The sequence below is a fragment of the Dermacentor silvarum genome, chromosome 4 (genome assembly GCF_013339745.2).
Source record: "Dermacentor silvarum isolate Dsil-2018 chromosome 4, BIME_Dsil_1.4, whole genome shotgun sequence".
NCBI classification, from domain to species: domain Eukaryota; kingdom Metazoa; phylum Arthropoda; class Arachnida; order Ixodida; family Ixodidae; genus Dermacentor; species Dermacentor silvarum.
Window position 1 is genome coordinate 60,769,569 of NC_051157.2, and position 72,089 is coordinate 60,841,657.

General features: G+C 46.5%; 1 protein-coding gene across 1 annotated transcript; it reads right to left on the minus strand.

Annotated features, from left to right (window-relative positions):
* Nucleotides 1-12,467: 12,467 nt before the first annotated feature.
* On the minus strand, nt 12,468-47,369 carry LOC119450120 (putative protein TPRXL). Its single transcript, XM_037713486.2, has 2 exons — nt 46,902-47,369; nt 12,468-13,444 (listed from the first exon to the last, which is right to left on the minus strand). The coding sequence occupies exons 1-2, from the start codon at nt 46,902-46,904 to the stop codon at nt 12,569-12,571; spliced, it is 879 nt and encodes a 292-aa protein (XP_037569414.1). The 5' UTR covers nt 46,905-47,369; the 3' UTR covers nt 12,468-12,568.
* Nucleotides 47,370-72,089: the final 24,720 nt, after the last annotated feature.

The window sequence follows — 72,089 nt, forward strand, 5'->3', positions numbered from 1 at the left end:
AGACTGACACTGGCACCTACTTTGAGACATTTAGACAATAGACCACTTTTAGGGGACCTCTTGCTAGGCGCATGGCCACAGAGTTGGCAGACAATAGAGACGATGCGTGCTCTTTCACGTCTCTTAGGCGACACGGTCCTGGACTCAGGCTTGTGAGAACATAATTAACATTTATGCAATGTGTTCTTTCACCTCGTTTCTCCCATTATCATCCCCCATTGTGACCCTCTTTCTTCCCCTCTTCCCCTTCCCTTACGTAGAGTAGCAGGCCAGATACTCCATTTTCCGGCCGACCTCTCTACATTTTTCAATCAATAGACTACTTCTTCTTGAGCAGTTGCAATACGAATTTCAGTTGCCTGTCACCATGCTCTTGAAAACATAGCTGGTATATGCATCACATGTTTAGAACGTTGCCCCCATATAATGTTTTCGAGCACTTGTTTAAGGAATATTTAGCAAAGGCCGTGCTTCATCCACACAGTTTCACCTTCCCATGCACATCAGCCATAAGGTTTTGTAAGCCTGCGATGCGTGTGGCCACAGTCCAAGAATATTTGTCTTTGAAAATGGTTTGCTGTCTAATCGGTTTAACACTCCGAAGAACGTCGCGTTCGATGTCATAAAAATTACAAAAACACAACACGTGCTAGATCGTCTCTTCACAGTTGCATGAGTCACAGCTGATAGGTGTGTCGGGAATTTAAATACGGAATTTCAGTTCTCGGAAGACATTGGAAAACCTACGACGTGCCCCATGGAATGAATGAAGATAGACAGAAAACCAGGATTCAGCAATTATTTGAAAACCTCATAATCAAGCCAGAAAGGTTCGCCGCCCGTTACAATTCCACCTACCAGTAGCGCACCCAGGATCTCTGCCAGGGGGGGGGGGGGGGGGGTTGACAGTTTGCCAATACCATCTAAACAGCGCTAATTTCACTTTCTTCGGGGGAAATTGTCAAAACATGCGCTTTTTGCGAGTGTGCAGACGATTGCGCGTCTTACATCTTAGTTGCAGTACTCAAATGCGTAAGGAAATAAAAGGGGTTTAACAAAAGAGGGGGGTTAAGTCGGCCTCAGGGGGGGGGGGGGGGGGTTACAACCCCCGAATCACCCCCCGTCGGTGCGCCACTGCCACCTACTTTCACTAAATGTAAGCTCTGTGTGACGTAGAGTCTCTTGGGACACTGGGAAGCCGCGAATAACGGCCGTATCACGCTTTCGAGCGCTTACTCAATGAATTTAATATAAAGACTGTTTGCTGTTCTCTTACTGGTTGGCATTGGATGTTTTGGAATTTATAACGCCGTGTGAATAACTGACTCTTTATGTGTTTTTTTTTCGTATTCTCGCTTCTTATCTATTCTTCCCCTTTCCCTCTCCCCAAGCGTAGGGTAGCCAACCGGGCACGTCCTTGGTTAACCTCCATACCTTTCCCTTCTCGTTTCTCTCTCTCTCTATAACGCCGAAGAACGCTTTGTGAGTGGGTGCGGGAGTTTCACGAATACTTTTAGATCACGTGTAATGAAACTAGCATTCACTGTTTTTTGCCTCGGTCTTCCACCAACATATCCTGCAATACTCTGTAGGGGAAATTACGCCATCCGTGATATAAATTTGGATCGCTGTGCTGAAACCAAGTACTAGTCCCATCAATTCTTTACCATCACGTTTGAGGACTGAGCTGAAACCAACCACTTTTCTTTGGAGACCAAATAATCTGAGCAGACTCGTACTTTCAGTACTTCTGCAGGAAACTTATCTTTATTCATTCATTTCAGTCATCAGTATAGCCGTGCCACCCAAAACTGCATCGCTTCACTTCCATTTTTTCCTCGGTCCAGAGAGGCCATTTCGAACAGCGTCAAATTCTGCTGTATTGTAGGATTCCACCACGTTTGCGTGTTGAGGCAATCACAGAGGATAAGATGGCACTGTGTGCTAAAAATAATAGACAAGGCGGGGAAATCAGTCAGTCAGTCGGTGAGAAAAGCAGAGACGGACCGGAAACAAGCGGCGAACCGCCACGGCGGGGTGACACAGATCGGCTGAAACACGTCCCAGCAAAATCCAGTGACGCTGCTTTTCAGTAATTTCACGCTTAAATGAAAGATATTCGGGGTTTGCCGCACCACTCTCTCCTCCATAAAGCTCCCTTTGGAGCCTTCCCTGATAGAATATGCAGATGACAAATTGCAACATGAGCTTTGTTGTGCGAAGACTACAACACGGTGCCCCTAAACTTGACGTTGCACCTGCTTTACGTATCCGAAAAGATTTTCGCGGTCGACTTTCGCTGCCTGCAACCAGCATCGATCGCCAAAATGTTACTAAGCTTCGCGTTCTGAATATGGGTGATGAAACAAAAACGCATTGTTTTAAGGGCAGAATAGGTTAAAACACGCAGTTTTCATAAGCTCTCGCTTTCGTGAAACATTACTATGCAAAAGTGCTGTTATAATCTATAACACTGTTTAGAGCGGCCTTTGCTGCATGTTTATGCTAGGACAGGCGTCTAATCCAGACTGCAGTCATCGGGCACCCGCAGAATCAGTATAATTTTCCTGCATGTTGCTATTCGCGACTCCAGCAATTCATGCGACACCTAGCGGCGAGCGCCGGAAACCTCGTACGGAGGTCGGAGCGTCGGAACAGACGCTCCGTCCGTAGCCTTCGCACTGCGATCGGGTGCGCGCTACCACCTACGAAACTTGGAATTATACTGCCTTTTGCTGTTTTGCGGCACCGAAGAGCCACGTGGATTGCGAATCTCATGACAGCAAAGCTGCGACAACGGCAATAGCTGTGTTCCCAACATCTTGCTCGAGAAAGTTATGTTTCTTTTTTCCGGCGAGGGTCGATTCGTTGTTCGTGTGAAGAGAACGCGATCCTGTTGCTTGTACTATGTTTGCAGTAAAGCGCTACAGCGAACTTCAGGAAGTTTGCGTTGAGGTTGTTACTGCCATCGTGATAACGTTCAGCGTATGCGTGCTGCAACATGCAGTTTCATGTGATAGCCGGCATGGCAATGCAGTTTATGATGCAAACGTCGCCGCGATACTCAAGCTTTCCTTCATTAAAGCTGTTATATCGGATACATGCGGCGCACAACGTGGAACTACGGAGTATGGTAAATCAGCGAAAATCAGTACATCGGAGTTTCAGGTACTCGATCACGGGTAACGTCGGTAAATCGTTCTATGTAAGCACCCCATGTGCGCGCCAGCGTGCAAAATAACTATGGGGTGACATAGCAGTACGCTTTCCTTACGACCTGGACACGCTGCCCGTGTAACTAGTGCAAATTAGTAGGCGCTCATTTGAAAATGCGTAATTAACAAAGCAATTGTGTCTCTTATCAGTGTCTGAAGGAAATTCGCAGTTCAGAGGCGAACACAGTTTTGGCCACTTAAAGTGCAGGATACGTAAATTATAGAATAACATGGAAAATTATTTAGATTCATAATGCAATAGTTTAGTTGACATTAATTTGCACAGAAACATTTGTTTTATTTCATTAGTTTACACAGCAGCCATAAGCGACATGTTCGTAGACAGCGGGGAGTAATCATTGCATGGTCAGGCCACGTAGCACAAGCCATACATGTACATGGTGTGCAAATGTTTTTATTGTAGTAAGCAGATCTTTCGGTTTCTTATTTATCGTTTTGTTCTCTACGAGGGAAACAATGCGCCAACTACTACAATAACTACAGCTAAGCGAAGCACCAGTCACGTTGTGCGAATCTTGAATGTAAAATAGATAACAGGAACGCAAAAGTAGCGGGAAAGGTTCGCCACAGATTCATAGTGCATGCTCGCGATAAAGTGCAAAGCTTGATTTTAGGTTCGCTTGCTCGCTGGACTGAAAAGAGCGTGCAGAGTTTGCGCCTTCGCCGAACGAAAATGTGTTAAGCAACAACAATGAGAAAGTGCGTGCCGGCTGCGCATTTATCCGCATGTACAGTGGCAACAGCTGATCGAGCAAGTTGGTGCGCTTCTGCGGGCCATGTTAAACGTGCCAGACTGAGCAGGTTGTAAGATTTCGGCAATCCTGGCGAGGCAAGCGTGACGTATCCAACTTCGCCGGTTGCTGTCTCGCACGCTCGAAACACCGGACTATCTATCCGCACCTTAACAGTGAATCAAAGCAGCAGAAACGTGGTTGTACTTTTCTGACCATCCAACAGTGCACGAGTATTTCGGTTCCACGACCAATGGATTAACGAATACGTCGGTGATTTTCATCAGAATCTCGTGCGGGTCCGCTGTCACGCCAGACGTTTGCACACATCGTGTGACCACTTCAGCCTCATTACCAACTGTGCCTCTCTCAGATCGGCTAAAATGATTTGGTCGGCGTAAGCTACTCGCTTTTCTTGCACAAAACGGCGCTAACCGGCATCACACTGCACGGAAATCATCAAACTACAGTGTACTGTACATCAAACACAGCGGTTGCGGCGACGCGGGGACCTCCGTATAGCCGCCATGTTGCGCAGTGTAGCCAGACGCGGCCAATTTTCGCAGCGTCCTCTGCAGTTCATTTGAGTTGCGAATAGCTCTAATGTAGGACGCCGTCATCACGTGGCCTTCATACACACAAACCACGACGTTGGCGCTGTATATCGGCACTGCAGGAGTGCGTACAGAGGCTCCGTAAATGAGCGCTCTGGATCAGTTGGACTCGTAGCGCCACCTCTGACGGCACTTTGGAACATACATTGCACGGAGCTTCCAAAAGCTGCTGCCACACGGCGCCACCACTGTCTTCCACTCTGATCATTGATGTGAGAAATTCGATCGCAGATGCGAGATAATATTTTCTTTACTCTACTGACTCAACCTGACTACTTCATGGATTATAAGTTTAAAAGCCTTCGTATATATGCATGAATTACTCGGAGCTCTTGGGTCTTCATAGATAAAAATCTTTTTCTGAATGAGGGTCGCTACAAATGTCGTGGCTGTGCAACTTCTTTTTGTAATTACCCCCGAATGAAATTTGTTCTTTGATAAGATAACTACTTGCATTTCTCCTGTGGGCTCACAAGATCGAGCTAACTTACAGCAAGCACCGAAATTTAGAAAGCACAACTTTCTATTACGCGGCTGTTTATTTCCTTTGCAACCGCAGCCCGAACACATGATTGGTTATTCCTCGGTCATTCACAGGAATGTGTGCGTCAGTAGCGAAACTGAAGTAAACCCTTAACTCTCGAATAATCCGGACGGTAATATTAAAATAAATGGCATGCACCTGTTAGCGCACCGACCTGAAAGAAACGCTGCAACAAGCCATGGGATGGATCTTAAATTCCGGCTGCATCGAAATTTCACTTTGGCTTAATTGGTTATACATGGGTAGTATATACTATTGAAGTAGTCTTGTCAAAAGCTTAGGGGCTAGTAATTGTCTAATTGTCTTAGTAACATATCCTCTAAATGCACGTACTGAACGATGCGCACACCTGTTGGTTAGCGGATATGACGCATATCTCAGCACGTAGCCTCCGAGATTTTCACCGCGTCTCAGGTGCCACCTAATCACGGAGGCAATGCCGAGGAGGCGCGCTTGTTCTCAACGTTCTGGGTTCTGCGTCATTTTCATCGAGCCTAAGTGAAGTTTTTTGTTTTTTTTTAGTTTCAGTTACAATAACGTATGTTTTTGTGAGCTTTCCGTGTCGCATCTGCGCATATTTCACACGTAATGATTTGCACGGAGGCTGCTCTATGCCTATGCTATCTGAAGCTATAGGCTTTTTACGCGGCCCAAAACATCGTTGCAGTTGGCCTTAAATGGAAAGCTGAAGACTCTGGGCTGTTTTCTTCCTCACACAGATGCGCGCAGATCACAGAAAATATTGCAGATGCCACGCACGGCGGGAATCGATGTTATGCGAAGAATTTTGGAGGTAGCTTTTTATCAAAAATTGTTGGTAATTCTGTAAAGGCGTTACTAGAAGGGCCAATATACTTGCGTGAGACGAGCACTTGTGTGTGTGACGCAGGCATGTGTCTGACGTGAGCAGCAAGACGAGGACGAATGTGTGACGATGGTTGTATGACGGCAATGGCAAGAATACCTAATTTATTGAACCTTATGATGTAGTCCCGCCCAGGACACAACTTTAATCTCCTGCAATGTCTGTATTTGTGCAGCATGCCATTCGCAATCTAGACCAAAAATACAAATATCAGATAAGATGGAGGCACTGTGTCAGACGTCGACGCGGTGATGTGATGTGGACTAGGGCTACATATGATGCTTGTCGATGAAATAACGCTGATGAGTCGTGTATGCCACATATGCATAAATATGTTTGCCTGTTGTTCCACGGTGACGAAGTGACAAAATCGGAGAATGGGGTAGCACAAATATACAAATTTATGAAAACCAAAAGAAGCTGCTGAATACCACGCATGATCTCCTTTATTACGAGGTATGTGTGTTTTAAAGATACCCTACAAGCTCTGCAGGTGTACCAGTCATCTGTACTCTCGGGCATGATGTATGCGTTAGCAGTCCTGAACGTACAACCTGCTTTGATGGCCCAACTGGAACGATATAATCGCGTTGCCCTTCGACTAATGCTTGGATTACCTCGTGAGGCGCAATCAATTCATTGTACTCACTAAAGCGCATCAGTTACCTCTGAGGCTACAAGCAGACCAGAGAGCTCTATATTATATTGAGCGTCTGCACCGCGCATCGAATGTTCCAATGCTCCTTGATTGTCTGATTCACCGCCCGTTTTCTCGCATTGGAAAAATGGCGGCATTATTTATGAACATTACTGACATTTCTGAACATGCTGCTTCAGTTACGCCTCCGCCTCCGAAAGATATCACCAAACACGTATTCCCCATTTACCTCACAGTCCCTGACATACACAAAAAGTCTGATATGCCTGTTTCGGCAATATTCCAATTGGGTCAGTCGCACATGTTCGACAGATTTCCAGATTATCGTCAAATATTCACAGATGCATCTGTACACAGCGACAGTCAAGGCGCCTCTGCAGCTTTTTTCTGCCTTTCGACTCAAGTACGACGCATATTTCAAATAACCCCATCCAGCCTCGTCAACAACTGCGGAGCTAGCAGCAATTAATGTTGCACTGAAATGCGTGCAAAAGGAGTTAAACACATCGAAGATTGTCATATATACGTACTCCCGCGCTGCACTTAGCAGAGTGCAACGCAGTCAATTGAATGTCCAGTTGTGCGCAACATTACTGACACTACAAAGAAAATTTCACCACGTGGGGTACCTCTCGTTGCCCAATTGATACCTTCCCACGTAGGGATCTGCCGGAAATGAAGAGGTTGATCGGCTGTCTTAAACTTGCGCTCATAAGGACGGTGCCTGCCCTGAAATTTTGTGCAAGCTTGATGACGCTCGTCTGCTGATTCGTCGTCACCTACTGAAGCAGCATCCAGACTAGCGCGTCGCAAATGGAACGTTCTCGCCACGTGTTCGCGGTCGAGGCTTGCTTCGTCGCGCCAGAGCGCAACTACTCAAGCTAAGGGTTGGCTGTGTGAACGTGTGCGAACGCTTATGCAGACAAGGACGTGTGGCTAGTCCATCGTGCACGTCTTGCGGTTGCTGCGAGACACTTCAGCACATGATATGGGAATGTCCCGCTTTCAGTGCGCAGCGCATGTCGCTAGTGAGGGACTATCATCTCCTTGGCTTGCGATGTACGACACTAGACGGATGTTTGTACTCCAGTGGTTGTACGTCTCGACGCGATCAGGCTCATCGCGCTCTCCTTACTTTTCTAGGACTAACGAACTTAGTAACGTTTGTAACCCAGAGACTATTTCTTCTATTTATCATTCTTTAGTAGCGTGACCTACAGTGACCGGCCCTACTGTGGGTTACCTTACTGTGTGTTCTACTTTATTATTTGAGATTTGTCATCTCGCTCTTCCTCTCCTCTTTCTTCCCCTCCTTCCTATCTTCCATTTTTATGTTTCTGTCTCCTCCTTTTTGAAGAGTAGGCAGGCGTTGTGCCCCTTCCGGTGGCAGTTGCCAGCCTGCTCCTCGCTTTCTCTTTCCTGTCAAATGTATCCATGTTTTCGAATAAAATAATAATAATAAGCCCACATTAATCATATACAACTTTTATGGCATCATTTAAAGTTAGGTTACGCCACTCGCTGGCACCACTTCATCGTTAAAAATTCTCTACTATACCGGGTGTTTCAGCGATCACTTTCAAACTTTTTTAAAGGTTGCCTGTGGCAGATAGCACAATTCTAGTTCATCAGCTGGTCTACTCGAAGTGGCGGACTTCCCTTGCACAAAAATTGAAATGCGTAATCAACTAATTAACAAAAATTCACTAATTACGTTTTGAACTAATTACCTTATGGTCCATATTGCAATTCATAAATTCTAGCCGTGGAGTTCGCAAGGCCGATCCACTTGGAACGAATTCTCAGGATGACACCTATTTCGACATATTAATTCCCGAACTTTGCGGAGACATGCATTGGCGTTCCATTTACATTGTGCTTCAATGCATAAAACGATGTTTTGTTAAGAAAGTAACTGGAAAGCCAATGCCTTTCTCCGCAAAGTTCGGGAATTAATACCTCGAAACTGGTGTCGTCCTGAGAATTCGTTCCAAGTGGATCCGCCTTGCGAACTCCATGGCTAGAAGTTGTAAATTGCAATATGGACCATAAGGTAATTAGAAACTTAATTAGGGAACTTTTGTTAATTAGTCGATTATGCATTTCAATTTTTTGTGCAAGTAATGTCCGTCGCTTCGAGCAGACCAGCTGATGAACTAGAATTGTGCTATCTGCTACAGGCAACCTTTAAATTTTTTTGAGGGTGTTCGCTGAAACACCCTGTATAAGCCGGGGTACCCGATGACCCATACCGGAATGGTGTAGCACAAATATAAGGAACCAAAGGGTGGGTTGATTATCATAAGCTAATATATTAAGACGTCTGTGTGCCTTGGAGATACCTTAACAGTGATAATTTCGGCGAGCCGGAACAGTTCAGTTATTAAAAATTACAAAATTCAAGGCTAATCCGGAGCCCTCTTCTGTGGCGTCCCTCGTAACCCAGTGTGCAGTTTAGTTTATGCAGCCTACAGAATGCATTACTCGTGATTGAGCACGAAGTTTGGCGATACGACAAAGATGGAGTAGGCACAATAGGCTAGGCGCAAAAGAGCATGCGTTCCTTGTACATATGGTTCGGTTTCTCCCTAGAAACCAAAAGTTTTCATTCTGAGAAGCAACCCTCCTCTGTTACGCTGGCTCCGTATAACCAAATGATATCATGCTCAAACAGAGCTAAGAATAATGTACAGTCAATTACAAATTTCACAGACGTCATCTCAGAAAACGCTGAATTTCCGAGCTGCCTGTAACAGCAGCCAGTGAAACCGTACATCATATTATTGTTCGCATATGCTGGTAGATGATGGAAATGCGAATACCAGGCTGCCTTGTGAGGATGAGGATGTATTTACGTTTTTCTCAAATCTAGTTGTTCGTAAAATTTTGTGGGACTGTACGTTCTCCTTTTATGCTTTAGGTCATTATATAAGCCTATCTAGTTCCCGAGAAGCTGCCCGTTTAGTAGTCAATAGTCATCACACACACCATATTCTTACCTTTATTAGACTTCTTGAGTCGGGAAACATGTGGCTTCCGACGGCGTTCGAAGCAATCACTCTCTTTATTGATAACTAAAATACAACAGCATTGTCCTCTCCAGGATGTGTTCAACAGAAGTACATTAGCGACTCAAAAAAAAAAAAAAAGAAAGAAAGAAACAGTATGCTGCGCAGTTAGTCCAGCGCAGCTAGCTCTTCGCAATTCAGCTGTAACAGTGAAGCCGGGCTGCTTCATTACAGGACACGTTGCCAGATTATCGCACATGTCTGCAGCCTATTATCAGCTCAACTGAGCTGATTTTGTCAAAACAGGTGGTGGTGAAAATGTTTTTGCTGTGCTTTTGTCCCCACAGCGTATAAAAGAAAGTCAGCGGAATAAAACGAACTTGATGAATACGCAATTTGAGGTGCCCAGGTACTTTGATTCATGGCCTACCAGACACGTATTAAGATTTACAAGCGCCTTGTTCACACGCTCAAGGGCAATAGCTATTTTTCTATTACGTGTTTTGTTTCTTCGATCGGTTGAGCATCAACCTAAAATTCTAGTTTCTAATTAAATATAATGTTCATGACACCAATATTTCAAGCAAGCGTCATTTTTGAGTCCTTGAAAGTTTCTTATTGCACTATGTTTGATATTTGCTCCAAATGGGCTTAACAGAGCTCACGTAATGTCAAATTATCTTGCTGGTAAAGCTCGATAAGTGTGCTTGTTAACTCAAGTTGAACAAATTACCTAGATTCTCTCAAAATGGTGTAATGATTATGGTAACAGGTAGTATATCTACATTCGCGAGTAAAAATTTGTAAAAATTAGTAAAATGAGAAAAAAACGTTGTTTTTTCAGGTTACACATGGTCGAGCGGCACAAAGAACGTGTGCGTGTTCGACCAATGCAGCGCCTGCCCGAAGTCGACGCCACCCGGCAGAGCTAGAACAAAATTTTCATTTTCTTTGATGCCATGGCCCCTAAATTTCTGCTCGCGATGGTACGTTTTGGTTTGATTACAGCCTGCCAGTTCTCGAATTTTTGTGCAGGGCTTTTTAACTGGCTATCATAAAAAACCGTCGAATAGCAGTTTATTTCCAGAGTTTGTTAACCGATAAACATTGGGTTCAGATTTGGCGTTACTTTGCCATTGTCCCTATACCTGCTTGCCGCGTCGTTCTTCATTTTTTTATGAAACCTTTCATCGGTTAATGAAAATCAGCACCACCATTCTTGTGGGCACATGAAATGATCGGTTAACCATTAACACTGGTGAAACTTTAGTGCGAATCTTTGCAGCCACTCGCATCGTTTGTTGAAGATGTGCATAGGAATAGAGAAATGAAAAATGTCAATCTGCTCATGGGGTGCCAAAGTCGTATATTAAGATGGCAGTTAGGAAACGTGCGAAGACCGAACTTACCTAAGCGACAGCAAACAGAGGCATAAAACAAAACCACATTTTGCCTCCGTCTGCCTGATACATCATGCAGGCTTCGCCTGAACCCCCTTTTGGCTGCCATTGGGTCGCTCGTTGCAGTTTTCAGCTGAAAGTCTACATACGCGGACGCTGTATTTTTGCAGGTGTCTTAGAAGTTCGTAATCATACATTATACTAACATTAGCTGTAGGTAGACTAAAATGGGAGTATTCGAAACTCAGCAATTAATTCATCAGAACTGCTATTCTTTGTGCTTAGGATTATTAGCTAAATGGTGTGTATGAGAGTTTTAAAGAAATTGTAAATAGTGTGTAACAAAGGTGCACACGATGCGAAACTGGCTGAGCTAAAGCTCTAGTGCACGTGCGATCGTGAGTAATTCGCTGACCTGACATGGCAACAATGAATATGATTCTCTGGGGATCTAACAAGGGAAAAAAACGACTGCTTGTTATAATTTATGATACACAGGGATGCGGAGTGGTTGCAGTAAGTGAAGAGCTGGCTTTTCCGAACTTAAGTCTAACTAATCAAGTTCTTTGACACACCTATGGTTGCTTCACGCCAGTCCTGGTCATTTCCGTCCTTCAACATTGCCACAATGAGGCATGTTTTTTTTTTTTTTTGCGAGTCGAGTATCAGCTACATTCAGTTCTAACGTTCTTACCTGACTCTGTCCGATACACAGTTACAGTCAGCTGTCTTGACTGTTTATGTCAAGGTAGCTGTCAAAACATGGCATCAATTTAAGCTGCGTTACCGCGACAGCAACGCTCAGCACCAGTGTTCTGTGAATGTCATAAATTTTAATGAAATGCAGAAAAGGCACAACAAATGCAAACGCTATTCGTGACAAAGGGCCCTCACGTAGCGCGTCCTCAGTTTTTTTTTTTTTTTTTTGTAAGATGAATTCTTCAAGAAAAGAAAAGGAGGTGCATGCACTGGCATGTTGAAGCACATGCAGAACACAGATTCTTTTTGTAGTGAGCTTCACGAGTTAACCTGATCCACGCTCAGATCTAAAATAATTCACAATGCTGCACAGAATGGCCATTCCGTGAAGGCATGCACGACGACACTCATATCACGACATCCATGAAAGCTGATGTCAGTGTCGTGATTAAAGGAACACAGCTGCAACACATTTATTGGCTAACGCGTATCCTTGTCACCACGAAGACGCACGCAAGCAATCCCTCCAGGCTGGAACTACGGCCATTCCCATAAACACTCCCCGTAGTGGGCACACACAGACAGTCAAAAACCATGCGACAGGGGCAAAAAAAAAAAAAAAAAAAATTGAACAGAAACTTCGACTGAGCAGCCGTCGATATGATTCCCCCCCCCCCCCCCCCCCCCCCCCCCCCCCCCCCAAAAAAAAAAAAATAGAGCGTGGCCTTCGTCTCCTGGCTAGCTGGCATGGGGCGGAAACGAAGAGCGGTCAGCTGACTCTTCAGGCAGTGGATGGAATCTCCTCTTCGCCGCCTACGCGCTGCTTCCGGCGCGAAACCTGGGCCTGGACGTGTTCTTGCCCTTGCCGTTACCACCGAACCTCCTGTTACTCCTGTCACCGTCGGTCGAAGCGGGTGATTCTGTCGTGCTGCGGTCGCGTTTTCTTCCAGCAGCTCCACCACTGAAGCCGGCATTGCCGCCCCGCTTGGAGGACGCAGAAGAGCTCTTGGGCTTAGCCGTGGACCGTGTGACTTTTGGTTCCTCGGTGACAGCGGCGGCCGCCGCGCGTGGTTTGGGAGTCACTGTGGTTGATATGGCGCCCAGCGGAGGCGGGTGCTTGATGAAGCTCGGGAGTGTTGGCCGAGGCCTGGCCGCGAAGTGAACATTGGGGCGGTGCAGCCTGTTTTTGCGCGGTGCGAGGAACAGTGCCGAGGGTGTGAGCGGTCCTTTCTTATGAGGTGGTTCCTCAGCTCCGGCCTCATCGGCAGGCTCAGACGCTGGAGCGGCTGCCGAAGGCTTAGCATCGGCACTAGGCCCGGACTTGTGTTTAGACAAGGACGACGACGAAGGCTTAGCCGTTGATGAGGAAGACGACGACTTGGACGACGACGACGACGGCGGCGGTGCATCGTAGTCATCATCGGACGGAGGCTCTGGCTTGCTTCCGCGCGAGCTTCCGCTGCTTCCGCTCGAGCCGCGCGACGAGCTTTGGGACGAGGAAGACTTCTCAGGCTTCTTGGAGCCGGCCTCTTCGTCAGCGGCATCTTCGTCGTAGTAGTAGTCGTCGTAGGCTGGAGCTTCGGTGCTCGGTCTCCGGGCCTGGCTCTGTCCGCGGCTCCTCTGCGCGAGGACGGCCGGTAGGATGACGGCCAGCGCCACCACGACCCAGAGAAGCAGGAGGGGCGTCCTCTGGCGGAAGAAAGAACGCCGGGGTTAGATGAGTCAAGCAAAATAACCATTCTTTTCAACGCCTCGGTGTGAAAAAGAGAGCTATGACATTGAAACAAAAAGACATGATTCATCCTCAAGCATGAAATCAGCATGGAATCAGCATGGAATATGGCTCTTATGAGATCCCTCTGATTCGCAAAACAAGTGTGAATAAAAGCTGAGCTGCTTACATTTAGCCTGTATTGTTAAGAACTTTCTCTCGCCTAATAAATGCCCTCCCCGGTCTCCCCAAAATGTCATCGCGCGAACGTGGCCTGATGCCGGTTAGGTTGTATATAAATCAGGAGTCTGCTGGTCATAATGAATGAATACAATAGGACCTGTGAAAATTTAAAGTAAGGTTGATAATAAAACATGAAGACACAGTCACAGAATCGAGCTACATCGGTGTGCGGCAGTGAGGGTTTTGCGGCCAGATAAATTCAGAACAACATAAGCCTCAGAACTTACTCAGCTCTGTGTTGAGGGCTCAACTTGTGCTCTGACAGTGTACGTATAATGTGTTACATTTATTTATGACATACGTCAACGTTCCTTCCTAGCTCACACATAGATAATAACAAAACAAGATGTATTAGACTTCGTGTCAACCATGTTACCATTTTGAGCATGTCTTGATGGTGCTTCGTAGCTGGAGGATGAATTTGCACAAGAAGCATACTTGAGACCACCGACGGCTTCTGGCCAGTACTATCTTTAGTCTATATAAATGCAGTTTCCCGCCCGCAACAACGGGGGATTCATTTTCGACAAAAGAAATACCAGAATTCATCTATACAAAAGGAATAGCAGAGGTGTTTAGGCCATCGCTCGTTCCTGCAGACTCCAGTCCAGAAAACGCATTACGGATTCTGCCCACTTATTATAAAAGTGCAAATGCAGATATATCTGCAACCTTTCCCAAGTTTCTCAAGCGTTTGAACAATTGCTGCTTAACTTCGAGCTGAATAACAGTCAATATGTGGCACGAGTGACTATACTCCTTGCATATGTGCAAAGTGAAGCACTGTACCGGCGGCCTCTTTATATTTCGGAAGTGTTCGTCATCTAGGGTTGCATACAGGACTTTGAACATCCGATTCTTCTCGTACAGCAACACGGTTTTTTATTGAGTTTCTTCAGGCATGCGATTTCCCTACTGCTGCAACAGACTGTTTACCCACGTCTAACGTGGTCGAAGCGGTTTGTAAAGCTGTCAGCTCGCGCGTTTTACTCCCGTTTATGACAATGCACATATTTGTCCCTTTTGGGTCCATAACCTATTGGGTCCATAACGAAGCTCCAGCAACTCGGATTAGATGCAAGCAAGGAGAGCGGAAAACGAAATCAGGCTTGTAGAAGAAGCATAACGGCTTCAGGTCTGAAAGAAACGCGTGCACTCAACATAGCACGTCAACTTCATATGCTGCCTGCGGTAAACGGCTTAATTTCTTATCACTGATGCTACTCACCCATTACGTGGCTTCAAATATAGTGAATATAAGTGATGGCAAAATTTAGCCGCAATTGTGTATTATTTAAAGTATTCGACAATAATAAAAACCATGGGCCTGAATGCGCGCTGGGTAAAAAAAAATGCATTCATCGGCACGCGGTGAGAATAAGGCGTTACGGCTGAAGCCTTTGTTGCGTCACCTTGTACGTGACGGTGCCAGGTGAAAGGCGCAGCAGCACCGACCAAACAATGCGTTGGTTCCTCAAGCGAGAACAAACCCCGCGAGATACGTAAGAAAAGTGGTTTGTCTTCTTCGAGCGCATTCTTCGGGCGCGGGTGAAGAGCGATAGAGCGTAGCCAAAGTGGGTCGCTACGCGTGGCGGCGGGAATTTTCTCCCCGGACGTGGGGGCGGGCGCGCCGTCGGAAACGCGCTGGTCCTGCCGGATTCCAATGGAGGCTCGTGCGCGAAAGCTCGAGCCCCCTTGTGCTAAACAAAAGACGGCTGTGGGTGTAGCAAGTATGCACTCCGCGGTGAGAGCCTTATCCCAAGAGCGGGGGCATTAGACCCCGCGACGTCAGCAGACAGCCAGCCCCGCGTTGCACGATGTAGGCCAGTCGTGAGCGGTACGGGTCTCACCCTTTACTGAAACTGCTGGTACGACCGGCTCTGTCTTCTTTCCCTTCTGTCGCACCGCGTGCTGTTTCAGCTTCTTTCTTTGCAGCTTCTTTGACTATGTGTACCCACGCCGCGTGCGCGCCTTGGAGCACGCGCATGGTGACTCGGGGGGTGAAGGGGGGGGGGGGGGGGGGAGCTATCGCTGCTGTCTCGGTAAAACCGTACAGATGTGTGAACGCTCAAGAGCCAAACTCGGGCCAAGCTGCTTTCACGAGCTTAGGGTCATGGACTGTCCCTTCTTCTGCGGTACGTCAGTAAGCGCATGTACGAACACTGCATCCGCACAAGCGCGAACGCTAACGAATCGCGAATGGTTCGGCTAAATGATTTTGAAATACGGCTCCTGCTCATGTTGTGCAAACTCTACTTTGGACAAGGCTGCACGGTACTAGCGGGAGCGAACATATCTAGTCCGGCATCCACCGCAGCGGGCTATGTCAAAGGTGCTGCTGCTTCGCGCTCGTTTCAAAAGCTTGTCACCTGAAACGAACGCCTCGAGGTCGGCTCTTCTGTTTTTTGTTTTTTACTTCAGACGTCGTTTAGAAAGGCTACATATGCTTCGCCGTTTCTGACGTGAAAGCGAACAGGTTGCCCTATAAGTGTCGCTGTGCCCTGGTGAATCTCCCGCAAACCGACGGAGGCGTTGTTGAGCGCGGCTAAGGAAGTGTACGACGCCCCGGAATGGGAATGTGGGTTGGGGTTACATCAGGCTGGCTGCGCAGAGGTGTGATGGAACTCGTTCTCTGTACCGGCCTAGGCCCTGGCTACAAGCCAAATGCAGCTTCGCCTCTGTCTTGGGCTTGAAAAGACGTCGCCCACGGTAATAACAAAAGGAAGTGCATGCGTTCGTGGGACAGAACTATATGGAAGTACTCCTGACGAGCATTTCTAGAGGTGAGCTAATTTCCATGGGTGGGTTTATGCCTGTCACCATTATACAAATTATCTGTTGCCAAAGTTAAGCTAATCTTTAAAGAATGAGCGAGATACAGTAGGTCAAAATTATTGACTATGTGGTGAGAGGTAAATGTATGGTCCAAAACTGGTCTCTGGCACTTGCTTTGGCAAGGTCAATGCGTGTTCTTGAGATGTACCTTTATGGAGTTAAAAAATAAGAGCGTGCTTAAAAAATAAAAAAAATTGCATTGGCGAGAATATCCACGTGCGCTAAAAAGATAACGACGAAGCCTTCAGGTTTTGCGACGAATACATCTGCTGCTGCTCACGCGCGACATTTTGTGGAACAGGTACATTACTAAAGGTAAATTGAAAGGCACAGACTAATATTTGTCTTTGTCTAGTTTTTGCAGATGCTTTTGTTAGGTCAACAATATTGTTGAGCTACCAATTAAAGGGTAAATGTGCTTAGCAATACTTGCAGCTGACGCCCATGAAGAACTCTACCTGCGGGCCGCACCGCGGACGTTTCACGTGCATTGCGGGTTACTTTTCTTTAGTCGTTGATATATAATCTTTCATCTGGCCTCATGTCATGCTTATGGCTCCGATTTTTGCTTTTGGATATCTCTCTCCACAAAATAGAAACACCTTTGAAGCTTACAGAAATGTGAAATCACCGGAAACACTGATATTAACAACGGTGATTGGTTGGTTGGTAAACATTTTTATTGAATGCCCTGCAGATTGGTGACCCGGGCTCAGGTTTCCCACGTTGGGACGCGTTTTCACACCCTACTACGGGTTTTCACACTAGGTTGTGATCATTAGTCAACAGCGAAGACTGTATGTTAGTGTGCAGAATTTACAGCAGCGTGATAAACATGGTTATTTACATGGGCGTTAGGTAAACGGAACATTCAGTTTTTTTTAAAAGAATAATACGCAAATAAATGTCGTTGTGCCCACTGGACTCAAACTGGAGCCCTGCAGGTTGGCATGACAAAGTCTAGACAGCTTGACCATCCCGCTTAGTTAGCGCAATGTATACCATGGTCTAGCAATCCATGCAAAAATACAAGCAAAGAACAAAGAATCAAAACAAGCTACCAGCCAAAGGAAAATTGCGAAAGTACCCAATTCCAAAGCATTATTCAAACAAGAAGATTTTGTTCGCAAAAATACAGTGAAATATACTGGTGTCAATTTCAAGGGGTAAAGTTGAAAGATTATTTATGGGGGACAGAAAAAAACTAAAGTGCACGATGCTGAAAGTATACGAAGAAGAGGAAGAGACGTTGAGTGTGGACACCGGCAACTACATCTACACCGACATAATGGTTTCATCAGCGCTGAGAGCGGTCGTGTAAACGTGTTGGTACTTGACTAGTCTAAAATGATAACCTCCGGAGACGTATGTGCGAGAAAAGTACTGGAATCCACAACGACCGAACGTGCGTTACTGCTACAGCACCGAGCTCCGCGCACTGCGATAGTTGTTTAGGAATGGCGGCTATCGCCCGCACTCCTCCTCATCCGTCGCTGTTGCGAAGTCCTCAGGTTTATAGTTTATTTCAGGAGGGGTTGGGTGCTGTCATTAACAGACGCGGTTGCGTTTCATGGTATCATGAGAGGAAATGTGACGTTATTGCAAACACCATTTTAAAGGTGACTGGGATCGAATCGAAGGAAGCAGGTGTACAAAGAAAATATGAAGTATATCTGCACGAGATGCGCTCTCGGTCGATACGTTGTGTGTTATTCAAACACTGTGTTATTTAGTCACTGTGCACGCCATATTCGATGACGAGCATGTGTTCTAGCACACGCAGCACGAGCCGCTTCACACTACAGTCGAATGAACAAGTACAGTCTGATCCCATGCGTGGGATCACATTAAGTAAGTACGTGAACACGCAAAAATTTCTGTATGTCAGCATTAGAAGCGCTCGCGATCAATGGATTGCATGTTCTTCAGGCACTGCTAGGTCACTGTGCCTGCCATGTTAGAAGATGACGATGTGTTCTAGCACACGTACGATTTGCTGCACATTACAGCCGAAGGAACAAGTATACAAGCTGATCATATGCGTGGGCTCACCTTACTTGCGTTCACGCTGCGAACTTTTTAGCAAAATGCGGGATCGGCAGAATATGTCACAATTGTCGCCGTAGCTGCTAAATATGAAAATAGCATTTTTCAACAAAGAAAAAAAAACAATGGAAGGACAGGGAGGTTAACTAGAGGATATCTCCGGTTTGGCTACCTTGAACCGGGGAGGGAGGAAAGGGGTGTGAAAGTACAAGAGTTGCATAAAAACTTTACGACCTGCAAAATTAAAAGAAAGAAGATTCAAGGGGTGTTTACAGACGCCTATCCGAACCTTTAAAATTATGGCTGTCCGAGCTGGTTTTTGCGGCTAATTCCTTAAGCGACTCGCATTTGATTGCTCACGTAACCGCAGATGTATGTCCTTTTTGTGCTCTTTGTCGCGTCGATCATGGTTGGTCACGGACTATGGCACTGAGCGGAAGAACAACAGGTGCTGGTTTGAGTTGTGATGGTGCCCCGATGACACCGGAATGCACAGTGTTTTTATTTATTTTTTGTTCGAACACCGTTTTTTTATAAAGGACACACAATATACTCGAATCACGTCACCGCACAGTAATTGTGTGCCCAGGCGGACATAATTTGCAAGAGAAACTAAAGCAATTTATTCAATAATGAAACTAATCAATAATGAAACTTCTTAGTTACAAACTTTACGGCACATGCTTATATTGGAAAGTTGAAGGGAATCGCCCTTAAAGCCTAATTCATTGTTTCAACATTTGAAAATGGTCGTGTAAACAGAAATAACTGGCCTCAAATCATTGGTTGAATTTACCTGATTACGTACGCAGCACTGCTGAGCGCATCTCGCGGTGCAACCCTCCTTTGACGTAGCAGGAGGCGTAAAATGAAGCTGCCGTCGTATTTCCTCATTACCGCGATCTTATTTCGAATGACGCTTGCATGTGCGCAACTCCCGACTGGATGCATAGTCATTTCAGCAGCAGAAGTGAGACAGCCCGCTTTATCGCGCCGTATAGCCCAGCTTCATTTTACACCGCCCATCCACGTCACAGGAGGGTTGCAACGCGAGCCGCGCTTCGCAGTGCAGCGTGTGTAATCAGGCAAGTTCAACGAATAATTCTAGGCCAATTATTTCGGTTTGCATGGCCGTTTTGAAAGTTGAAACACGGAATTAGACTTTTAGGACTCTTCCCTTCAACTTTCGAATATAAATGTAAGCCGTAAAGATGTGACTAAGGAGTTGGTTAATCTGATTAGTTTAATTAGTGAATCAATTGATTTAGTTTTTCTTGCAAATGATGGCTGCCTGGGAAGATGATGTGTAGTGATGTGATTCGGGTAACTCTCATGAGCATTTAAAAAAGAAAGTGTTCGAAGTAAAATAAAACACTGTACAATGTGTTTAAGAATGCCTGGTTGTAAATATTATTCTGGCGCCTTACACTTAGACATTTCTTGTATCCCATGTGTCGAGATGGGACGTGAAACCGCATCGAAGACCAATCAGTCCATCAATCAATTAAATAAAAAATAATACACCAACTATTCATTCATTTGTTGAATCAATCAATTTGCGGTGTCTGGAATTCTTCGATATCTGAATTTCTAATGAGATGATTTCAAAGACTGAGCATCTGTCCAGGTCAACTATCCCTAAATTAAAGTCTAACTTCAGGGATATTATTTCCCCCGCGGCTTCTTAGGATGGTTATAAGGAAGAATTAGTTGTTTATACTAATGATTATTTGGTCAGAGGAAGAATTCACGGAGAGGCGCGATCATGAGAGCAAAACAGCAGAATCTTGCTATAATTACATCGTTTAGGAATTGTCACACTTTTGTGGGCCCCATCACCACCACGCCCAAGGATTCTCAGCATTACCTGTCAAGTTTCCTCCGGTTTTCTCTTCAATGTCAAAAACAGCTGAATGGCTGAATGAACTCTTGATACATGTCAAGATGTGATTTTATACCTATGTGCCAGCTATTAAGGTCGCGCTTTTATATCGTGCCACGCCTACGACCATACTTATGCATATTTATCGCGGCAGCCTCAATGCGACAAAAATTTGATGCACTCACTGACAATAAATACCTCGGATATCGTAAGACATTTGGGGTGTTTTTTGTGGCTGCGTTATAAAACCAGCCAATTTTTTCATTTGGTGTCGACAGGAATAAAGTGTGCTGTAGCTCCACTAACACCATCGTTTCTTAATAGGTCAAATCTGCACAAGAGCTCGTGAATGTGACTGTGTTACTTTGATAGCAGTGTAACAAACAATTTAGGAGCAGGGGTATTATTAGTCTAAATATTGCCACGTGCTACGTGTATCAGTATTCTTGAGTGCCTTACATCTGTGGTAGAAGCAAGATCTCTGGTGCTCGAGCACCTTGACTGAATGCACAACCACAGTCTCCAGTTCCACACCGATGGCTCTGTTGACAAACAGAATGGAGAAAGTCTAGCGGCTTATGTGATCCCGGTTCTCAACATTTCATGGGCTGCCAGATTTGACCACGTCGGGTCGACTACGGCATATGGAAGCGTCATCATTAAAACAGCTTTGAGGAAAATGAAGCCCTACCAGCTGCCGTCTGCTGTTTTCTTTTCAAGCAGCAAGGCTGCGCTGCAACTATTACAATGGGGGTTGTATTTTGTCAGTTGTATTCAGTGTACGTTACATGCAGTTTAAGACTTACGGAACATCAATTTTACCATCGATTTTCAGTGTCTATACCCTCACATATTGGCGTAGCAGGCAGCAAGGCCGCTGACAATCTTGCATGCAAAGCGTTGCAGTTCATGTCGACGAAGAAGGCTCCCGAGCACGCAAAAATAGTCATAAAGAAGGTCATCTTAAGCCACTTCCTTTCATTGTGGTCTTCACCGAATCAACCTTATGTTATTGAGAGATTCACGGAACAAAGCCGCCCTCCTATATCACATCGCCACAGGGTCAGCGCAAACTCTATAACGGTGCAAGACAGGACTCATTGGCGTATTTGCACTGTCGGACACTTGTTGACATCGACCATTATTTATTAGGGTGTCTTGAAGTTGATGTAGAACGTAAAGTGTTAATAGATGGACTGAAGCTGATGATGACCCTACATACAAGCGCAGGTGACATTTTGTTCCCGCGAGGACACAGGATATTTAGGAGAGATGCACATCACCTCCTCCTAAAATTTCTCCGTGATGCAGAGCTAGAATGTGATAGGTGAGCCGTGTACATCAACGTTGAATGGATGGCGCGCATCCTGTTGCCCTCCGTCTCGAATCCATCCTTGCAATTAATTTTCCTTTGTGCTACAAGATGACATTTGGTACCAGATGGAATATGACAGCCTTCAAACCCTACCGCACATGTCAAGTTGCTGTCGGGCATGCAGAGAAATTACTGACAACTTTCGCGAAACTGGTTCAGCCTGTAGCAAACAACACTCCTCCTCCTCCTCAATATGCGGCATTACATAAATACACTTGACTTGTTTTATATTCTGCATGTTTTTACATAAACGTCAATGGGTAGTCGTCAGGCTAAATAACTGGCGCCGAATTCACAATGATTCTCGTTCGTAAGTGCTATTTGTCATTGGCCGGGCCGGTCGCCTTCGCTAATGATATGTCCAGCTTCAGCATTGGCAGGAATTTTTTCTTAAAAACAATACGGGTCCTGAGTGGGGAACAGTTGGATACATTGTGTTTTTATGCGTTTAGCGCCGAGTGGCTCCGGGTTCAAATTCCGAAGCCAATTCTCCCAATGTAGGTTCGCGTGCTGCGATGCTAACGTAATAGTTCCGGCAGTGCTTATTGCGTACTCCTAAATACGGCTTACATTTCATTCATTACTTACTTTTATCACAGAGATGCTAAGGTATCACCCGTAGCTGCGGATCAGTGGCTACGGCATTGCGCTGCTGAGAGCGAAGTCGCGAGTTCGATCCCTGCTGCAGCAGCCGCATTCCGATGAGGACAGAATGGAAAAACACTCATATACAAGCATTGGGTGCACATTAGAAGCTTCAGGGTGGTCAAAATTGTTCCGGAGCCCTCCACTACGGCGCCCTTTATAATCCACTTTGGAGTTCCGCGACGGTAAACCCCACATTTATTTTAAATAATTGATGAAGTGTCACGTACAGAAAAAAAAAGCGGGGATAGCACCTACATGATTTTTTACATGGGAGCTTTAACTAATACTGGAGTGATGCCAAGTGCGGTAAAGGATTAAGCTCCGTTGAACTCAAGGCATAGGCGCGCGACGGCACTGCGGCTACATGTATGCATTTGCTGGCAAAGAAAATACTACAACAGGTCGCTAAAACTCTGCAGACTACCCTTTCTGTGCTAGGCTCATCAACGGAGACCACACGCGAAGCCAGGCACAGCTGAGTAGCATGACTGTGAAATTTTGTTTGTGCAGCTAGGTTCGTATGGTTATACCGTGGTGGTCACTACTGATAGCAGTGTTATGACATTACTACGAGATTGTGGTATCAAGAGCATGCGGAATCGGAAGACTAATACAAATCTTCACGACTACATGAAATTTGTACAGATCTGCAAATGTTCAACTCGTGGGAGGTTAACTGCGACAGAAAAAAATGCAGACACCCCCACAGCCAGAGAAATACTTCCGCATGCTGAAGACAACAGACGTCTCCCGTCCTACGCCACAACGAGTCGGTCACGTGATATACGAGCACATGCGGGAGCGTTTGGTGGGCAAGAAGCACACGTTATCACGCACCGATAGCTTCCTGTATCGCAGATGTTCTTTCCTTTTTTTTTGTGCGTTCTCTGCGCGTCCACCAAGCCGGTTCGTCATGCCGGAGAGTTGTTGCGCGGGTGGATGCATATATCGCCCGAAATAAATCAGTGGGATCGCCTTTTTTTCATTTCTCAAGAGACAAGAAGCGGCGACAAACGTGGGTGCTGGCAATGGGCCGCGACAAATGCCAATGCCGTGAAATGTCGGACAGAATATGCGAGTTCACTTTATCACTGGTAAGTGCGGTTGTTTGGTGGCCGTCCTTGTACGTATTTACGCCGACAAGAAGAAATGCGACCGTTTCCAGCACAGTTTAAAAAAGTAGGCAGCTTGCACTAGTGGTAAACAGCGGAACTGGTGATCGTACCTAGCTTCTTCCAGGCTTTATTAGCCTTGGCGTGTTTAGCAGCAGCAGGCTTCGGTGCGATACTCCGGATTAGCAAGCAATCACCGCATTCGTTCTTGGCTAGCGGCACGACGAGCTTCCAGTTCAGCCTCTTCTTTTTCGAGAGTCTTGTACTTCTTGGGCCGTCCCATGTTACATTTACTCAGTGCGAAGTCTACGACAATTGTGTGTGCCGCCGTCGCGGCGACATGATCTTTACAATCCGTGTGACGCCATGGCAAAGCTTCACAAAGTGTTGTCATGACTAAGCAAATCAAGAATTGCGGCTCGAAGCAATGACATGGCTGGGCGAAGCTGGGTAAGTGATTGCTAGGCGACCGAATTGATGGAGCGGATCTGCTGGAACGCGGTGTCGGCATTGTAAAGCGGAGTCTTGCGAAGCTATCGCACAGTTGGTATGGGGTTGCTAGGCAACGCAGTGATGTCATAGCTCGGCGAGGTTTTGCGGCTCGCGGCACAACCTGCAGCCGGCTTAAACAGCTCCGCTGTTAAAAGGAAACGCTGCTCAGGTACGCAGCTGTGGCGTGCAAAATCAGTGATGACGACGAGCCACAATAAACAGGAGTTTATTAAAGCGAAGCTTTATACTCGTATGTCTATACGAAATCGTACATGGCTAGGCGAAGTTGCCTGTGTACAGGAAACTATCATCATCAGCATTGGCTCGAGCGTCATCGTCTTCTTCCGCAGCGGGCTGGTTGGCGCCTCTCGGCTTGCGCTCGTGCTCGTGCTCAGCACGCGCTCGTGCTACTGCTCCCGCGTTCGTCGTCATCTTCTTCCACAGTTGGCTGCGTTGCCGCTCATCATTTCAGCGTAGAATTTCACTTCTCTTCTGTTGTCGTAATGGGGAGGCCGCGTTTACGAAGGTATGAGCCATTCATTGTCTTACGTAACGAACAGATGTAACTTTGAAGCAATTTAATTTCGAAGAATCGCAAGCGGCAATGGCGGACTGCGGGCATACGGTCCGTGACATCGTTCTCTCCGTCGCAGCCGAACATGTGTGTAACTTCATATTCGAGAAATACTGTAATGAAGCCTCCGGATTAACCCAGTGATAAACACCAGGGCTGCACGTTTCAGCTTCGCTGGTTAACCATCTTCACGGAGTGGAAGGGCCGACGAATTTTTTTAAGGCAAGCTTTATAGGCTCACAAGTGTGATAGTGCAGAAAGGGTCCAAGCTCAATGGCACATACCCGTGTGGGCTCGGAGACCTGTGACGCGCCCTTGAACTACCCATGTCACACGTGGGACCAAAGAGCCAAAACCACCAGCCCTTCCCCTGTCGAGAAAATGGGGGTAAGCGATGCTTGTCGTTCCATCCTAGCATGAGGGCTTCGCCCGAAGCCCGGGCGAAACGTCAGCGAAGAGCCGCGGACCCCGAGTCGCGGGGAGCGCGATGTTGAGGCCAAACGTCAACGAAGAGCCGCCGACCCTGAGTTTAGGGCAAACGAAGCGGAACGCCTGCGACAGTGTCGTCTTGCCACAAGCTTCGCTTACCCCCATTTTCTGGACAGGTGAAGGGGTGTGGATTTTTTTACTGAACAGAAGGCTCTGGCTGACGGGCGTTCTTCTCGGCGGAGGGAATCTCCCCGTCCATGAACTCACAAACGTGTAGTGCAATGAGGTCGTGCGGGGACCCCGGGACCTAGGTGCCCGAATCCCTTGGTCAAAAAAGTTGTCGCAGTTTCACCTGAAAGGCGAAGCATCAATTGCGATAGCAAACTTGTAGAGAGCTATACGGAGTAATGATATTAGCTTTATCAGCTGTATAAACTTGGACATGCAGCAGCATCGGCAACACGCAGAACTGCTGTCGACGCCATCGGCGTTTTGCCCGCGTTCGCTCAAAATGCGTGCGGCGTTGGTGACTGTTGCCGGAGCCTCTGATATAAATAGGCACTTGGTGCCGCAGCTAAACGTCGCCTCTCTTCCCTCCCCCTCCCCCATGGCCTCTCGCGCGTCGGTAGAAGGCGCGTTTGCTCTACATATATGGTGATTGTAAAGGAGAAAAGAGACGCCTACTTCTGCAGCCCTTAAGCGAGCACGGCGCAGAACGCGCGTTTGTTCTCCGCCGTGCGTTCACTCCCCGTGAAAGACGAGTCCCTCGCGCCCTTTCACTCGCACATACAGCGTTCGGCGCGCGGCGACGATTTCATCTCCAAATGACGTCATACGGAACCTCACGGCGACGGCGACGGCGACGACGACGGCGACGCCGACGGCAGAAATCTGCTTTTGAGTGTCCATATAGTTGCTATCGCAATAATAAAGTTGCTTCTCTCTCTCTCTCCCCGGAGCCCCGAACGGGCGGCGCGTGACATGAGCCACGCGCCCGCTTCGATTTTTAGGCAATGGCCTGTCCCTAGCGAGCAGCCGTTCTCCTCATCTTCTTCAACATCGATGCTGCTACACAACTTACGTGCACTGAAGTTGCATTTGACCCGTGCTTGCGCGGATTTTTATTAGAGACGAGTCACATGTAAGCACGTGGCGCTTCTGCCGTGGATCGAATTTTGCGGACGTTCTTCTCTGCGTATTGCTACATGGCTATATATGTTGCCGAATCACACGTTCGGCCAACCCTTCGGATCGTTTTCCCAACCGTATATGAGGAAAGAATCGGGGTACTACTCGCCGCAATCGGATAGCTTCTCGATGTACCGCTGATGTACAGCTTATGACAGTGAATTCACGTACTCGGACAAATCTATCGCCGCAGATGCCATGGTAGTCATGTCGCGAGGGAAACGTTTTGCCCACCAGCTCATCGCACACGTCTCGCACTTCACTTAGCGGACGTCCCGTGACGTTACGCTGTTTACGAAATGGAGAGGTTCATTTGATGCCACTTAGAAGCCCCGGCATCAATACTGTGATGGTTGAGTGGTTCCAGCACCAGACTTACATCGAGTGAGTTTATGCAAGTCCCCTTCGAATTGCTTTCCGATCCACATTTCGGCCTTCCACACACCTAACAGTCACCGATAAGGAGAACACCCTAAGATCTACTGCATCTATTTTTTCACGTCTTCCTGGTGCAAAACTTATACCGCACCAATTTGCACAAATATGTGCGAGGTCATCATGTCCCACAATACGACCAGCTTGGTTCAGTACAGGTATTATAAAATCTTTGCCCCTCCACAGTTTCAGCTGCAAAGTGGTTGCATACGCACTATTCAATGCAACAGAGCAATGTCGATTGAGCGCAAAGTCATATGTCCTTAAAACGCAGAGCTACAGCGACTGTATCCCAGCAGGAGCGTCATTTAGTATTTCACGTCACGTATCACAACTTCCAAGTATTGGCAGCGAATGTTATTCAGAGAAAACTAGTCTGATAAGTACGAGGAAACCCTCCTGCATGCTCCTTTCTAGAGAAAACATTGCCAGCACATCACTGAGCGAAAGGAAAATGACACGTGGAGAAACGGAAGCATCGCAAAAGAAAAAGTCAAGGTTTTCAGTTATTTCGTTGCAGTCCGGTTTTGGAGGCATTTGAAAATGTGTTGCTCAACGTCAGTGGAATTCGTTAGAAGTGCATTGCCATATAATTCAGCCACTTATTAAATGCAAAACTAGTTGGAACTGTGAATCTAATTTTCAATGCGGCTGAGCAAATTTCGAAAGGGTACGCATGTGAGTGCGTGCATACACCTTTGAAGCGGTAACCGTGCTGCATATAAAAGCACAATATTTTTTGGTGACATGAATAACTAAGGAGAATACTGGTACCAAGAGATATTGCCGACTACTCCTTCTTGCATGAGAAACATGGATACTACTGAAAAATGTGAAATATTGATACCACAAGTCACGTGAGTCACAAAGGTGGCCTCGTATGACCTCCAGCAGTCTCCTCCAGCATTCAGCGTAGTTTATGTAAGACACTTCGAAAGTGCTTTCCAATCCACATTTCGGCCTTGCACACACCTAACAGCCGCCGATACGGAGAGCCCCCTAAGATATACTGCATCTGTTTTGTTACGTCTTCTTGGGGCAAAAGTTATACCGCACTAATTTGCACAAATTTGTGCTAGGCTGTTCTGCCCTACAGTACCACAAGCTTGACTGATACAGGCATTACGAAATTAATGTTTGCCCCCTCACAGTTTCTACTTCAAAATGGTTGCACACGCACTATTCAGTGCAACGGAACGCTGTCGATTGGGCACAAAATCATGTCATTAAAGCGCCAAGCTACAGCGTCTGTAGCCCAGCAGCAGCGTCATTTAGTATTTCAGGTCACGTATCATAACTTCTAAGTATTGGCAGCCAATGTTATTAAGAGAAAACCAGTCTGATAAGTACGAGGAAACCCTCCTACGTGCTCCTTTCTAGAGAAAACATTGCCAGCACATCACTGAGCGAAAGGAAAATGACACGTGGAGAAACGGAAGCACAGCAAAAAAAAGTCAAGGTTTTCAGTTATTTCGCTACATTCCGGTTTTATAGGCACTTGAAAATGCGTTGCTTAACGACAGTAGAATTTGTTAGAAAGGCATTGGGGATATAATGCAGCCACTTACGAAATGCAAAACAAGTTCGGACTGTGAATCTGTTTTTCAATGGGGCTAAGCAAACGAAAGGGTACAGCAGTCCATTTGAGTGCGCACATATACCCTGTAAGCGGTGACCATGTTGCATACATGTGCATAATATTTTTTGTTGACTTGAATAACCAAGGAGAATATTGGTACCATGAGACAGTGCCGACTAGTTCTTCTCGCAGGAGAAACATGAATGGCATAGAGACATGAGAAATACGGATACCACAAGCCACATGAGTCACGAAGGTGTTTTCGTACGACCGCCAGCATTCATGTCCTTAGTTTCGAAAATATTGGTGCTAGAAATGTCAGGTTAATAATAGCCATAATGCGCATGCATATTTTTTATTGTCAGCGTGTATTATGCCTTTATGTTACGTATGCAGTCACCTCATATACGTTAGATTATTAACCATTATTTTGTTAATTCTAATTTACATGTGAAGCAAGGCGAGCATTTACTAAAAGCTATCTGGACGACATTGAACTAATATTTTTTTCAGCAGTCCAAATCCACCTTCAGTAAGTACTCTGCGTAAGCGCGTGTGTGTATGATGATGTACACGTGCACTCGTGTGTCCACGCGCGCGTGAAAGCATATTAACAGTTGTGAAGTACGGCCGAACAGGCTGCCCTATTTCTTACATTACTCTAGCGTTAAAACAAAGCATTACCTGAGCTATAGTGATAGAATGCTTACACTTGGAAGAGTGAAAAAAAAGTGAATAACAACGCAACAGTTTTTGTTAATTTTGTTAAGTTACAGGGCTTTGTAGATGGAACGAGAAATTGGGGATCAAGCTTAACTGATGGTATATTCTAGATGAGCAGTTGGAGCTGAAAACCCAGCTCTGGAGCGACAGGGAAGTAGATAGAGAGATTTTGTAAGGAAATTGGAGGGTATAATGTTGGTTGGGCTGATTCGGGATAGACAATCGGAGGCATCCAGAAAAGGTCGTTGTACCACGGAAGGCTTAATTAGGGTGATGATAATGATATTAGCTGTAATTCCTAAGCCTGCGACTGTTCTGGTGTGTAAGATTGAGCTCCTTTGCAGATGATCTCTTGTCGAAGAAGTGACTAAATCTATTTCAGCCGCATTCGATGACATGAAGTGGTTTCCACTAACTATTATGTCGCTGAGCGCGTATTCATTTGCATACACAGTCGTAAGCGAGTTTCTATGAGCGTTCATATTTTTTGCATTCAGGTATATGCACTGTTGAGTGGCCTCTACGTTTGCGTGTATGAGAGAGAGAGAGAAAATGATAAATGAAAGGCAGGGAGGTTAACCACTACTGAGCCCGGTTGGCTATCCTACACTGGGGGAAGGGAAAATGGTAGAGAAAGATTAAGAGAAGAATGGAAAGTCCGCTGTGGATATCGCCGACGTAGCAACAGATCTCTGCTCTATCACTAACGGTCACTCAGTCCGGTTCACAGACGCTCACTCAATCCGGTAGTTTTCGAAAACCGCAGCAGCGCTTTTGTGGCCTATTTGTAGCTGCGATATTCGAGGCCATGGTCCCATGATCTCGTTCAAGGTGAATGGTTTTTATCCAGCTGATTTAGAGCTGTGCACATGTGTGTATGTATCGCTATATCTGTATCTCTATATCTAGTGTTTCGTGTAAAAAAGTGGACAAACGGCCTTTGATAGACACCAGCCCTTCCTTTGAAGAGGACTGCTCTTCCTCACATCAACTGTTTAGGGTGAATGCTGTTTTAACACAATAAAGCGTCAAAGAGGCTTGAAAGATACGACTACCTACTTTGATGAAACACCATTCCGTGCTCTGGGACAGCGTCTACAGTGGCTGGAAGCTTGAGAAATATCACCAAAACTGTTCAAAGCGCGAGAGTGGCTTGCTAGTGGCAGGATGTGAGCGTTTACTTTATCAACATGCCCTTTCTTGCCAGACAGAAACCCTAAAGCAACAAGCACATAAAACGAAAGGTTTAATTGACGCATGCTTTATGTGAACGGGAACGCGACCGATGATTCGATGAGGTGGGAATGACAGTTGTTGTGAGCAACAGTATGTTTCAGCTAGCTCACGTGAAGAATGCCGGGTTAGCAGTGTTAATAGGGTTATATTATGAGGCCGTTTGCTGAGATTATGAGAATGATGTAGAATATATTCACGCACCGAAACAGAGTACACTGATCAGTTGCATTACACGAGAAATGCTGCAGCTGCAATACAAGAGAAACTTTAGTCGAAGCTACCAAAAACCTAAAGTTTAACATAACAAAATATTTACGCGAAGCGCCAGAAGAAAGACCAAATAAATTTATTGTTCATTGAATCGATTCAAAACCTTTCGAATTCTGAGTGGAACGTTTACTGCAACGTTACCTTTCCTTATACCTGTCTCTTCCAGGAACTTCATTAGGTGTCGGCGCCACGGCAAAGACAGGAATAACGTCTTTTTTTTTACATCTTTTTTGTGTTACGTTCATTGTTCAGCATAAATGCAGCATCGTTCTAGTTTAACTGTAGGCAATTAAGAATATACAGAACAAAATCCCGACACACAACATGCGTCTGAACCAAAGTACAACCAGTGTTTTTGCAACAGGCTTGAAGTGGAAGAGATAGCAGACGGTGCCACGCAGATTGAAAGTATTATTAAAGAAATGAGCAGTCACAGTCATCTAGTTTATCACCCGTAACCTAACCCCATTGCTAGCTGACGAGGCCTCTTGCCCACTACAGCAGAAAGTGTCAGGGACACCACCATTGTATGGACGCTGAGGTCAAAGCTAGCAGGTCGCCTTCGGAGTATTAAGGCCTGCCTGTACAATGCGAACAACTGTGCCATAGCTTCTAGCACTGTTCAATGCAGACTATATATCGGTTACCTTTGTCATCAATAGGTCATGAACGTAACGCAAACTACGCGAAGCACTCAAGAACGGCCTTGGCGAAATGGAGCCATGCTCTGCAATTTGCGACCTGTTGTCTTGCATGTAATGCGCACAATCATAGGGAACAGCCTCGTGTATAACCTTGTGAGACAATGATATAGTGTACAGAAAAGAATACAGAGGTTTTTCTTTTCTTTTTTCAGTGGTAAATTAGAAATCTGCAAGAGAATAACAACGATCTTTCGTACCATATGCTGTGTGAAGGCACACGTTTATACACCAGACCAGAACATCGTAAATCATCAAACGTGACAGGCATTTGGATATGAGAGCTGCATTGCTTCTAATTTGTTCTCACCATTTGTTAAGCCACGGATCAACAGTGATACTCCTTCGAACTAAACAATGAATTGAGTCTGAGAGTCAGTACGCGCCACGTCACAAAAAAGTTTGCGCATTCAAAATAATATCTCATATGTCGTCTATGGCTTGAAGTAGCGTTCACAAACGCCTATTCCATCCTCGTGAGAATGACCAGCTGTTCCGAATGTAACGCTTGTGGCAGCTAAGATACGATTGCGAACGTTCCGTGCAATTGCACTCGTTTCAGTGCACAGTGAAAAGGGTTCTGCACCACGCTTCGACAAGCTTCACAACCGTCCCCTTACGGAAAACAGATTTCTTTGATCCTGGTCCCAACCTTCGTCAGCCCGTCCTTGCTCTAAAAACGCAAGTGTTTTTTTTTTTTTTTTTAAGGACATCGTGAGCTCAGAAAGAGACACGTGCATTGCTGCAGTTCCTGAAGTCGACCGACCTCCGTGACCGACTGTAGTCTCTATGTGTACTTTCGGGTTGACGCACCCTCAACGTCCTCTCTCCTTTTTTTCTTCCTAACCGTTAAGTCCCCTCCCCCTGCTATGTATAGGGTAGCAGACCGGACGTGCGTCCGGTTGACTTCCCTGCCATTTCTTTCTGTCATCTCTCTCTCTCGCTCCTAAAAGCATGGGAACCGAATCAAAGACTGTACAGTCGTTGTCAATAGCCTTCCTCGTGCTAGTGCTTGATTTAGTGTTTGTGTTTCAGCATAACGGTGGAGTGCATAAACATTAATATTACATGAAATTACAAGTTTTGACCTCTGTGGCGGACAATCATGAACACTGCATGATATTACACGCTGTGCAGGATGAAAGTAAACATAATTGTACGCATCGCCGATGTATAGCATTCATTCAACTGTTTCAGTAAAGCTTCAGTTCTCATAGATTTCAACATCTGCGTTAGACCTGGAGTTTTATTTCTATCTTCTTTTCTCCTCATATTTTCTGCCTGTTTCCCTTCCACGTGTCGATCGTAGCCAAACGGACAGTTATTCTGTTTGTTCTTTTATAACTGCACCCAGATATTTTGTCTATCCGCTCGGCCTTTCATCTCCTATTTCTCCCTCTCTTCCAAAGTAACACTTAAAGGCGTATACCGAGGCCCATTCTGATAAGTAAAATTTACTCGTGAACTGTGCTTATAGCTTGGTGCTATGCCACATTGCTCTGATTTTACAGAGCATTAACAGGCCCTGTAGATGGGCAACTGTGTCGTAGCTCTCTAACATTATGGGCGGGTAATCATCATTTCACTCTATAACTGTATATCGAGAACTTAATATTTCGTGCAAAATTCACACAATGCGCACTTTCGAGGGTGCTTTATGCATGGTTAGTGAAATCAAGTCAATTTTTATTTCCAACATCGAGTCAGGGGCACCTTAGCCAAAAGATGTCACAGACATCTGAGAGTGCCCAGAGACCCTACAGTCAGCAGCATGTCTTGGAGAACATGAAAGATATATGGAGGCTAGTGATAAGATCATGCATAAAAGCTTTCTTTAAAATTGTGAATAAAACAGGAAGAGCAACATAAATGAAGACACTCATGAAGGACATAGTGAACACATATACATCGTCGATCAGCGTTATTGTCCAACGTTATCGGCAACGAACAGCACGGCTTTGGTCTATTGCGGAAGTGTGTAACGAGCAGGTCAATAGCAGGGCGATACGAAGGAACACGCAATTGCGTTGCACCACCAGCACACTCACGTTAAGTCAAATTTCTCAAGACTGCCTATGTTCGAGCGTTGTGTGGGACGTCTGAATTATTTCAAATTGAATAAAAAAAAGTGTCACCATATACAGGGCAACGCGCGGTGATTGCTGCATTACGCGAGGTCGCGCGTTCGATTCCCGGCCTAGGCAGTCGCATTCCGTTGGGGACTGTCTGCAATTTGTTCATGCGCTTAAGTTTATATACTCGCTAAAGAATCTCTCAGGTGGTTAAAATTAATATTTATCCCTCTATTATGGTGCCTTCATATAGCAATTTGCAGCTTGCAGGCAGTCACTTGAGAACAACTATTATCATTAACGTAGCAGCAAATACACACATACGCAATCAATAGCCTTGCGCCTTGTTCTACGGAACAGCACACCGTTTTCGGAAAGCACATATAAAGAGTAGAAACTTCGAGAAAACGAGTGTCGTCCGGACGTGCGTCTGGTTGACCTCCATGCCTTTCCTTTCTTCTGTTTTTCCTCCTCCTCCTCCTCCTCCTCCTCCTCCTCGAGAAAACAGTTTTTTTAAACGTTTAACATATAGCCAGAGGTGCTGTGCCTCTTCGAAGGCGACAACGTGTGATCATGACCGAACTTTTTTTCAGAGAAACACATGAATTATTTTTCTGTTTTATTCGTTTTATTTCTACAGTTTCCGGCCTGAAAAAGTGCCGACATACGGTACTCCTGCGTCCAGGTATGCAAAGACGTCATACTATTGGAAATACAACTTAGAATTTATGCGTTTTGATGCACGACAAAGCATGGCAGGGAAACAAACTTAAGAAATTTGTTCGAGTTGACGCGCATAACCTCCCGGAGGTAATGCGAGGCGGCTGCGAGTCCTCGCTCCCGGAGCGAATCCTCGTAATGCGAGTCCTCGCTCCCGGAGGTAATGCGAGGACTTCTCACTCTCACTCACGAACGAGCCGTTTCCTCACACAAGTAGACTATTGAGGTATTAACGGCCGCAGCATCTGAAGCGGGGCTTTTCGCCGAAGACGACGGCGATGACTGGAGCACTAGGATAGAACATTCTTTGCCCCGAGGTTAAATGGGTACTAACGCCTGTTTTCAAAATTGCTGAATCTCTACCACGCGTTTCAAGCAGGCAAAATGATGACACTTTGGAAATGTTAAGTTTGACCATGACACAAGTCAAAGATTTCGTATCAGTACACACTATTAATTCGAAGATACTTTGAAATAAGTCACCTCACTGCCGACCTCCACATGTTACATATCTGCTGATACGGATGCATAAAGCAGGGAGATTTCGGATAGAGAGAAAACTAATGGCGGACAAAGATGTGATTCCGGCGAAAATTAGAGCAAACTGCGCCAGGTAACTGCTCTCAGAGGTTCAGCTAACTCTGCACGTACTAGTCTAGAAATAGTTGTGTGGAGTGGATTTGTACCAACCACACCTCCCTCTGAGGTGTACATCATCTTTAACAGTCATTGCCTCTGTCGCTACACGGATTCCTTTTGTCCAGTCAACCATACTGAAAGTCAGCAGTTATGCTGCAAGCGCGCAACTTGCTCGAACCTCGCAAATTTTCTGAGGATTTATGACAAATTCATCGAATGAAGATGCACGCTACGCCAGGCTATATATATATATATATATATATATATATATATATATATATATATATATATATACATACATACGTCACTCCATACGCAAAACGGCATTCGTTCTTGAAGGAATGCTTGCTAGCGCGTGTCCTTTCACATCGTGATAATTATTCGCCATCGCTACTTCGTGTATCATCATCACCACTACCACCAGCACCATCTTCATTAGTTTGAGTTAAGTTTATTGCAAAAAAAAAACCTTCCCAACAGATTTCTAATTGCACCTGTCGTGCGTGAACTGCACCTTGAATTTTCCAATCGAACCGCAACGTGTGTCCTCTGCAACCGTCAAGTGCGGTGGACTTACTATCGCTGCAATGACTCTGCAAGCACCGCAGCGATAATACAGTTTTCTTTTCGATCACTTCAATATACGGCACCCGAAGTTGCACGCTTCGCGACCACCAAGGCACGTGCACCAAGGGGAAATTGTTTGTAATGCATCTAAACCGTTTCTTAATCGCTGACATAATTGTCACATCTATTATTTATTTTCATGCTAGCGGCACAGAATTCCTTAATGTTCATACGAACCATTTCTCGAGAGCAAATAAACAGATTATATTTCGTGATTTTAGCTCAATGCGATTCATGACTTCAAAAGTTGTTCACAACTACGCCTGCGTACACCGGCAATCACATTAATTTAAACACAAAGGATGTTGCACAGAAAGGAACTGAATGAATGGAAGCCTAATATATGAAGTAAACAAATTTACAAAACAGCCAGAGTGGTGATAACAATCTTGAAATGTGAAATTGTGCTTCTCTACTCAGGTATGAAATAATATGTCCTGTATATAATTACAGGAACAAAAGAGAGAACCGGTCGAACGTGCAAGTCACGAAAAATTACGAAATGTGCCTCCGCCTTCTGACAAGCATTCCTTGCGGCGTCAGCCAAGCGCACAATGCCAAGCTTATCGAAAACCTGCGGCGTTTCTTTCTTGCGGCTCGACTGTCCTTTGGAGAGCCGGACGCCGCGTGCCTGCTTTTCCTGCAAGACTGCCCAACTGGGTAGCCACTTCCTCGAACTCTCTCTCTTTTCCCTCCCCTTATGCAACCCCGGAAACGACACAAAAACAGCCCGCTTCTTCTTCTTCATTCCTCCAGTTGCCGATTCTTTGCCGGCAGCCAGCCTCGAACCACACGCCAGCGAGAGCAATCTCCCCTCTCACGCTAGTCAAATGCATCGGCACCGTGCAACGCTGAGAAGCGCATATAAGGGCGGCTACACGGAACCCTCCCTACCCGTTTTCTGCCGAGCTGCGAGTTTGCATTGGCAGCGTTACGTACGCACACACGGCTTCTTTGAGAACACCTTGCGAATACTGACATTCTCTTTCGTCCAGCTTTCTCTCGCTACAGTTTGCTCACGACCTGACGTTTGCTGCCATTCCCGCGTACGTATGCTCAGGGTAGGCAGGACGGAACCGGCATTAGATTGTGGCTGTCCAGGAAAGTACGCATCCACAGCGCCAAATAGCGAGTGAAACTTCTTCCGTTTTGTGTCTTCTTCTTTCTTTATATTAGCTGAAGCGGCCACACCATCATCTTTGGCTGGTTTGAAGTTGTCAAGAGCGTGGCGAACGTTAAACCGTTCCCCATAAGGCGGGCCAGACAGTTACGCGCGACTCGCGGAAGTCCGGGCGCCGAGAGAGAAATGAAAGGCAGGTTTCTCTCGGAGTGGACCGCGGGGCCGCAACGCAGAAAGGAACTAAGGAACTGTCAAAAGGCGGCTCGCCGGCCAGGCGCTATTTGCAGTAACCTGGAAACGATGAACCAACTCAGCGAGGAGACAAGCAGTGTGGGAGGGAAAGCTGCACGCGCCCGCAGTGTAGACGCGATGCTGAAGAAAATGAGGAATAAAGCGAGAAATAGATTCCATTTTGGAGGGCGGAATCGCTTTGGCAGTAATATTTATGTAGGTCCACAGCTGGCATCCAGAGATGGGCTGTCTTCCTTGCCTGTCTCAGAAATGGGTATATGGGCTTGTCTCAAGAGACCGAAGGAAGTCCTCTTTTGGTTTATAGTGGTCGAAACCTTATGCGTGATAGTTGCTAGGCCAAAACAAAGATAACTTCACTTATATTATTTCCAATACTATGTGCGACATTATACGCGCGGGTTTCGCAAAACTTAAAAGTAAGGTTTTTGAGGTCTACAGAGACGAAGCTTGCATGTACTGAAGATGTGTTTATTTCGCCAGGGGGAGGTAGGGGGGGGGGGGGGGGGCTCTGAAAAAAATAAGTATGGTGATGGCGTCACGTAGCATTAGCACAAACTTGTACTTTATATCACCGCAACTATTTCGATATCACCTTGATTCGTTCGATCAGAAGAAATGTTCAACAGGAAGGCCGCTTCGTATACATATTCACGTCTTAAGCTGCGACCCCCACGTCGCAGGAAATTCCTGCTTGAAAGCAATTTTGGCATTCCTGGTCATATTGTAGACGAGTGTGCGCTAAAGCTTGGAGTAATCGTGAGACTATGCCATTAAATTTCTTCTCAAACGCAGAAGACGGACATCCATATTCTGACGAGTCGCAAGCTGCGAAAATTGCGATTAATATTTATACATGTAAATAATGACATTGAACCCTAATATTCATTGCGTAAATTGTTAATTACATGCCCGAACTTTGTCAAGAAACGTAATGCTTTCGGAATGGTCGAAAAATGCTCACGTCCTCAGGACTTGTAGAATACATGGTTTGTCTCCTCCATTATTAATTTACGTCCATTAGTCCTTAGTTTTTACGAAACATTAGAAAATGAAAGCATGATAGAGTCATTTATGAACCCTTTAGACGCGGATTGGAACTCATGCTTAGAGTAAAAATACTCATTTTGATTCTCAAGTTCTAAGAAGCATTTTGTAATGAGAATGTACAGTTTAACCATCCCGCCAGCTCTGTCTGTTATCAGAGCAGATGGTAATATGCTAGCCAATTCAGGATTCTACAAAGGGCCTACTTATGGTTTACATAAGTAGGCCAGTTTACATTCCTTTCGGTGGCTGTCCCGCCTGCATTCAGCTTGGTTATGCGTCTGAGTATGTTTTCGCAAGAGAGACTCTCTTTTGTATGCCACATCACTTTACTCTGTGAGGACTTTCCTTTGTTCTAGCTGAACACTTAGAGCAGGAGCAAAAGGTGTGCTTTGCTTTCGCTACGATCAGGTTGCGAATCGAGCTCGCACTGGTCGACCGGTCATAACTTGGCTCGCTTACAATTCCCCCCACTTCGAAGAACACCACACTGGATGGAGAGCACGAGCTGCCTCAGCAACGCCGGCAGCAGCCGGCTTTAGCATCCGTCTCACGACCTCCGATCGCATGGCATACGCTCGGGGCGCCGTTCGATGCATATGTATGCTCGCAGGACGTGAGCGGAGTCGTTGGAAGCACCTCGGGTCACGCTGGCTGGAGAGCGCCGATGTAAAACTTCGCCAAAATAAAATAAAAAACAATGAAAAAGGAAAGCGCGAAGAAATAAGAGCACAAGAAAGAGCTCCACGACAAGAATCGTGTACGGACGTACGGCGGCATCGCGGGAAGGCAGCGGTGCACAGCCGACGAAGCTTATGTACCGCTTCCTGCCGAGTCCCTCGCCAGACTAGTTCCCCAGGAGGAGCCCGGGCACCCGTTGCGTCACCTTTGGCCCGAAGCACGCCGGGGTCCGGCGGTGGCGGTGGTGGCATTAATCATTGCGAAAAAGAACGACGATGCGTTCGCTTGCCCCTTTCTTTTTCTTCCTTTCTTTTCGCACCCAAATTGTTTCAACGGGGAAAGAAGAACGCGTGCCACTTACGCCACGCGACCACTCGGCTCGCTCGACGACGGCAAGGCAGCTTGCCTCGATCGTGTGGCGGCCGCACGGCCAAAGGGTGTCATCGGCGGATTGCCTGCCTGGCTGCCGGCTTCCTTCGCCGTGGCCGGTTTCCCGCTCGCGTAAAGTCGAGTTAACGGCGGCCGCCGTGCGCTCCCGCTTGCAACACCGCCGCCATCTCGTCGAGAGCTGCGTTCGCTCGTTCGGCGCTTTGCCTCGGAAGAGCCCGCAGAGTTTTCTCTGCGCACGAATTTGCAGGCGCTGCCTGCTCCCCGACTACAATGCGGTCACGGCATTGCCGCCTCCTCTTCAGAGGGTCAGAACACGTCGAGGTTGCACGCAACGGTTGCGGGCTGTTGGGGCGGCAGAACTCACGAGGGCCAGTGTATGCACACACTCGGGCTTCGGAATTTCTCACGCTTTCGCAATGGGTAGATGGATAGGTCGGTGCGTTGACGGAGCCATTGAAGGCCGTTCACGTGCTCCTCTGCGACTGTGATTATGCATGCGCAGAGCGAGCATTGTATGTTATCTTCACTTCGTCATGTTGTGCGTGCATAATCGAAGACGAAGCGTTGTTCAGGGGGTCTGTTTGCTGGGTGGTCAGTACAGTTCAGTTAATATGTCGCCAATGGACTGTCCCTCATTCCCCGTGCTGGAAGATAATGGACAGCACGTCCACCAGCAAGAACTGATGATTGTGCGTGCCTTTCTTGTAATGTTACATTTTGTTAACGTCTCTTTAATGAATACGTTGTTTCTTATTCGGCCATGATCCTACTTTATGCACGAGGAGTCCAGCGTATCATTATTAGAGCGACGCTTTCTTTGCCTCTTCCCCGGGGTTTAGCATTAGTCGTCGTTTTCGCATCGAATATATTTGTGGATATATATAGGCAACTTGAGCCACTCGGTGTGTGTGCCGAGGGAACAGCTGGGTATGTGCCTGTATAGACAACTTGCTGCTTGCTGCTGTCTGGCCTAGTAAACATCTTGGGTCACTGGATTCGTGTCACTGGGTATCTACCCGAACAGACAACATCAGCCCAAGGAATGTGCAACTAGGTTGTGCCACTATCACTGGCCTTTTTTGGCCAATCCCACATAATGAATGTGTCACTGTGACACAAGGGATTTGTATTTAGATATGTGTCGTACTTGACTGTGCCCTATACCTCTCATCAACATTCTTCCCTCGAAAAGAATCATACATCGCAGACAGACAGCTGAAGCAGACAGCTAACAGCTACATGCTGTGTTGTCTGCAGGCTGCATACTGCATAACAGCTAGAGGCTACGCTCTGGTCATGCGCTGTGGCTGCTACCTCGCTAGCTCAAACAAGCTTCGCTTCGCTTAAGATTTCAACATTGCGCTGGATTTACCTGTTTCTTTCTCGTACGAAAAGGACATGCCAAGAATTTTATACAGAATGTGATAGCGGCCATGACAGTGAACAATGTTGGTGAGAGAATGTAACAAGCGGCATTTATAAGCTGGGAATGCGATGACTATATGAGAAGTTCCATGTCATAGGAATGATGGATGCTCATAATCTGCCTTTCCCGAATGCTGAATTTGAGCTAGATATGTATATACAAATCGGTGAGAAGACGTGTTGGATCTCCAGTAAACGAATGATACATATTAGTGGTACGGAGCTGCTATGCCACTGATGGCTCCTGCCATGGCGCAGTGGGAAGCGGACCATAACGCACGTTGAAACGAATTGCTTAAAATACATCATAAGTCACAAGGTGTCAAAGTAATAATATGGTGCTTTAATTAGTTTCTTGGACTGTTTGAAGAAAAAGAAAACTCCGCTGACTAAGCACCTTCAGTTCCTTTGAGGATGAAATTTTGGACTGCGATTATCTCGCACAGCAGAGTATGGCATCTCAAATAAGTATAGCTAGGTCTTCCATTTCTTTTTAAGCAGAATAAATTCTCAATAAGATAAGAACCGAAAATTCGAGGGCAAGGAGTTGCATCATGTGTTTTGGTTTCTTTATAGAAAGGTGAGTTGACTAAGCAGCCTCATATCTAGAGACCGGAATATAGGTAGATGCCCATTTGTTCCGGCGAGCCAGGCCCCCACCCTTTTGATGAATGAGCAGAAATTATGTGTTAAGAAGTGGTTTAACACTGACCTTCTAGTGACTATACAAGTACCTTTTTTGTACTTTGTGTCCATATATGCCTATTCTTGCTTTCAGCACCTTAATATGCAATTTTGCGGCGCTCTTGTTTCAATAGCTCATTCGGTTACTTCTTTGCACAAGACTTGATTGCGTTGGAAGACGCTTTTTCTAATCACATCGCACCTGGCAATGACACCTAGCTAATAAGCGCTTGCGTTGTCAACGTTAGTTGAGCTTTTGAGGACATCTTGCCTTGTGCCTGACACTCGTTAGCAACAGCAGAGAAAAAGATCACCGAAAATATCCCTCTTCGGTAGTGGACACGCAACTTAATGCTACCCTGCAAGCAGATATTTGAGAGAGCATGGCACAGAATTTCCAGAAAGGTGTGCTGTAGATTGTAGCTTGCAAGTACTGTTGATTGCAGATGACGTTGCGTGTTTGTTAGGCTTAAGCGTGCAGAATGCGCTGGAAGTTTTGTCGACTGCAACTACGCGGTCCCCCTTTTCAGCACCTCCGCTCATTCAGTGGTTGTACAGGAACGCGCGCCGATGGTGGTTCATCTAAACATTGAAATAGATATGCTCTGCCCTTTTGCAACAAACTCTGCTACTCACATCCGCCCTCCGCCGTCTTTTTATTTTTAGTAAGTGCATGCAGGGAGACACATACTTCTTTGCTCCAACGTGTGATACACAGAGAAGCACTTTGCGATGAAGTCTTACTAATTCACGGAAAAAATTAAAAAGAACGATTAAGGAAGAGTTATGGAGGACAGTTCATGGGGCGTGACACAGCTATCACACCATAACACGAGTTTAATAGATCCAGTTTGTGAGATAACAGCTGTCGAAAAAGTTTCTGCAAATGTTCAGTCTGCCTTAGACAAAAATCATGAACTTTCTTTCTGCTCAAAGCAATATCAGAGGTTCTTATAGGTGAACGCTTAACAATCCTAGAGTGCATGAAGCCGTCGAAGACACGGAAATACAAGAACGCTCCATTCACCTCTGTCAATGATAAGCACTCGTTTTCAGACTACAAGCTTACTCCGAGTGAGAAAAGGCACAATCTTGAATCCGAAGATCCAGAAATGACAATCATGTGTTACTGTTCCTTTGACCTTTACAAATATTAAACGTACACTATTCAACTCGTGTTTTGTTACTGGAACATTTGTAGACTTCAGTTTATTAGGCGTGGATTGTAGTTTCTAGATCAACCATTTAGCAACCTTCCCGGCATGTATTGTGTTTGTCGTGTTTGCTCCACCTAATGCACCATTGTATTTACAGAAACTTGGCTATTAAATATGCACTACCTGTTCACAGTATCATAACCAATCTATTAAGCATGTTGACTGCAGTGCGTCAATCAACAAAATGCGGGATTGTATTTCCAGCATAGCCCCGTGAAGTGATAGCTTGCACAATATGGCCACTGCCTTTCAAGCCTCAGAAGCGAACACTACATTTCTAACCACAAAAATGGGCTGCCCTCATTCGATACATAAAATAGGCCGTGGTTTATAGTGTCTATTCCGGCCTCTATAGTGCCTAAAATGAGATTTTAAGTTCCCGTTCTAAGCGCCTAAAACCCGCATTTTAGTGCCTAAAAATCCGGTCTGTGTTCATGTCAATTCAATTGTAATCTTTGCAAATTTACACCAAGATTGTCAACATAGGCTGCAAAACTTGAAAATGAGAGAGTAAGCGCTGACGAGCTTTGTTCTTCTTTATTTTTATTTTTAGTTTTGTGTTTGTGTAATCTCACCATCTTTATTCCGCAGGTTCATCCTCCTACCATGGTGAATTATCATGTATTCAGATCTCTGATTTCAATGCATAAGTAATTTCTTGATTTAACGTGTATCCATATTTTTTAATATCACAAATAGGTGGTGTCCTTTCTTTCTGCACCTGTTCGTGCAGAGAAAGCACAATGCTTACGAAACTATAAGCACAGGATAGCCTTTTCTTTCGTAGCATTTCTCGTTTTTCGATTGAAGTTCGTGGGCTCTTAGAAAGCTTTCACTTCAAAGACGATCATTTTGTAAAGAAGTGACCATGAAAAGAAACCCTGCATGCATACATGAGTGAGCATAAGTCGGCGATCGGAACGTGCCCAGCAATATCTGCGTCAAATTAAAATTTTCGTGAGATTCCGGCTGGCTGTGGCTACCACGAGAATAATAATCGAAGCGATCATAACGATCTTAAATGACTTTTTTTTTGAAAAATTATGTTGGCACATCGTGTACTTTATACCGTGCCAATTTTGCGATTTCTCGCCTTCAGCATTGCAACAGTTCCAGTAGTTCGTGTTCGCAATAAGTATACCAGCAGAGAAGCAGCACGTGTGTCTAAGCCTTTGGCTATTAATAAACGCATAAGTCCCGCATAATCGAAACGTACGAACGCGAAGTGCATCCTTGAAGGGATGTAAATTCAACGCTTTATCGGAACTGGTAAAATGCTATCGCATAGTATCACCTGTAGTGAGACAGGCAAGGAAATGAAAAAAAAAAAAAAAACGCGTAAAGTAAACATGGAAGCTTTTCCCGCTTTGGTGCGACCCAAAAGCGCGTGTTGCGTGTGAACGCCGGCTTGAAGGAAAACCAGAGGCCGAATGTCTACATGTGCCCCACGCCGTAACGACGGCCTTGAATGAAGACTGCGACGGCCTTATCTCAAGACAATCTATAGCCAGCGTCGAAGACGTGGTCCGCCGCCTCTTGCATAACGGCGGAGAGAGCCGACGCCATAACGGTACAGCCGTATGGCCGTTAGCTTTGGAATGCCTCGCGCACAGCCACTTTAGCGGTCTGACAGGCCATGATTTTCCCCTTTTCTTGCTGCCGCATTGTGGACAGCACGTGGAACGCGTAAGGGGTTATTCTATTTCCTTCTTACAACATGCCGCTAGCGCGGAAGACGTTGGTGATCACCACTTGCATAACGGGTGGCAGTTGACGCCACAATGGGGGAGCTGTATAGCCGTTAGCTTTGGAATGTGTCGTGCCGTAGCTTTCTATCTTTTTGTTTTGAGCGATATCTTCGAAGAAATGGTCATACCAGATAATGGCACCGGCTGCTGAGATGGGGGAATTCGCGCTACTCTCATAAAGCTGGAAACGGAATTCGACGACAAAGCTCTTTTGCGGAGTTCTAAGAGGTGCTTAATATAAACCACGGCTATACGTTCTACAGGAAAGTACTTGTAGCACATTGCTATACGAACAACAGGCAAAACTAAACACGAAACCAACAAAATACCGCAGAAGTTAAAACAAAGTACGGAACGCAACTAGCTTCTTTTACGCTAGGGCCTGTTCCTGTCGTTTTGATGGGGCATTTTGAACGGCACAAAAAGATGTTTGTGGGGCGGTTTTGTTCGTTACGCTTATCTTTAGTCGCAGGATCATTAGAAGGCACGCATGTGATTTATATGTCAAACTCAATGTCTATTTTGCTCTGAGCTCCCGTGCAAATCCGTTTTGACAAAGTTCATTAACGGTTGCATTTTTATTACCAGCCTTCCTGATGCCGTTTCCAACACGGCACTATTTGAAACACTTCATGCAATGCGTTACCATAATATGGATAGACAGAGCGCACGACCTTGCATTCTTTTGCCGGGTGTATTGTCTGAAAATACCTACGCCTTGTTTTCATGAACAGATGCACTTGTGTTTCCTACATAAACATGCATGTGCGGGAATAGTAAATATACTTATTTAATGTATGGTAAACCACAGTAGAAAGCGCACAATTACAAAAGAAGCACCAACACATAACGTTTTGCACACAGCCCGATATATGAAAAGACATGATTTTGATAGGAATCTACAATTAACATAACTATTTAGGTTCTTTTCAACAACTTATTGAAACTTCTAAAGTAGTTTTAATTAGGAGAATTCAGATAACGGGATGTTTGTCAGGTTATGATACCGAAGACGATTAAGCAGAGATAGTCAGAATTACAGCGCGGAAGACTCGCTTCGGCAGCGAAACTTTTGACATCTTCAATACAATCAACCCGAATACCTAGTAGCTCATCAAGTAACACACCTCGCCCATTTGGTTGACCAATTTGTAGCCAAGTGGTCTTGATGACTCGAAATCAGCCATGCGTGTGTCAAACATAAATGCGGTAATGCTCTAGCGTTTGTGAGGAGTGTTCATCCAAGGGCCGGATGTCTACACTCAGGACCAGCAGGAAACAAGCGAAAAGAAATTAAGGTATAACATTTTCATGACACAACGTGTGATAGTAAATTTATATTTTAATGTCTTTCCTAAACACTCAAAAGCCATGCACTGGCATGCTGCTCATCACTAATCAATATTCAATGTATGACTAATGCTATTATATTTAATTGCATCAATACGTCCTCTTCCAAACATTAAGCGATGCCATTTGGTTGTGAGCCACTTGCAACATAGACCCCACAAAAATATTCGTTCCGCTTTATAATACTTTAACACAAGGCAGAGTTGCAGAACAAGATTGGCAGATTTCCTTACTACAATGAATTAGATTAACATTTGTTTACTGTAATGATTCCTTTGACGGCCCAGTTATTAGGTCAGCTGTTTGGATGTGAACGCTGGAAATTCCCATAAAGCGTGCTTAAAGTCACCGTAGAATATAGCGTAATCCTTTCTCCGTTTGTCGCCATCTCTCTGTTTTGATGGCACACACATTTTGTCGGCCAGCAGCGTCCACTTGGGATTGGGTGTACGTACGGTAACATAATCGTATAAACAAGCTTAATGTTTGAAAACAAGAAACCTATGATGTCGCAAGCGGGCAGGCACATGAGGAGAATAAAAAATAAACACTTCTTGTGATTTCTCTTCGAGTTGCATCAATTCATGGCCGCAGTAATCTACAGCTTAGCTTTTTTTTTCCTTTTTCCTGTGCGACGATAATAGACTCAGGGCCAATAGAACCACAAGTGCCTGCCAGAACCAGCAGGTTTGCGGTAGACAACGGTAGGTAGCTATCTGTACGACGTCGTGGCCTGGAGCAGGTTTATAAAAACGCTTCTTTGTCAACCGTATTCCACGCTGAGATTTTGCGCGTGTAGGTCGTACAAACTAACATGACTCGCCATCGGCAATTTTAAAGCGTGTGAAATTTTCGACAGTGCAAATTTACTAATCAGTAGAAAATAGCTTAAATTTTTTTTCGCGAGCACAGGTTATTAGTAAATGTAATTTTACCCACAAATGAAGGCAGACAGAGCACAGTCAAAGTATAAAGTTATGTCATTCGCAAACCTTCAAAGCACCCTTCTAAAAGAAATCTATGACCTCGGTCATAAAAAAAAAAAAAGCGTCAACAGTAGTAAAGAACGACGGAAACTTGAGCCTGGTTCGTAGAAGAATTTCGTTAGTCTTGAAGAAAGCGTCCATTGTCGAGATCATGCTAAGACAAATTAAGTGATCAATTTTAGCATGCTTTCGCCGGCACACATCTCGAAAGGTAGGCGGCAAGCTCTCCGACCAGACGCAATGAAAGACCTCATTTGAACACTCTGTTTAATACCATGGGTTCCTTTCACATTTTTTAAGTTGTATACGAATGACATGAGAGATTACAGGACTAATCACTAAAACGTTGGGAAAATCTGATTTACAGCAAATATATTGGCAATCGGTCTCTGGGCATGTCTCACATAATGATTCCCTCTCTTGGGCTGATCGGACCGCATGGATCGATTGCTTCGACTGGAACATGACTGCAGACGAATGTTTTCGGGCTACACCCACTTCCGAAGCCGTAACACCGGAAACGAAAAAAGAAAATCCTTATGACACAAATGTGCTAACAGGGAATGCGCGGGTAGTCGTTTGGTGCAAAACAGGTTACGCGCCCAGGACAGGAAGAGGAACTGCCGGTTCGCGGCGGCGATGGTGATCGCGGACCGCGGGGCTCCAGCATCCAGGCCGCGATATGGGAAGGAGCAACGGAGGCTTTACTCACCATGGTGCTTGCCTTGCCTTGCCGACGACTGCGGCGACTCTGTCGCGGGCCACGTCAATCCACAGAGAAAGGGTGGGAGAGGATGAGGGTTGCAGGAATCAAGACACGTCACACGTCGTTACTGGTGGTTGTCGAGAACTGGTGGAGAGGCGGAGGGGAAGGGGGAGGTTCCGAATAAGAGAAGGAGGAGGCGCTGAAGGGGGGGGGGGGGAGAGAAAGTGGGCCGAATGGTTGGTGTGGCGGCGGATTCTATTTCAGTCCGGGAGCTACGGTATGCAAATTAGGCGCCCAACGGTATCTCTCTCGCGAATTGCACGACGCTGGGCACGTTGTCGCAGCGATGGCAGGCGGGCGGGCAGTCAGCAGGCGGCAAGGGAACAACACACAAACGTCGTGTACGGCGAGCGAGCGCGTGTGCAGGCCGCCCTGCTGCTGCCGAGAGTCGAGAACGCGCTAAAGGAAGGTTGCCCCAGTCGCAAGTGGGTTTTATACGACCGGTGCTCGCATGACCTAGTGGCCTGCCCAGTTGGTCACGTGGCGTCTAGGAAGACATTCTCGCGGAGAGCGCGCCGGGAGAAAGCAGCCAATGTCCCCAACCTTCCCCCACCGCCTCCTCTCTCCGGAACGTGGGAACGTGTGCGAAGCGAAAGCGCGCGCGCGGAGCACGCGTTCGACTCCTAGGGATTCACCCTTTTTGGCAAACAGAAAGTGATAGGTGGTGCGTGTTTACCTCACTGGCTCTGAACACGGCGTGTTTTGGGAAGGGACTGTATAAGTGGCCGGCAGAGGGTGCTTCCTTCGCCAGTGGAAAGGGTTGTGCTGTGTTGACTTGCTTCGTCAAAGGGAATCTGAAAAAGAAAATAAGTTGAGCTGTATTCGTAAGGTGCGCTTCTACGATCTAAAAAAAGTCACTCTTATCGTGAGAGGAGGCTTTATAAGCCAGGAAAGACGCAAGAACGAAAGACGGGTGGCGATGCCGCCGGCGAGTTCCCGCAACACCTCACCGTGACGTCAGAGATTTTGACGGCGTCTGCTGGGCCTCGTTTACTTCCTTTCCGTAACGATGGACTACCTCGTATTTTAAGGCAACTTTAGACTGGACTTTGAAAGCTTCGAGAACTTTTGCGGAATCACAGTGGCCAAATACAAAAAAAAAAAAAAAAATTCTGAAATGATGACATCACACTGACGTACATGCACTATAGGGTTTCGGTGCTAAATTAAAAAAAAGGCTTTTATCTTCATTTTCTTTTTTAAATAACCAGCCTGTTACCGTGAAATTAACGAAAATGAAGTTTTGAAACAGTGCTTTATAAGTCTAAACTTATTTAATGTTTATCTTTAATGTCGATTTAACTTGCAGTGTAATGTATACAGCAGGCCAAAGAGCCCTTTCACTCCCTGAAAAAATAAATTATCCCGAATTGCACAACTCCGACGCCTGGTAGGGAACTCTGTTCATTAGGGCACTCACCTGGAACTTGCGCATAGCTGAAGTTATCCTCGTTCATTATTTATTTATGACCGTGACTTCTGGGCCAGAGGGCCAGCTGAGGCTCGCAGAGACCGACACAGGCAGAGAAGCACGGAGCACCACCTGTATTTGGCCGCGTTCAGGTGCTCGCATGAGCTGCTACGCAGCTCCGGGGGCAAAATATTGGCTATCCCCGTTTGCTCTCTGATCCACACCGCTCTCTTCCTGTCTCTTAACGTTCGGCCTAACATTTTTCATTCCATCGTTTTTTTTTTTTTGTGGTCCTTAACTTGTTCTCAAGATTCTTTGTTAACATCCAAGTTGTTGCCCCATATGTTGGCGCCGGTAGAATGCAATGATTGTACACTTTTCTTTTCAACGACAGTGGTAAGCTCCCAGTCAGGATTTGGCGATGCCTGGCGTATGCACTCCAACACAATTTTATTCTTCTGGAAATTTCCTTCTCATGATCAGGGCCCCTTGTGAGTAATTGACCTAAATAAACGTACTCCGTTACAGATTCTAGAGGCTGACTGGCGATCTTGAATTCTTGTTTCCTTGCTAGGCTATTGAACATTATCTTTGTCTTCTGCATATTAACCTTCAACCCCACTCTTAACTTTCTCGGTTAAGGTCCTCAATCATTTGTTGTAATTCGTCCCCATTGTTGCTGAATAGCACAATGTCATCTGTCAAGGACAGGTACCTCATGGTAAAATATACTAAACTCAAGACAAACTACATTATTATAAATTTAAAAGAAATATGACAGGTGAAACACAGAAATACAAAACAGTGCTATAGGGCATGTGATAAATAGAGCTCGGTAAGCCATTCCCTTCAGCTGTGGTACATGAAAAAAAAAAACTATCAGGGTTAGTCTTCGAAAAATAAAGTGTTAAAGCGGGACCCGATGATGTCAAGTGTGCCTTGTAGACGAAGGTGTTAAACACAAACAAGGGTAGAGCGATAACTTCTAAGTTAGCACTCGAAGTTAGTTGTATAATTTTCTGTTTAGTGTAAGAGTTCCCAGGAGCGTATTCAAGTTTTCGTCGGATAAATGCAAATTATATAAGCAGCTTAATATTTGACTGTGACTTGAAATCGTAATATCTGAAGAAACAGTTAGCGAAATACGCAAGGACGTTATCTACACATCAGTCCCAGGAAACATTGTTAGCGATTGTTTCACCTAGGTACTTTCACCTGCTGATCTGCTTTAATAGTGATTGTGCCAGCGTATGCTCAACTGAGTTCTGCTTATGCGCTGTTCTTTAAGAGTTTATTTAGTGCCAGCACCTATACATTTCTGCACATTTTGATCGCACGATTGTGAAATTTTAGTAATACATGATCATCTCCAAACAAAAAATTTGTGAGCTTGTGGAGGCGTCTTTATTCTACAAAATAAAAGGCAATCGCATCAGCACATTGCCCCGAAACACACCGGCAGTTACAGAAAGGGTGTCAATGTTGTTCCCAGATCAAATGAAAGTGTGCTTCATTGGTTAGGTAGCATTTAATTCGTAAAGTTAAAATATTGGGCGGATGAATACATCTGTTATTTTTTATCGCGGTGGATAAGTCATGACCTCTTAATTTTTCATGTACGAAGTGCGCACAACCGATTTTTCACCAGAACCACTCGCGACCACACGAAAGTTTCCATGTCGTCGCAACTCCAGAAAACCTGCATAGTGAAACATGCACTGTAATAAATCTGAGGTCTAGTGCCAGGATTTTCACATTATTAATGCGAAAGACTTAGGTGGCTCAGGGGTCGAAAAATCTGATGTCCGGTGTCATGGCACCAAAATTCATGGCGCCACCATGCCACATGGTGCCATCATGTGTTGGTGCCACCATGGTGCCACCAACAAAGGTCATGGTTTCCAGTGCCAAATTAAGATCCCACGACCTTTGGGCGGAGTCAAAGTCCCGATCTTTGGTGTTATTTAGGGCGAAGTTAATTAAGGCACAGTTAATTAAGGTTGACTTAATTAAGGCACTAGAACCTACGACCATTGGTGTTAATCAGGGCGAAGTTAATTAGGGTGCAGGTAATTAAGGTAGAGTTAAGGCACTCGAACCCAGGACCTTTGGTGGGAGAAAACAAGTAATAGGAAGTAACAACGCATTCGATTGGAAATGTCAAGTGGTTTAGTGGATGTCTCTTGAGCGCGCAGGCTTTCGTCTTCATCCTCATTAGTGCATGCTAAAGTGATTGTGAAATGTTTTTCGTCAACTAGGTATTGAGTGTTTGGTTGCCGTCATTTTGGCATCTTTCCTTCTGGTGTACCTCGCATTTTATGTTCATTCAGTATATGTGATGGCGGAACTTTTGGCCGCCATGCTCTGGCGCTCACACAAGCCATGAGAACTCAACATTTTCACAGACCTCTAGTAGTTATTGTCAGGAGCCTCTTTGTGCCACTGATTAGGCTACTGCGCTAAGCCATGCGTAATGAAAAGCTAAGCTGAATGGAAGCTGTTGTGTTGAGCCCCATGCCTGCAGCATCAGCTCGAACTCCGGTTTGGCTGTTCATCGGTGTCTAGTCTTTTATCTTTCTGTAAAATCAAAATTTTTTCACAAATAATAACGCTCGGTATATTTATTGCGAAGACGCTGAGGAAGGCTTGTGGTTCCGCCAGTGAAAGGAAGGGCTTCATGAATAGCAGGTGGAGAATTTATGCGGCTGAAGCAATTTCCTTTCTACAGACTTTAATACACCTGGTCATGCCCTTGAGACATGATGTGCTACCATCCCAACAAGCTCGTTGTCGTGGTGGTTTTCTCTACATTGCAGCTGTTGCATCATAAAGGATGCACGTTCTAGGAAAATGATTGCCGACAAGACAACCTGCAGCTTCTGCCCGGAAAGTGCAAGTGGCATGACGTGTGCTTCCAGAGACCTTCAAGCATTCTACTCTAATATTCTATTGCCTATGCGAGCTTGATGGCTCACAAAAATCAGTTACAGAATTTACCTGAAAGATCTGGTAACCCATTTAACAACGAAGCTGTTTAACCTTGGCGTTTGCCGTCATGTGTAATGCCAAAATGTGGGCCGATTCTGGGGGTAGTGCAGAAAGGGTCCTAGCGCAATGTTACATACCCCTGTGAACTAGCGAAGCTGTTTAAGCTCAAGGATGGTCCGTCGAGTGTACGCCGCATAACCTCCGCCTGGCGATGACGTCACCATGCGTCGCCTAGCAACGCTTCGCCCAGCTGCGCCGACCACGCCGAGCCTCGATATGCTCAGTGAGTCGTGACGTCATCGCGCGTGCCACATCGCTTCGCTTAGCTTTGTCGAGCCATGACGTCACCGCGTCGTGCGGAGCGGTTGCAACGACTGCGCAGAGGCAAAGCTACGCCATGACGTCACTGCGCCGACCCACGGGATATATAACTCCGCGTCACCGCCTCGGCGACGCAAAAGCCCCACCGTCTCCGCGCCGAGCACATCGCCGCGAAGATGAGGCGGCCGAAGAAGAGCGTCACTCCCGAAGAAAAGGAAGCGCGGCGCGAAAGCCGCCGCGCCGCTACTCGAGAGCGAGTGAGACGACTTCGGTCCGATCCCGAGTATCGCACCGCTGAAGCGGCGGCGAAACGTCGGCGATTCGCAGAAGATCCGGAGTTACGAGCCCGCGAAACCGAGCAAAAGCGTTTGAACGTCCAGATACTTTAATGACCGAGTTTTCGTTGCTCCTTGGGCTGTCAATGGTTCCGGCTGATATTGCGCAAAACGTGGCCGAGTCTCGAAGCATAACTTCGCTAAAGCTTGGCCGAACCGAGATAAAGCTAGGTGGGGTCGCCAGCCTCGCTGTTTGCCCAGTCTTAGGAAAGGAAGGAAGGAAGCAAGAGAAAGGCAGAAGGCAGGGAGGTTAACCAGGATAACGTCCGGTTGGCTACCCTACACCGGGGGAATAGGAAGAGGGAACACAAAGATGACAGGGAGAGAGAGGAGGGAAGGAAAGAAGGGAAATGAGCGGTTAGTTCGCGGACGCGTGTGTTAGTGCACTAATAGTCACAGACAGTTGACACAAGCCCGTCGTCCTCAAAAAGCACAAAAGTGCCTTCACCGCTTTATGGGCCGACGAGCGATGGGGGTGGTGTTCCAGCAGCACCTGTACGGAAAGCGTCCGATTGTCCAGTTTTTTTAACGCGTTAGCAAGTTCTTGTCTTTCTTGGGCATATCGTGGACAGTGGCACAGCAGGTGGTCAATAGTTTCGTCGGTGCCGCAGACCTCGCATGCTGCACTGTCAGTCACTCCAATTAATGTAGAGTATGCCTTTGTGAAGGCAACTCCTAACCAAAGGCGACAGAGAAGCGAAGCTTCACGTCGAGGAAGTCCGAATGGAGGTCGGAGTTGCAGTGAGGGGTTTAATTGATACAGTCGTGTAAGTCGTAGGTTTGGCGAGTTCCACTCGGTCAGTGAGAGACTGCGTGCCAGGTGTCGAAGCTGCCTTGCGGCGTCTGTCCTCGAAAGTAGAATTGGAACGCTGAGCTCTTCTTGGTGTGATGTGCGAGCAGCGTTGTCTGCGGAATCATTGCCACTGATTCCACAATGACCAGGTAAGCATTGAAATACAACCTCGTGGCCTTTTTGTTGGACGTGATGGTGAAGTTTCACGGTTTCGTATGTCAACTGTTCATGACAGCCGCGTCGGAGAACTGACTGCATGCACTGTAATGCCGGTTTTGAGTCTGAAAACACAGCCCATTTTGTAGGTCTTTCAGAATCAATGAATTCTAGTGCACGACGCAGAGCCGTTAGTTCTGCCGCCGTTGAGGTCGTGACATGCGATGTCTTGAACCGCAGTGTTATTCCTCGCGTTGGTATAACCACCGCACCACCAGAACTGGACGACGTAGTCGATCCATCGGTATAGATGTGCACGTGGTTGCTGTACTTTTCATGCAAGAGGAGTAAGCTCAGTTGTTTTAGAGCAGGGGCTGGTACATCTGACTTCTTCTGTAGTCCTGGAATCGTTATATGTACTTGTGGACGGCCCAAACACCACGGAGGAAGCACTGGCTTGGCCGCAGGTGCGTATCCTGAAGTAAACCATGCACGATGTGCACTGACAGTAGCGCTAAATGTCGAGGAGGTCCTTTCAGCACTGAGGCTCGCCAGGTGGTGGTAAGGGGTCCTAGCATAGTGTCTGAGATGCGTACGCATTGTCTCAACGGTAATGTGCGTCGTGATTGGGTAATCCTGGGCAATGGCAATGGTTTCAGCCGTTGACGCACTGCGTGGTAGGCCAAGACTTATCTTAAGGGCTTGGGCTTGAATGCTTTGAATCGTACGGAGGTTAGTCTTGCAGGTGTTGGATATTGCAGGCAGGCTGTACCGCAGGAATCCAACGAACAACACCATGTACAGCTGTAACATACCGTGTATGGATACGCCCCAACTTTTTCCTGCAAGGAACCTGAACAGGTGACAGATAGCAGACAGCCGCTTTTTCATGTAATTCACGTGCGGAGTCCAAGACAGGTCTCTGTCAATTACGACTCCCAGGAACCTGTGACTTCTGCTGTATGGTATAAGTTGTCTGTTAATTGATATTCCGTAAGCAGACATTGGCTTCCTGGTGAATGCCACCATTGCGCACTTTCCACATGAAATTTCAAGTCCTTGTTGACGAAGGTAGCAATATGTCATTGTGGCTGCCTTCTGAAGCCGAGCGCGAAGCTGAAGTCGTGTTTCACCTGATGCCCAAATGCAGATTCGTCCGCATAGATGGAAAGTCGTACGGTGCTTGGCAGGTTGTCAACTAATCCATTGAGGGTTAGATTGAAAAGCGTCGGGCTAAGCACTCCGCCTTGAGGCACTCCTCGGCTACCGTAATGCTCGGATGTCGGGCCATTTTCAGTGTGCACGTAGAATGATCTTCTCTGTAAGTAGCTGCAGACCCACATATATATCTTACCACCAAGCCCTACTGCTTCTAACGCGCCGAGGATGGCTTCATGGGTGATATTATCATAGGCCCCTTTAACGTCTAGAAACAGAGCAGCAGATAGTCGTTTACAGGCCTTCTGGTGTTGCGCAAATGTTACTAAGTCAACAACATTGTCTGTTGACGAACGGCCACGCCTGAATCCGGTCATAGCGTCTGGGTAGATTTCAAAGTACTCTAAGTACCATTCCAGACGTGTTAAAATCATTCTTTCCATTGTTTTTCCAACGCAACTTGCAAGTGCGATAGGACGGTATGAGGAAATGTCCAAAGGCGACTTGCCCAGTCTTAGAAGCACTAGTGTGAAGCTGGCCCTAATTTTTTTACATAAATTCAGTGCTGAGTTTTTATTTCGTGTCCGTGATTCCGTGCCCATTGAAATGGTACGAACTAAGCTTGCTAAGGGCCTTAGAAAAGATAGCACAAGCCGCCGCAAACATCGTAACTGTCTCGCTCAGCGGGAACACTTTAACCGTATTCAGTGGCAGCAGGGAAAAAAGTATGGGGTTTTACGTACCAAAACCACCACATGATTATATAGCACGCTGTAGTTGGGGACTCCGGATTAATTTGGACCAGCTGGGGTTCTTTAACGTACACCTAAATCTAAGTACACGGGTGTTTGCTGCAGTTCGCCCTTATCGAAATGTGGCCGCCATGGTGGGATTCGATCCCGCGACTTCGTGCTTAGCAACCCAAAGCCATAACCACCAAGTGACCACGGTGGGTTATGCAGCAGGGAAACCATCGGTATTCTGTGTTCCAGAGTGGTCAATGACCAAGAACAAGACAGCTTATCTTTTGTGATCTGACGAAAAGTGGCATGGTATGGCATGAACAATGGCGCATTCACATGAAATGTTTGTGTAGCGCCGTCAGGCGCTTTTTATTCAACATCTCGCGGACTATATTAAAATTATGGGGTTTTACGTGCCAAAACCACGATCTGATTATGAGGCACGCCGTAGTGGGAGACTCCGGAAATTTGGACCACCTGGGGTTCTTTAACGTGCACCTAAATCTAAGTACATGGGTGTTTTAGCATTTTCGCCCCCATCGAAATGCGGCCGCCGTGGCCGGGATTCGATCCCGCGACCTCGTGCTTAGCAGCCCAACACCATAGCCACTGAGCAATCACGGCGGGTAGCTCGCGGACTATATTGCCACTCTCGCCTAACTCAATGAATCTCGCAGAATCATGGTAAAAAGGCAACTATCTCTGGTCATCTGTCAGTAAAGCAACAATTCTAATGCCTGGTTGAAACAGGGCTCGAACTCTGGACCTTTTGATTCTAATATTAGCGTTCTACCTGCCATGCAAAACTCATGAGTGCCAGCATATGCCCCAGAAGAGCTACTTACCTTGTAAAGCGCGCACTGCATGCCGGAGAAGCATAATTACTACGGGGTGTGGGGCGGCGAATGCACCCCTGTCAAATCGACAATTTCGAGCACGCTGGCGTCAATGCAGATTGAGTGCTGCTACGCCAGTTTCATACACGCTTGACTTCGAACATGCTATCTTCATTAGGTATTCTTACTTCTGCTTTGCTTGAAAAGTTCAATGAGGATAGATTTCACTGAGAATCAAATGCGGCCAAAAACTTAAGTAGCGCGAAATATTGTTTTACTAGCAACGCAGACACGTATCAACCTATGGCGGCGAACAAAGGGCCGTCCACTAACTCAGAAGAGGTGGAGAAATATAATATTTAATGCAGAATTTCAGGGTATCTAGCATACCTTCGTGTTGAAGGCAATTAAATGGCCAAACTCTGCGCGAAGGGCGTACTGGTGATGTGGCCAACATGATTCTTTTCAATCCCCAATTTTAGATCATCGTTTTTCCGCAGGCCACACAGTATGATTTAAAAGCAGCCGGAAGGTAAGATAGCAGTGCTTGTCATGTTGTTTCAGCTTTCACAGATTAGTAGCCATTTCCTTTTATGTTCCTTGTCTTGTAAGCTTTTTCGCTGGGTCGTGAGGACTATCAACAAAATGTTAATTAAATCTGTCATTTCTCATTCAAGAGAATTAGCATTGTAAATGCTGTATTAGTCATATGAAGGTCGTGTATCGAGCAAATTTCATGCAAGTTGAAGGCACTTAAAAGTCAGCTGTTATATCAACGCTTGCAAGAGAGGGGCACCGCTGTTCATGCCAACTTCAAGCGTGCTTCCTTGTTTGTGCAATTCCGTTAACTCAAAGTGCCAAGGTTGATACCATGCTATTTATCGCCATGACACAGCCTAGCGCGTCTAAATTTATACCAGACAGTGAAGCAGAGTCTATAAAAAAGGACGGAATGATTTTCAGGTGCCAGCATCAATATTCGCGTGCAGAAGATTATCGCATGCCGTGCGTAATTAGATAACGTCACGTTTATTACTGCTCCGCTAAGTACGAAAACATCTGTCTACGAGGCTTTTCCGCTTCCTAACGTTAACATGATTACAAGTGAGCAGTGCAGAATCGTGCAATTTCTTTCCTGAATAATGAAACGCAATTGCATAACTTGAACGACAGTTGTTCAGTGGCAATAATTTATTTGTCGCGCCCAAAATTCATAACAGTACACAGTAACGGTTGTGGTGAGTACAAAACTGGAGAACTGCTTCTATGGCCTCACTCTGCAGAAGAAAATAAGCAAACGGAATTTGACTGATTATTTCCAGGTTATTCAACAAATGTTGTTCAGTCCTTACATAAAACTTCACCTAAATAAAGGAACGCTTGATGGATCTAACCTGTGTCATGAACAAGCAACATGGCATGGGGTCTATGCAAGCCCTTCGTGTGGTTCTCTTTGCTCTTGGAGATGACTATCGGGATGTAAACGACTCGATTTTTGCAAGCGACCTCCTTGAACTCATCCTTGAAAGAAATTCCTTAGTTTCCGGAAGTCACTTCTTGAGTACTTGGCTCAGTGAAGTGGCTAACAATCGAATACAGTGCGTAGATATTGAAACCCCACCAAGCGGCAACGTTTAGGTCCTACCAGTTAATCCAAAATTTTCTATCGTGACGAATAGGCGAAATCTTGCGCTCACAAATTAGAAGCTATTAAAGCTTAACTGGATGGGTTTGCAAATATATATATATATATATATATATATATATATATATATATATATATATATATATATATTCGAAGGGGCATGACGGATTGTTATGCCTTTATTAGAGAGCGCGTCGTTAGTATCAGACGATTTCGTGTCTGATATCTGACGTGTCATTGGCCTCGGTTTTGTGAGTAGCGACAGGCGCTCTCCTACACGCTCGTTAATCTTAATTACTGTCACAAAACGTGATCGTGTGGCGCACCGTAGTTACTCTCCTCTTCTTCCTTCGTCTTTTATACCCCTTTACACATAACCTACATCTAAAGAATGCGACAAACGATCGAAGTGGAGGAAATCTGAGCCAATGTTGGAGAGGGAAGGCTAATATGGTCTGGCCCGTATAATGAGAGCAGGTGAACGCTACGCCGACAAGAAGACAATGAAGCCTGGTCCTCGTAATAATAGGCAACGAGGTCGGCCAGTTAGCGGCGAGTTATCGAGGAATATCTAAGCACCATGAAACTGACAAAGGAGTGGGTAGAGGGCCAACAGCACCTCAGATACATGGAACTGAGCTGACAAAGGAATAATTACATAGTATAAAGCGTATGGCACAAGGTTGACTGGAGTTCGCTGGGGGAGGCCGTAGATATTGCAGAAGGGACGACGTAATTTCTTCAATACAGCTTTTCAATTTCATAGTGGATAACATCAGCCAGCACTACGACAGATGTGGCTTCAAAAAACTTTTCACCCAGTGTGTACATACTTTTAGTGTCTTCCATGTAGACTTTCGAAGCAGCAAGAACAAAAAAAAAAAAACCTAAAAATATTTCTCGATTCCTTGGCGATAAAGTTTGACGAGGTAACTTTCTTTGAAACTTGGTTAACGCAAAGTAACGTCCCGAAAAGTTGCGGGCTATACGTACAGCGGTGTAGTACGTTCCTCGGGTCGCGGAAATGGAATCGCCATATATGTCAGAGACCAACTCAGCATGAAATAATCAGTTACCTTACAATAATGTCACCATGCATGGAGTTCCTTGTGGTCAAGATTAAGGAAGTAATTGTTACGGTGGTTTATCGGCCGCCAGCACGTAGAAAGCAAAAAATTTCTTTTCACAATACTGATACCCTTTTACAAAGTTAGACTCCTTGTGCTTGCCGTTTTTGGTAATTGGTGACGTCAACGTTATTGTGCGCGACGATTCTGCCAGTTCTAAACAACTGCAGCCAATTTTCGATTCTTACGTACGCCTAAATACAATAGCAAAGCATGGCCGCTTATCAGAGAAATAGCAATATTTGAAGGCGTCATACATACCACACTCGAGGGCTTTTTCACACAGCACAACATAATAAAGGAAGCTTGATATGGATTCCAAAAGTGTAAGTCCACAATGTTGGCACTGCCTACATCATCATCAGCAGCAGCAGCAGCTGCTGCTGCTGCTGCTGCTATATATATATATATATATATATATATATATATATATATATATATATATATATATATATATATATATGAGTTTTAAGGCTGCTTTCGTAGTTTTTTTTTCGTTTAGTATGTATGTGTCACGAAATGCGTGATGAGAAATGATCTTTACACCACATGTACATATCGCCGTTACACTTTCGTATGGTTATGCTAATACGAGTATATTCGTTGCTGCATTTCACATTTGTATTTGGTACATGTAACAGCACTGTTTGCTGAACTAATTTTGTTAGTATTTTTCCCTCACTAAATTTCTATTTTTCTTCGTGGAGAAGCCACATACGGCCGAGTGACCTTTAGCCTCCTTTCAATTTTCTGTATATAGGTACAGAAACAAAGAACCATTCATTATTCGTTGATGTCCCCATGACGTCTGGTAATGTAACATAAACTCTTGAAGACCAAAAGTGGTTCTTGTTAAGAGTGAACAAATAAGTTTACCGCACACTGACGTAGGCACTTTCGATGAGAGACACCAGTTTCAATGCATTCTTTGTTTACGTAATCGTTTTCATTGACGTTCCCTAAAACCGATGGAGGGGCTGCTCTGTCGGCACCCTTCAGGTGTTCTGGTGAACACTACAGGGCGATGAGGCTCTAGCTGCCCTATGGAAGCAGCTAGTACTGTGGCATCACCGCAAAAGGGTCGCGAAGCGGGTGGTGGCTTTGTTTCTTATCATGGAATTACATGAAACGCTGTTGGAATTCGCTCAAAAAGTGCTGTACATGTTCTGATGATTTCTTAACGCGGGTGAACGTCCTTCTTTAAAAAAGTCGCAGTTTCGCCACCAAGGCGAAGCATCAATTGCGATAGCAAATTAGTGGACAGCTATACAAAGTAAGGATAGAAGCTTTGTCAGCCGTATAAACTTGTAAACATAGGCGACGTTAACTAAATTAACAAGCATGGCGTCACGCGCGCACAAGCAAACATGGACGCATCTCCCTCGGTGAGCGCGGAAACTCGCTGTCAATACGCTGGAGTGAGTCAGTGCAGCAGCAGCGAGCGAATTGAGCTTCGTGCCGGCGCTCGCATCAAAGCGATCTTAGCCGCGAAAACACAGGGAGGGTGGACTCTGCCTCGGCCGTGGATAGCTTTCAAGATAAAGCCGCGCGGGCGGTCGCTCGCGACGCAGAACGCCCCCCCCCCCCCCCCCCCCCCCCGGAGCCTTCCGGCCCGGCGGGAGTGCGCAGCCGCAGTAAAGTGCGGGCCTCTTCACCTCGCTACCCTCACTCCAGAGCATTGTGCGCGACTGAAAGAATGCGCGCTTCCTTCCCCCTCCCCGCCCTTGTGTGCGCGAGCCGCGATTGCCGGCTCACCATCGCATGCTTTCAATCGCACATACAGCGTACGGCGCGCGGCGACGATTTTATCACCCGTGGGCTTTATACGGAACCTGACGGCGATGGCGACAACGCCGGTAGAAATTCGCCTAGAGTGTCCATATAATTGCTTTCGCCCTAATAGAAAAAACCTGGTGGTAGAAGTTATTGAAAAATGCTGGCTCTCCCGTAATTGAGAGTAGATGTAAGCATGAAATGGCTAGAGGCAAAGCAGATTGGTGCCGCGAAGCAGGCCTGAAAGCTTATTGAGCCGAAATTAGCCTGTTTTTAACTGAATCTCGTTGCGAGTCTAGGCCAAACAACCATCCGCGGCGCGCCGGACGCTGCCGGCCTGGTAACGCAGCGTGGTGCCATCTCTCGAAGGAGGCGGCGCAGAACCAGTGCCGCGGAACTCACGGACAGCTGGCGTTGAAAAGAGCACATGCAACCCTGTCTCAGCGCCTAAAGATGACAATCAAGTGTATGGCGCACTGTATATGCCTTTTGAACGTTGCTCTTGGAAATGACAAATTAAAACTTCAGCGTACTAGAATTACAGCTTGATTGACATTGTGCACAAACATTAAGAAGAAATCGGACGCAATATTTCAAAAAACTTGTTTGGGCAGTAACTAGCGTATGTAATGCGGTCCGGTACAAGGGGTTGGGGGCCAGAGATAGCATTTTCTTAAGTTTTGACTAGTTGCCCGGATGGTTTCGTTTTGCTCTCGCAACGATGCCTGAATGTTCTCGATTCGTTCTCGTCTTTAGTGCCTGGATGTATAGATCGCCTTTTGTGTAGACTTACTCATGTCAAACACAGGCGCGAAAATCGCAGGTGTAAATTTTCCTTGGTCTTAATTATGTACTTTTTCTTCAGAAGAGAGAAAGCGGAGGAATTTAATGAAGTGATAAACACATTTATATATAGTGTCGCTGGTCAAAGGGCAAACATCGACATTCGTGTTTCAAGTATAAGTATATGTGCATAAGAACATTGACCTGTTTAGTAGTCACGCCAGGAAGCCTACCTACACACGTGGAGAACTCGTCAGGGGAGAGAAACAGTGAAAAATTGCCTGGGGGTCTTGAAGGACGGCAACACACAACACCTGTCAGCAGTGGCCATGGTTGTTGTGCTAGCAAACATTCCGTAGCTGAGCACCGGAATAAATGCCGACGTATTGCTCACAACATAAGGTCTCAGCAGTGGTCCATCGTCGAATCCGTAATGCACACTGCAGATTGCGTATGGATTCTTGACCCTAAGGATCAAGGAAGGAAATACGCTGAGATTCTTTCCATCATTAGTACCACGCTGAGCAGGCAGGTTCTTGGTGCTCGTAATCCCGCTCTAACCCTTGACTTTATGTCAAGGGTCATGAAACGATGACTTAGGTTACGCACTGTACCACATGAAGGGGAATAGTTAGTTACATATATGCTCTCACATAAACACCCGAGGCTTAGTTTTTTTTTAAATTGTGAATGCTGAATGCTTTTTTTAATGAAATAAAACATCATCTCGACACTCTTAGCGTCAGTTACATCTCCAAAACCAGAAGCTCTGCTCGTCCATCAGCTAGCCACTGATAGTTTCCACTGCGCTGTTACAGCGAGCTTCTCCATATATTCGGCTTTTCTCAGGGTATCTTTAATTTTGCACGTTCTACAAAGGTTACGCTGTTCAGACGTCCCGCTTGTTTGAAATTATTGAACCGGTTGAAAGGGCAACAGGCTGCATAGTAGGCCAATTCATAATCGCCAGCCAATCACGTTCGTGTTTTATAGTCCCCACTCGTTCTTAGCTTCACGAGACATTTTTGCTTCCTGTCCATTGTTATGTCCGTCATATTAATGTAACTTCTACATTGTCAGTCAGGGGCGTGCTCTTATGATTCACTGAAGGATGCTGTGAGTAGCTGAATGACTGGTCGAGAATGCGATAAACTACATTTAGAAGGCAAAGCAAGCTACATCCATTCAGAGAAGAAGCCGCCACTTACAGGAGTGAGTGCGCATCCCCGGTTACCAGTTCCTTGAATATCTTGACAACGCAATCACTAGTATGCAATAAATAGGTTTTTTTTACTTCAGAAATGCAACTTGTTGGCATGTACATGCGATGGGCTTTTTCTGTTTGAATACTGTACTGAGCTTCCAAAGCTCCGTGCTTTTTTTTTTTCAAATCTAGGAAACACCAAAGCATCGTATTGTCTTTTGTTTCTTTGTCTTCTGACGTCAAGCAACAAATGCTATATCGAACTGTCGGGTCAATCGCTCAAAATAAACATGTCATCTCCGCATCCAGACAAGCATTGTGTATTTGTGGGAGAGGTGCAGCACCAAAGTCCCAGCCAGAAGGCTGATGACGACGACGACGACGATGATGATGATGATGAAGTTTCCCTTCTACGGCCCCAGCCTAAGACCTTCTAATTGCGCTATGTCACTGTAAATGTCGAGCGCGGTTCACGGCAGCACTCGCACATGGCCGCTCCCTCTGCAAGGCGATGGCTCCGGCCCAAGGTGACGTCGGGCGACGGTACGGCGCTCCGCCCGGCAAGATATGTTGGAACAGAATTGTTTGTTGACCTTGTTGGTGCTTGCTGAAGGACATGCGTCTTTTAATTTGAGCCAGAAAACGTGCAGTTCAGCCCGGCAATACCTTGCTCGCTGGTGCACTTAGCGTGCAAGGGGCTGGACAAGCTGTGCCCGAGTCGCAAGGATATTCCAGATGCTTGAAGACTCCAAACCCGGCTGGCTTCTCGGACCTACACCGGTGCTCCCTCTGCAACCTCGCTCCGCCAGGTGCCCATTTCAGGTAGCCGGCAGGTAGAGCCGTTGACTCACTTCCATCCTACTACAGTGAGGGCAGTCGGCCACCTATGGAGGAAGATCAACTGCCGCCCGGCTATGGCAAGACTGTGCTCCTCAGACGATTTCTCAACTGGATAGGGGCACTCGTCGCTTCCGATTGTGCGCATGTCAGTGAAGATGCTGGCCGATATTGCCGGCACCAAAGCATCTGTGCGCAGAGCTGAGGATACCATAAGATTTTGCTGCTGGCCGCCATTCTTCATTTACTCAACGAAGCCTGTGATCTCTCGAACAAGGGCGTTACTGTTGACCCTGACAATGAGATAAGATGGCACAAATCCCAACGCTCGCTGGTCCCAGTACTGTGGGTGCGCCATCGGCGGATGCATCTTAACCATCAACTGGACAGTGGAATGGTTGATGGTTAATAACCGTCCCTTTGATGTTGATGAGCTTCCAGTTGATGAGCTTCCCTGGACTTCATGGTCCGCCAGGGGCGCCAGGATGGGTGCCAGTGCGGGCCTAGCTTCGCCCCCAAGTTCTAGTCTGCAAATCCCAGTATTGAAGGTGATGATGAGCCCTCAAACCTTGGAACGCACCCATAATGGTTGATGGGTCAAGAATCCGTTGGTGCTTGCGTGCTCCTTAAAATATCGCGTTTGCCTACTGTGGGGAATTAACCAAGGAGCCGGCGTTCAGAGGGAGGACTGGAGACGAAACTTATAAGAAAACGTAAGAGAAGGTATCGTAGAAATTGTACGAATGATGACAAAAAAATTCCGGCCGAATAAACCTTAAGTTGATGTCTTTGTAAGCGTTAGCTTGTGCATTACGAAAAGAGACGCGCTGAATATTTCGTTAACGAACGTGCCCCTCAACCACCATGGTCGACCTTGCACAGGAAGTACTACTTTTAGCTGGCATTAAAGCATTTCAATCACAAGGCACGACGTGCTTGACAGAAATGCGCCACAGCGCAGCACTACGAGAGACGTGCATTGAATTTCTTGTTATTGTCAAAGAATAGCTCTTACCCAGTACAGGAGATTGGCTAAGAAGCAGGCGGTTTTACAAGTGTTCTTATCAAGATTGTAACCGAAATAAAACTTGGCGTATCAGAGTCTAATTTCGGGTACGAACTAGTCTCGTAACTTCTTTCTTCATCGTTGTCTAGAAGTGGAGCGCCTTCACCTTTTATAAGTAAATTGTTCCTATGTGACGCGCTTAGCCAACATCTGCTAGAACCATTTGTTGGCCTAGCTCGCGAAGAGCCTCAAGCGCTGGTTTGCACCAGTTTATTCCGCTCTTTCAGGCATGCATCCGTGGTCTAATTGTTGTTGTTGCCTCAAAACATGGTCTAATTGTTACAGCATAGGGCTTCTGTACTGGGTGACTAGAGTTCGAAACCGACCATCGGACATTTTTTTATTAATTTAATGTATTTATTTGTGGCGACAACTCGTGACATCTAGTGTCCCAAGTTGGTCATAAACTGACGAACTCTAACCTGCGGGTAAGAGCCAAAGAAAGCGATCGCTTTAAAAACCCAGTCCCAGCCTACACTGGAGCTTTGTTCCTCCTTTCGTCTAACCCCGCGATGTCGATGTCACTATCTGTATCGCAGTTATAAGCAGTCATCAGTGCTAGTTACAAAAAAAGATTATCCGCCCTGCATATCTTTCAATAACGCGACCCCCCATGGTCTTTTCTGCGCACAGAATGAACTGATCGAGTGGTCACGCGCTACCAAAACAAAGTTTATCTCTGTCGTCAGGACGTCCGTGCACGCGACAGTTTGGCGTTTACTCTGCGTTTTTGTTTCTATGAGTTCAGCGGCCGCCCATAAAAATTTTCGCCAAGGTACACTTATCGGAAAGAAGGTCGCTGCGCTCATTCCAGAATGACGTCCTTTCATTTGATTTACTTGCTTATATAGTTCTCCGACACCGTGGACAGCTCTAAAACAGTATAAGATGAAGTGATGCGAAGTGGACTATTCGCACGTGGGCCATCTCCTCCACGATGGCAAGTTTACAGCTTCAGTAAGTCTCCTTACATGGGGCCTCATGCGTAGGCGAGCTATACACTTGCGACGCGCAGGCCAACGATAGCGAAACACGTTCAGTTTTAGCCGTATCTCCGGACGCAGGCCGGGTCTTGTAGTCATCGTTGAAGGACTCTCGAGACCGTCCTTCCACTCTCTTGTCTCACAGCCTGCAATGATGGACACGGAGAGACGGCCCTGCGGCCCTGCCTCACTCGCTCTGCGTTCTCCGCGCCGTGCAATAAACCCAGCCGCGGTAGTATCTAACGACGGCACTGAAACGGCCGTATACAACTAGTAGAGCGAGAGAGGGTTGTTCTGAACCGGTTTTGGAGATTCGGGTTTTGCATTTTCACTTTTTTTGCAATGGGCGCTTCGGCTGTGCTGGGCCATAAGAACGAGCGAACGAGCTAGCTAGCTTTCGGAGCACCCTTGGGGCTTGTTCCCAAGCTGGATCGCCGTCACCTGTGGGACCCTTCACGAGCACGTGATAATGGGGGCGGGTGGCGGGAGAGGGTCTGCTGGTGGCGACCGACGCGGGCTGCCCACAACGTAACGCGAGCCTTGTTGCCCCGGTGCGCTTAAAGGGAAGTCATCGGAATAACAAATGAGCCGACCGCCATTGCGGTTTCATCCTCTCGAGCAACTTCCAAATTGGTGCCTGACTCAATAGAAGGCCTCTGCGCTATAGCGCAGCGAAGGCGGCTCTCGTATGTGCGCGCGCGAGGCTGCCTTGTGCGGAAGACCTCGGATGTCTAAGACGTCGGAGGACGCGCGCCACGGACGCCGTCCAACTTGTTTGGAATGAAGCCTGCCGCGCTAACGGTGCGGTATGCGAAACCGTTCGGCGCTGCGCGCCCCTGCACTGTTTGCGAGCCAATCCAGCCAGCCCTTTACGCGTCGCCCTCCTTCCCCACCGTCTGCTGACTTCTCTCTCAACTTTAGACGCTTTAGCGCCGGCAGTCTACGGGCGCCCATACGCGCGTTTCGTAACATTTAATGACGGCAAGGTCTTTGTCACGCCGGTTTAAGCTCGATCACCTGAGAAACGCGACGGGTATAAATACCTCTGATGACATATGTACATAGCAGCCTCAAGGAGGCGTTTCCCGTCTTGGATAGCTACGAGGGCCCCTACGCTTGCGGAATAATTTCCGCTGCGTTAGCGCATCAAGCGCTTGACCAGAAGTGTAGGTTAAGTCATCATGAGTTATTATCGCGCAAGAGGAACGGTTACTGCTAATTGCGATGCTACGCCCGTTGCCGTTAACTCAAGGACAGGGAAAGGTGCTGATCGAAGGATATTCTTACGTATGCGTATATCTTCTGGCATAGCAACAAATTTCTTAGACGTCTGATGTTCTGTGCTACAGGCGCGAAGTCACCAGAGTGAATCACAACGTGATGGTCGCGTCGAGCACTCTAGAGCGCGCTACGCGGCCGCGGGGAGTCGAGTGCCGCAGTTGCGTTCTGCGGATTTTGTTTCCACGCTTAGCGGAGGAGAACGTGTCCTCACGCGCTCTCCAATATGAAAGAAAAATACCTAGCCAGACAGAACTAACCCCGAGGAGACGGAGATCAGATTTTTCATTTTCTCTATGACAACCTCATACACTGGGTACAAACGTGGCTTCGTAAAGGTGATTGGAAATCCGTTCGTGTTTCTGTTCAGCAAAGTTTTGTATACGAACAATGAGATGGAAGTGTTCACTTTCAACGCTTCTATTCTCCTCTAGGCGGCAGGCGAACGTTGTGGGCACGCTTTTGCTGTAGAATACTCAACCCAGCTAGACACAATGTTCACAAACTGAATTTTTCATGTCTTAGTGGTGACTCAGTTGTTAGGTGCAACGAAGTAGGTGTTGGCGTTCAAATTTTTTTCCGTCGCCTCCCAATCATTGTGTGCGCGGACTCTCTTCAGCGGTGCTGTTTAATAATCGCATGACTGCTAGTGCAATAAACTTCATTTGGTGCGAGCGGCCAAGCGACGCGGGAAGTCGTAAAGGCCTCTGTTGGTTTCGCTTTCGAGCAACTGCCCGTAACTGCGAGCCTATAGTTCACTCAACAATCACAATAGTTGACTGCAGAACAGTTGCGACCTTAGGACACATCCGGTTAATAGTTTGAGTACGACCATAAATAGGCGGTCATTCCTGAAGTGTCAACATTTCTCCATCTTGTTCTTGGCACTAACCATGCTGTGCAGTACTTACGGTATAAAGGACGACTGGACCCGAGCGCTAGAGTATCGAACCGCAACTTTATTCCTTTCTAGTTTTTGATGGTCCTATTTGATGGTCACCTATTTCACGCACCCACGAGTGTTTATTATAGCCTGCCTGCCTCCCGATGAGCCACATTGAAAACCGCAACAACGGGGCTGCCACTTCTAAAATGTCAGCCAGTCCGTGCGCATTTGATTATAAATTGTGCAGCACTGTTCAGCCACAAGGGCAGGCATATCCATAGATGACTATCTCCAGAGGCGGTGGGTTCATTTTTGGTTCACGTCTGGTGTAATCTCACTGGCTACAATTCGTAAATTGCAATATGTGCTGTAAAATAAATAATTAAGAAGTTAATTTACGAATTTTCGTTATTAATTTCAATATGCGTTTCGATTTCTCGTGCAAGTAATGTCCACCTCTCTGAATAATCGAGCTCAAGGGCTAGAATTACGTTATCTACAACAGGCGATTTTCAAAAATTCCAGGAAAACGTTAAAATAATAGCCCCGTATACAACACAGTTCTCGAAATCGGCAACACGTGAAAGGAGTACCTCCTGCCCTATTTTATTGCACCATTCGAGGCGCGCTCGCCCCATCGCCGCTGGTGCGGCCATGGTTATGCTTTCCGGATATCGACGGCGCATGCACGGCCTGCTCATTAGGACGGTAAGGTCTCCCGATCTGAAGTGCGGTAGCTAGCTGGGAGAGTCAGTGCAACTGTGTCTTTGCTTACAGCGCGCACTAATCAGCAGGGACAAAGAAGAAAGACGGAACACGAGACCGGTATCTTGTGTATACCAATCTTCTACCACGTTTCGCGCATTGGTTCGGTGTAATGGCTGGTTTGCGGGTGTACACATGCGTGATGAAAAGAAGTTAATTTGCGAATTTTCGTTATTAATTTCAATATGCGTTTCAATTTCGCGTGCAAGTAATGTCCACCTCTCTGAATAATCGAGCTCAAGGGCTAGAACTACGTTATCTACAACAGGCGATTTTCAAAAATTCCGGCAAACGTTAAAATAATAACCCCGTATACACACGCCTCTCTTCTTTGTCCCTGTTGGTTCGTTCGCGCTGTAAGTAAAGATGAAGGTCTCCCGAGACACGCAGCACATTTGACTGCAAAAGCGACGAAACCAAGTGCACCGTACCGTCCCGCTTCGAACAATCGGCTCGGCCGGAGGCAAGGGTAGCGCTCTGGTTTCCGCTGCTGGCATGAGCGAATTGTGCCCGCACGCATTATCGTTGCTGCTGAGCAGTTGTCTACACCGTGGTGCATACCGAGGTCTGGGCAGAATGGACAGTAAATGTCAAGCTAAATCTACGTAATACTTTCATTGGACGTTGACAAAAGCCGGAGATTTTCCGTCGGTCTGATCTCGTGCGCCATCCTGCAGGGGCCACGCCGGTAACGCCGCTGCCGGCGCTTCTCATCGCACCAGCGTTGTTCCTGCTCCGTAGCAGCAGTTGTATCGCGAGAGGCCATGTCACCTACACGTCGTATTGTTAGGAAACCTTGGGCGGAATTCAAGCGCACCACTAAGCCCCGTATTCTGAAATGCATCTTAACTTGAAGCCCATACGTTACTTGATTTGAATGACGCTTGTCGTGAACGCGCCGTATGAAACTTAATGAGTGTTTTGGGAACGTTCACGACAGGCGTTACTGCCGGTGTACTGTCGTAGCTATCGCAAGGAATGAAAAAAAAAAACCAGTTACCACCGGGATCGAACCCGTGTCCTCGGCGCGGGATTCAGCTACTCTGCTACTTCGCCACGCCAACGCTTGATAGCTGCTGCGGAAACATGCCCTATAGAGGCATCCTAGCGCGCAAGGAGTCATGCGATGCGAGATGTGCGCCGCGCAGCGTTGAAACGTGCGCATTGCAGTTGTATATTATTGCACCAGGTGGCACGCCATGTAGCAGATGCTTCATTTCGTTCTATTTGTCGCGCGATGTGAGGTGCACGCCGCGTAACGTCGGTACGTGCAAACTTTGCATTGCAGTTGCGTTGAATTCCACCAGGTGTCACAACCTGTAGCAGTTGCATCGTATCGTGCCACGTGTCAAGGGATGTGACATGTGCGCCACGTAGTCTCGATATACCCATGTTTACCCATTCGTACACGTTATGGCGCCTCCTCGCAATGTACGAACCGCTCCTGAAGAAGCGAATCGTTGAGCTACGCGCGACACTGCAACCAGGCCACATCGGGCTCAGGACACCGCTGGGCAGAGAGCAGCACAAACCGCAGCTCGCCGTCGATGCCGGGCGGACAGTTCAATTCGTTCTCGTGAAAACACTGCTTCAAGTCTTCAAGCAGTTGTAATGAAGAAGAGTATATAGCCTGCGCCTCAGCAGCATCGCCACCGGTATAAGCTCGCGGTTGCTGTCCTTGGCGAACGCTTGTGACTGCTGCCCGTTCGCCAGCGTCCATTGCTAATAAACTTCTTAGCAAGTGGTGGAGGCTGCTGGGTTTCGACCACCTTGGAACTTCGGAGTCGCACTCTACCACCAGTCATGCCCGACGACACAAGCGGCACTCCTCCAACTCTTCCAACGGCGCCGCCCACCCTGTTTTGTGTCGGTGCCTTGCGTCATCGAGATGCCCCAATCTTCTCTGGCACAGATGACAAAGACGTTGAAGATTTGATCTCCTCATACGAGCGAGTGAGTGCTTATTACCAATGGGACGATGTTACCAAGTTGAGAAACGCAGCTTTCTATCTCTTGGACGTTGCGAAACTGGTTTCTAAACCATGAAGCCGACCTAACTACGTGGTTGGTCTTCAAGACCAGCTTTACCTAAGTTTTTGGTCGGCCAGCAGTACGGAAGCTTCGTGCAGAGCAAAGTTTGCGTTTACGATCCCAAGAGACAGGAAAGAATTTCACGAGCTACATTGAGGGGCATTGTTGACCTTTGCAAACGGGTGAACGCGTCTATGTCAGCGGAGGCGAAGATGCAAACATATAAACCTCCACAGCCACTTTTGAGAGGATGATGGATATTATTTTACGCGGCCTCAAATGGAACAGCCAAGCTCCGCGCAGTCAGCCGACTTTCCAAAACCAAAGAAGTTAAAGGAGCTTCAAAGTTTCGTTGGTTTATGCTCAGTATTTCTGACGTTTCATTTGGAATTTCGCATGCATAAGTGCACCCCTGACATACCTTATAAGTTGCGACAAAGAACTTTCAGCTTGGTCCCCCGCCTGCGATGACGCCTTCACTAAATTACGCCGCCTGCTAACCTCGCCACCTATCCTCCGCCACTTCGACCCTGCCCAAGGTCCACACCGATGCCAGTGGCGTCAGGACTCGGCGCCGTACTCGCGCAACGGAAAGTTATGTCATCGCCTATGAATATGTCGTTGCCTACGCGAGACGAAGTCTAACAAAAGCCGAGGCTAATTACTCGGTTACAGAGAAGGAGTGTTTAGCCATTATTTAGGCCCTAGGAAAATTTCGCCCTTATTTGTATGGTCAGAATTTCGACGTCGTCACTGACCACCATGCCCTTTGTTGGCTGTCCACCCTTAAGAACCCATCTGGCCGATTTGCTCGCTGGGCCCTTCAGCTACAGGAGTACGACAACCGCGTTCTTTACCGTTCCGGCCCAAACACACGGACACTGACACCCTTTCTCGCTCACCGGTCTCAGCTGACAGCGCTTGCCTATCCGCCCTTGAGCACACACTTACATCACATGCACTGCACAACATGCCGTCGGAGCAGCGCAAGGATCCCTGGATCAGTGCTCTCATTAGCATCCTTTCTGATCCATCCACCTCTTCACCATCTCGCGCTCTTCGCCGCCAGGCTACCCACTTCTGCATTCGCGATGCCTTCTTTATCGTCGTAACTATCTTTCTGACGGCCATGAGGACTTCTTGTGATGCCCCGCCATCTCTGTGACTTTATCTGCGACGCTTTCCACGCAGACCCACAGTGCGCGCTGGACGGCCTCTTCAAGACCTACGCTCGAACTACGCCTCCTATTTTATTGGCGCTGCATGTATAACTGCGTGCGAAAGTTCATTCGCTCCTGTTCTCAGTGCCAACGCCGAAAACTACCTCCCGGACAAGTCTACCCGTCACAACCCCTTCCCTGCCCTAGTCGACCCTTTGATCGTGTTGGTATTGACATATACGGACCGCTGCCATCCACTCCAGCAGGGAACCACTCGATTATTGTTGCAGTGGATCACTTGGCCCGTTATGCTGAAACAGCCGCTCTGCCGACTGCCACCGCCCGCGACGTTGCATCGTTTCTGTTACGCCCTTTTGCTCTGCGCCACGGTGCCCCTCGCGAAATTCTGAGTGATAGAGGCGAGCCTTTCTTTCCAATGCTTGGAAGGCACTACTCGACGAATGCCGAATCGTTCACCGCACAAGTACAGCGTACCATCCGCAAACTAACGGCATGACAGAGCGCTTCAACCGTACTCTTGGTGATATGCTATCAATGTACGTCGCCTCTGATCATTCAAATTGCGACCAAGTTCTCCCTTTCGGGACGTATGCCTACAATACTGCGGCCCAAGCAACTACTGGGTTTTCCCCGTACTTTCTCCTATATGGACGAGAATCATCGAAATACGTTCGATACAATTCTTTTATATACACCTCATGGGTCAGAAAGTACTCCGCTGTCTGAAGCTGCTCGACATGCTGAGGAATGCCGCTAGCTTTCCCTCTCTTTTTCCACCGAGGACCAGTGGCAGCAGCAATCCCGTCAACCTGCCGACCGTTCTGCACCAACATT